Raw genomic sequence first — 72089 nt, 5'->3', positions numbered from 1 at the left:
GAGAGAGAGAGAGAGAGAGAGAGAGAGAGAGAGAGAGAGAGAGAGAGAGAGAGAGAGAGAGAGAGAGAGAGGAGAGAGAGAGACAGACACAGAGACACAGAGAGGCAGAGACAGAGACAGAGAGAGACACAGAGAGGCAGAGACAGAGACAGAGACAAAGAGAGACACAGAGACATAGAGAGGCAGAGACAGAGACAGAGAGAGACACAGAGACACAGAGAGGCAGAGACAGAGAGAGAGAGAGAGAGAGAGAGAGAGAGAGAGAGAGAGAGAGAGAGAGAGAGAGAGAAAGAGGAGAGAGAGGAGAGAGAGAGAGAGAGAGAGGAGAGAGAGAGAGGGGAGAGAGAGAGAGAGAGAGAGAGAGAGAGAGAGAGAGAGAGAGAGACAGAGAGAGAGAGAGACAGAGAGAGACACAGAGAGAGACACAGAGAGGCAGAGACAGAGACAGAGACAAAGAGAGACACAGAGACACAGAGAGAAAGAGACAGAGAGAGACAGAGAGAGAGAAGAGAGAGAAGAGAGAGGGAGAGAGAGAGAGAAAGACAGAGAAAGAGACAGAGAGAGAGACAGAGAGAGAGAGAGAAGACAGAGAAGAGAGAGGGAGAGCGAGAGCAGAGGATTGGGGAAAAGGGAAATGAGTAGCTAGAATGTTCACCTGGAAACGAAGAGGCTAAAGCAGAGCAGACAGAAAAAAGTGATGGTTGAAGCCTGAAAGGGGAAACACGGTGGGGCCTTGGAATAGCATACCCACAAAGGTTTGGTCATCTTCTCTTCTGACAGGAGGTAAAGGTCTGGACAGAATGACCACCAGGGGAAACTGAGCGTGGTCTCAGAATTTGGCTTCTTTTTCCACATCCACAACTACATATCATTTTTTAAGTCATCACAAAGTTCCTGGAGTCCGTTTTGTCCCTCACTAGGATGAGAAAATTTAATACTGTTGGGAGGTACAGGGTTTGGGGAAAACACTTTCAGGTCTACAGAACCGGCATCCAATGCCCGAATGCCTTGTCAATCTCACATCAATATGGCGGGGATGAGTGACTAGGCAAAGTACCAGATGCCCAATCAATTCAAATAAAAGAAACCCTTTCATTGGTTTAAGGGCCGGAAGACTTAGAGATGGGCTAATTTCACTTCTTCAGTTCACAGGCCTAGAATCTAAGAGAAGGTGAATGGCTCGCTCAAGGTCACACAGCAGTCAGGAAGCTAGTCTAGTGGAAATGCGCGCTCCATCCTTGTTTTCATGGGTTTTCCCCTAGGAATGTCAGTTTTCCTCATTTATAAAAGGCGGGTTAGATTCCATCTTCTCTGAAATCCTTTCTCTCCCCCTAAATCTATGATCCTACCACTCAAGTCCTTTCAGATAGAACGTTTTTCCTCTTCAATATGCCGCACGTACAGTGTTAGCCTGCTGCCCAGCTAACTATCCCGGTTGAGGACAGTGGATAGAATAGGGAAAATACCAGAAGTTTCCGTCTAAGTTATTCATCAGTTCGGCCTTATTGAGGGCAGGAAACATGGCCACCGCACCCTGATCCCCTCAACCACCGTGAGAGACTTCTTGTGAAGAGATAAACCGGACAATCCGAAGTGAGAAATGTGTGTGACGGTGACCCGAGCCCCTCCTCTATTCTCTGTATCAGTGAGAAGCCCATTAAGCACAGGGCCGGTGTGAGAGGGGGCAGGCCTGTCTCAGTCATAGCCCCCGGGACCCCAAGGGGCCTCCAAGGATATCTCTGGATAGGGGCAGGGGCTAGTTATTCGCCTCTATCGGTGGGGTTTTTTTCTGTGGGTAGAAGGGAAGGTTCCCTTCCCGGCACCGGGAAGCTTTCTCCGGGCTTTGAAGGATCCCTCCCCATCTGGCTAAAACTCGGACCCGCGGTGAGCGTTCTCCACACACACGCGAGCGTACACACACACACACACACACACACACACACACACACACACACACACACACACACAGTGTATTTGTACACATAGCAGAGGACACACACCCTCCTCCGTTGAGAGAAGCACGGGGGGGGGGGGGGGGGGTGCTCAGTTCCGTGGGTTTTCCCTTTCCTTCGGTAGGTGAGAGTGAGGGGGTCAGGGGACAAGAGTACGGGGGTGGGGAGAAGTTGTGGCCACAGGAGTGTCACTGAGGGGAGAACGTGAGGCTCTGGGGCCGGGAAAGTGATCAGGATTGGGGGGCTGTCCAGGCTCCGTGGGATCCCAGAGTATGCGATGCAGTGCTCAACCACCAGGGGCAGGAAAGCAGGCGCCCACCAGAGGTCAGTCCGTTCCCTCAAGTGCGTGGGTGTGAAGAGAAGCTGGGGGGGGCCTGGAAGACTAAGGCCGGAAGGAGTAGGGGGCGGAAGGCTCCGCGAGGCGGGGCGGCGCGGGGAGAAAGCGCCCTCTGCTCAGCCCTGGACGAGCCCCGAGTCCGCTGTGGGATCCTGTCCGGAAGGAGCCGGAATCCAGGCCGTCTCTTGGCGTCTGCCGGGTGGGCTGGCGGCGGCCCAGGGAGTGTGTGGAAATGACACCGCCAGGGCGGCGGAGATTCCCCCCCCTTCCTCCCCCAGCCTGACATTGGCTGGAAAGTGGAGCAGCTCGTCAGGGACAATCAATGGCGATCGATCGCGGCCGCGGCGGCTCAGACAGGCGGGGGGGAGGGGGGAGGAGCGGGAGGAAGGAGGAAGGGGCCGGGGCGGGGAAAAAGCCCATCTCACAACTGCACAACAACCCACCGCGGCCGTGCCAACGCAGTGACATACATATACCCTGACTCCCGAGCTCGGCGACACCCGGTCGCACAACTTAGTGACACCTGGGCACACAACTTCCCAGCAGCGACACAGCCCCCCCGCACGCTTACGACCACACTCCCACCTTGTGGCTCTTCCCACCCTCGCCTCAGGCCCCTCCCAACCGCGGGACCCCGGCATCCGGCCCCACCCCCAACAACCCTGTGCGACCCGTGACCCTGACACTGTGCGCCGCACTGACACGGCCACGCGGGAGGTGCCTCGTCCCGCATCCTGACAATACACTGCAACACAACTTAGTTTTTCCCACGCTCCCAACAACCCCCGCGGCGAAAGGAGCACTCTCTGCTTAAGGCCCCAGGCACACGCTGCAGCCGCGGCTCGGGGCAGTCACCCACAGAACCGCGGCGCCCAGCAGTAACGCACAGTGTGTCCGCGCGGTGACAGTCAGGGAGGCTCCAGCTGCGCCGCCGGTGTCTGGGACTGGGGGAGAGGGCCTCAGACAGTGCTGAATCATTAACCAGGGCCGGCCAGCCGGCCACGCAGGGAGGCCGAGGGAGATATGGGGGCGGAGGGGGGGGGTGGCTCTCCCTTCCCCCTCCTCCCGCCTCTGCTTTCCCTCTAGTCAGCACTGTGCCTTATGATTTCCTGCTGGCTCCTGCACTTACACGCAGTGCTGATCACAAACCACGAGCGGGGCCACAAAAGTCACAGGGACACAGGTTCACAGCAGCCCCAGTTGTCTATACGGACCATCTCTCCGGGGTACGCAGAGCAACCCAAGCTACAAAATGCAACGTGACAACCGTGATACCCATGAGTAAAATCAAAATTCCAACCAACCTCGGTGTCGGGCCTGCTCTGCCTACGCCGCCCCCACCTGGACCCCGCGCGCCGCAACCTGTCCGGGAGGAGAGGGGGCATCGGAAGGCACAAGGAGGGCAACTGCTTTCCTGCCTCCACTACCCCTCACTTCTTATTTAGCTTGGAGGGGGGGTGAGGGAGGGGAAACAATACCCTCTAATTAGATCCTTAAACCTCTCTGGATCTCAGTTTCTTTATCTGTAAAACGGGTGACTTCCCAACTTCAGACCTATGGTCCTAATTTATCCAAGGTCATGGATCAAATCATTATCTTCCCTGTGCCTCATTTGCATTTACAAATGACCACAACCGTTATATATTCCCCGAGTCTTGTTTCATTTATAAAATGGTCATAACACATATATTCCTTCTCAGACCACTTTTCCATGGGGGTTGTATTGGTTACGTTGGATAAGATTACAGATAGGAAAGTGCTTAAGCGTATATCCCCATGGGACAGATGACTATTTTAGTATTAATTATGACTATTCATGAAGAGCTGTACAGACTGCCCTGAGTATCGGAGAAGTGGGTTCTAGATCCTGAGCTGTGGTGTGAGCCATCCTCATATCCTCCGTGGCTTTCTCAGTAAAATACATTGGATCACACACTCTAAAATCCTTCCCATCCGTGCCACCTGAGGGGAGGAATAGGAAAGTGGGGAGGGGGAGGTAGCGGGAGAACCTGGGCAGAGATCCTCCCAGTGTGCTGCAGCCCAAGCCTCCGGAAATGCCCCGGAGGAAACAGAGACTGAGCGAGGCTTGAAGAGCCAACAGCCGCCCCTTCACTTCCCTTCCCTCCCGCATAGGCTGGGAAACAGCTGTGTGTGGGGTGGGGGGGGGTTGTCGAAAGAGAGGTCTGGGCTCTTTCCGCTGCCCTCTCCCCTCCTCCTCCTCCTCCTCCTCTCCTCCTCCTCTAGGGAGGGGTGGGGGTGGGGAGTTGAGGCAAAAGCTGGGCCTGGAGCAGCTTAGTAGATCCCTTCTCACGATTTATGGCTCCGCAGGGCCTGGCCTGCCCTCCCCTTTTATCTGGCCAGGCTCAGACCCTACTCTGGGAGGACTGACACACAGCCTCTACAGAGGGGCAGGGACCTACGTGAGGGTGAGGACAACGCAGTAGGGTGGACACACAAAAACATTCACAGTAAGGGACAACCTGACCAATCAATTGATTTTTTTTTAGTCCCCTTTACTAGGACTGGCCTTTGGCTGGGAGAAATTGGGAGATGAGGAAGACATGCCAAAGGCTAGGATATGACATAAGCATTTGCAGGCCTGGTTCTCACTAGTGGCCTTGAAGATACCTTGAACCAACCCCAGAAAGGCTGCTTTAGTCTCTGGCGGGGATCTGGGAATATATTGGAGGGAAGTCCACGTTCCCACATCACCTCCCACCCTCCACTTCCAATCAAAGCCTGGGAGGAGGAGGGGGAAGGATTGACCAGAAGAGCTGTGTTTCTGGTTCTCCAGCCTCCTGTTTTCTCTCTGCCAGGATTCAGCAACACTAGTCAGAAAAGGAGACAGATTCTTATTGGTGGGATCCCAATTGCTGGGTCACAGCTGAGTCAAAAGGCCTGCCTTTGAATCCCCCCTCTGACATTTGCTGTGTGACTGTGAGCAAGTTACTCCTGTATCTAAGAAATGGGAAGAATGATATCTGTACTAACATAAGACAGATTCTTATTGGTAGCTCTCCCTAATTTGTCCTCTTGAATATTGTTTGATAAATGAATTCCCTAATTGCCTGGCATTCTCCTGGGCAATGGAGATGTTAAGGCAACTAGGAAATAGTACCTGCTCTCAAGAAGTTTCCATTTTTCTGGGAGATACAAGTATATATCTAGATATACCCAGTGTATGCCATATTGCAAGATAATGCTTCAAATTCATAGGGTTCCACTTCAGCAGTGAGCATGGGTTTGCCCTGAATCAGTTACGATCCAGCCTCTCTCTCTCTCTTTTTTTTAAATGACCAAGTGGGGGAATCAATGGGTCCACAGATAAGTAATTTGAGGAGGAAGAGAACACCCGCAATTTGGATGGAGGTAGAGAAAGAAGTCTCTCATAGGAAGTGTCACTTGAGCCTTAAAGGCAAAGGATTTTGAAAAGAACTGAGGGAAAAAATGTCCAAACTTGGCAGATGAGTTCAGGGACTAGGATCTTAGGGAACCACAGAAAATATATGTAAGAGCACTGGCTTTGGAGGTTATGTAGTCTAACCCTCTTTTTTCACTGATGAGGAAACAGAGCCAAAGGAGTGATTTGTCCAAGGTTACATAGTAAGAAGTAGAACTGAGATTCAAATTCAGGTTCTCTGATGCTAAATCTGATGCTCTAATCATTTAATTTGACAGAAACATTGAGTATATAAAGAGGAACAATGAAAATTAAAAGTAAGAAAGGTTGGCCAGAGTAGAGGATTCTAAATGCCAGGAGGAGAGATTTTATCCTAGAGGCAATAGGGAGCCATTGAAGACTTGAGTGGGAGAGTGACATGAGCAGATATATGCCTTGGCTAATCTATTTTGGAAGCTATATGGAGAATGCATTAGAGTGGGGAAGAGACTAGAAACAGAAAGACTAATTAGGAGGCTGTTACAGTAGTCCAGGCAAAAGCTGATGAGGAACTAAACTCATCCTAACATTCCATCTTACATACTTCCCACCATCACACACTTCTGGCACTCCTGGTAGCTCTGTCCCAACATCCTGCCAGCATTTCCAAGTTTCTCTGCTGGCCTGGCTCCTGACCCCCGGGGAAGGGAAAGTCTCCTCCTCTTCCCTCTCACCCTTTTGCATACACATTCTAGGCTATGCTCCATCTGATAACCATGGTGGGGGTAGGAGGATGCTGCTTGGAAAGGAGAGTAGATGACCTTTGCTGTTAGAAGACTAGAGGAGGAATAGCTCTTCATCCCCCCTTCCCCCAAGACTCTGGGCTCTGAGATGGAGCAAAACTCCCACAGCCCTTTCTTTGGCCTGGAGGAAGGGGATAAAATGTCTCTTCCTGCAGGCATCTAATAGGAGCAGGAACTTAGGAGAAAGACCCAGGAGAGCATGAGCCTTGGCAAACTTTTTCCCTCTTCCTTTTGTTCCAGACACAGACTAAAAGTGCCAGAACTGAGGACCAGAAATGACTGAAAGGAGAATAATACATTTTTGCATGTTATTTTGCATCTCATTTGCATGGAGTTCTGCTTACATCCCCAAAGGCTCAGAAACCTCCATGCCATTCCATGCTTTTCCTGTCCCCACATTCCCCATCATCTTTTTTCATCTTACCCACCCACCCCCACTGACTCGAACAAAGCCTTTGAGATCAGTAGGCCCTACAAGCTAAGTGGGCTGAGGTTCTGGGATGCTAGATTCTTCCCTGGTTTTAGGCCTGTCTATAAGAGATGGATACAGTCAGAGGACTGTAATATTAAAATCCATTTTAGGGATACACAAGAATCTCCCCAACCACTGGCTGTGCTGCCATGTTTTCTGTAAGGGGACCCAATGTCTAGGAGAAAGGGGAAAATCATCATGGAGATGAATGGAAGTTGTGCCCTCATAAAAATGCCTCTGAATGGTCTCTTTCCCCCACTCTAGCTAGAGTAGGAATTGTCCTGGTAGATCTTGTGAGAAAAAAAGTGTTCTGGTTTCTTCACTGACTTGGATCCACGTGATTTCTGGCAAATCATTTCTCTCTAGGCTTGTCTTCTCATCGTATAATTAATGAGGGGATCTCTAAAGCCCAGTCCATCTCGGAAATTTTGTGATTCTGAAATCATTTTTAAGCATTATTAAGCATCTACTATCCATAAATTATTGTGTTAGACACTGGGGATACAGAGGCATAAAAATGAAATGTTCCTGACCCTCAAGAAACTTTCATTTTATTGAGGTGATACATGTATACATATAAGTAAATATAAAGTAATTTGAGAAGGGAGAAAACACTAATAGCTAGTGGAGATCACATATGGCTTCTAAGAAACAGGGCTTGTGAGCTGAGGAACAAAGGTTCTGATAGGAAGTGATATACTCCAGGAAAATGGAGAGATGAAAGAAAATGTCATTCAATGGAATCTGGAACATGGAGTATATGAAGAAAAGCAATTGAAATCAGCCTGGCAAGAGGTCAGTTTAAGCTAGCTTGTGCAAGGCTTTAAATGAAAAGCTAAGAAGTTTGTATTTTTTAAGGTAATAGGGAGCTCTGAAGGTTAAGCAAAAAGATGAGCTGGTCAGATCTAAATTTTAGGAAGTTTATTTTGATAATTATGTGAAAAATCACAGGGTTAATAAAAAAGATTCAGATCTTGAAGGAGACTTGGAGGATGAACCAGACAAGGAGATTACTGGAAGTACAGACAAAATAGAAGGCTTTAACTATAGTTCAGGTGAGAGGTGATAAGGCCTGAATGACTATGTGGATAAAGGGGAAGGGATAAATCCAAGAGTTATAATGGAATAAATAGGACATTATCTGCTTAGAATGTCTGTCTGCCTGCCTGAACCCCCTCAAATGCTCTCAACCAGAATGTCTCAATCTTCCTGGCTTCAGCCAAAGGCCAAGGTCTTTTCCGCCCTAGTTCTTCAAGGATCAGACAACAGCTCTTCCTGCTCTTGCTCTGAGATGCACCTCCACACATTCAAAGGCCTCATTCCATTTAGGCCTATTCCTGCCCAGCCCCCCCCCCCTTCCTCAATCATACACTATTCTACCACCTTCATCTGTCTGTTCTTCCCCTCATTCTAGGACTTACTGAAATCTAAGGTGGAATCAAATCTAGACTGGGCAGCCTGGATTCCTTTATCCTATTGAGCTCTGGCAACAAGGGTCAATTAATCAACATTCATTTATTAAGCACCTACTATATGCTGTTATATGTGCTAGATCTTGGGCATATAAAAAACAAAAGCGAAATAATTTTATAGAGTTTATAGTCTTGGGGCAGCTAGATGGTGCAATGGATAGAGTGTCAATCCTGAAGTCAGGAGGATCTGAGTTCACATCTGACACTTAACACTTCCTAGCTGTGTGACCCTGAGTAAGTCACTTAACCCCAATTGCCTCAGCAAAACAAATAACAAAAAAAAGCTTATAGTCTTTGCTGGGAAATCAATATTTACATATATGTATATGTAGATATACATACACATACATACTAGATACTGAGTTATTTGGGGTAGAAAGATACCAGCAGCTGATTGGATCATTAAAAGGCTCTTTGGCTGATTTGAATAATTTTAGGTAGGGTCTTTGGTAGCTGTGGTTTAGCTGTATTATCTTATACCCTTCTTATCATCCATAGGATTAAAGGATATAGGGAATATTGGAGAGGGGTGGTTTGGGTAATTACTGTTTCCATGAGTGGGGGAGATCACTATGGAAGAGAATGGCAGGCTCCTCAAATCTAGAGACATTTACACATAAGCCATGGTGAGCCCTGGAATTTCCAAAAATTCCCCGTGGGAGGAGGCAGCTGTTTTTCTAGCCCCTGCTGGCCTACAGCTGCTGAGCCTGAGGACTGGCTAGAGTAGAGGTGTCCCAGGAGCACCCCTTCATTGAACTCAGTTGGTAGATCCCAGATCCTGTATGGCTATTTAGACCCAGACTTTCCTTCTCTCTGGACCACAAATTGAAACTGTACCATATCCATTACTCAGGAAATTCAGTGTGGATGAGAGGGGAGGATGCATTATAATCTGGACTCAGGAAGGATCCCAGTGCCTAGGCAGAAGTGACCTTATCTCAACCAAAAGGAAGCACTCATTCACCTAGAAATATGAAAGGAGGAACCAGTGGACTGTGTACCCAGGACGAGGAAGATTGGATTCTGGTTGCTTAGAGGGATCCTAGTCAGTGGGTTCAAAGTCAGGCAGGCATGGGAGAAGAGGATTCTAAGATGCTAGAACTAATCAATTAGATCCTAAGGATCTGGAGAACCTGAAGTCTGTTCTCCCCACTCCTCGATCCAGGGTAAGCTCCCAAGCTCCTTTTTTGTTAGAGAAATATATTTTTCTTGAAATCCAAAGCACTCTAGCTATGATACCTAGCTGCATCATGGGTGGGGGATACGAGGAAGAGTAAGAAAGCTGAATAGTACTTCCCATCCCCCCTCAGGCCAGAAAAACAGAAAACAAATGGGAGCTCCAGAGCCCCATAAGGAAGTGGGGGCTAAAGCCAAGTTCTTAAAATAAGCAGGGGAGGGGGGAGGATGATATCAGGAAAGAAAACAGAAAGGGGATAATGGTAGGCAAGTTCAAAAAAATTTGGAGGGGGAAAGTTTTCGTTTATTATTGCATAGAGCCAAATAACCAAAATGTCTCCTTCCCAAATTAACCCATGGACTTCTATTTGAGGTTGGGGCTGGTACACAGCACTGACAGATCTTGTCTCCCTTACCCACACGCCCCATCCTGTGCTTCGCCCCCAGAATGATTATTAGGTAGATCAGGGTTATAAGGAACTTGCTTTTTATCGGAACTGCCCTTATATTCATTAAGGCTCAGCTTCATTTCTTGATGAGTATACTGGCAGATGTATAAGAGCTCTGAATTTTCCCAGTTAAGTGGTCACCGACATATACTCTCTCTCCTGGAATCCACTCCGATCTAGCACCTCAACCCCCTACCCCAAGGACTAGTGTTAACGGAGCCCAAAGTCCCCAGCGCTTGCTCCTCGCCTCTGACCACCGGGCCTGGCCTGGCCAATGTCGTGGGTAACCACTGCCCTCTGCTGGCTACACAAGCACTGGCACTCACTCAGACTGAAGGGTAACTGCCACCACTTTATCCACTCATTTCAATTCAGCTTCAGCACTACTGCATTCAGCTTTGCAAATTTGCACCTAAAACTTAGCACTTTATTTCAACAATCAATATGAAGAGTCAATCTCTAGCTCCCCACCCCATGAAAACCAGGTTCTTAGTTTCCATTTACAGATAAGTGAAGCAGAGAAAGGTTTTGTGGAGAACCGGATGCCGTGTAGAGTAACTCTCCTCCAAGGTGGGGCTTGGAAAGTAGGCAATGACAACATTTTAGAAACCTGTTTTGATCCTGGGCCAGCCCAGGGCCTTGTTTCCTACACAAGGAAAAAGAGAAAGGTTCCAGAAGACTCAGGTAGGGAAGGCAGGTGAGTTGATAACTTGATTACAGAGCTGTCGTTTTTTCATTTACAAGAATGGCCTCCACATATAGCACAATGGACTGGAGACTCATTCATTCCTCATTCTGAGGGTGACCTTTTAATACCAGTTAATATTAATAATTAACTGGTTAATACCAGTATGGAACTCCATTAGCCCTCAATCTAAAGAGAGTTTCTGTGTACATATACTCACTCAGCCTAGGCTCTTGTCTTACAATGCTGTCAGGGACCCAGGGAAGGATGGGTGCCAGAACTGGTCTGCTACTCTTCCTCACCCCAGGAAAATAAACATCTTTTTCTTCTCACCCTATCATTCTGATTAGCCTGCCCTATCCACATAATCTCACATCATAGAAACAAGCAGATATAGCATTATAGAGATTGCTTTTAACGACAGTACGGCAGACATAGAGACCACTTTTTAGGGGGCTCTTCCATTTTGGTCTGAGCCCTATTCAAGTGGAGGTGATTTTTTTTTTTTTTTTGCCTTCTAGGGTAGCCACCTGAGGGCAGTATACACCTCTCCAACTCCTACTCACAGACTGACTTGCCATTTTTGAATAAAGGGGTATAAGCAGAATTTGAAGACAGTTGTAAGACTGATCATTCTCTTTTAACCTAGATATCCTTCCTCAATCAAGGACCACTCTTAAAATGCCTTTTCTTAATTATAGCCACAGTTCAAACCAGGGATATTGCCCTAACAAAAACAGAACACCTCTGCTATTTCCTTCTGTCCCCCAATTATTCCTGGACACTGGAAGTTATGGCAAGAAGACTACAAATCGAATAAATGTTTTCTTAAGTTTTCTTGGGCTGTGAATTTCAAGAATGCTTATATTTATCCACAAATACAGAATGTGAACTTGCCACGCCTTCCCTCTATATTACAAATTCATGGCTCTTCTATATTATCCCACAGCAAGCAAACAGAACTGGACCTAATTTAGTCCAGGTAAACCAAAGTGGCAAGTTTCAAGTCCAAGTACGAACCTTAGTGAGCACACTGGTGCTTGAAGCCTTGACTTTTTCAATTACTTTCTCTGGAGGCTCAGGGCCCGAAATAATACATGCAAAGTGTTTTAAAAATTCCACCTGGAATTTCTAAATTGGTACTTTTTACAAGTTAAAAAGTTAAGAGCTTTATGACTTTCATAATGTTGTTGTAACCATTAGTAGTCCCCAGAGTTGGTCTCTAGATTAAAATCCCTTTAATCTGAGGCGGACCTAGATGACTTGTTCATGCATATGATGGGCAGGTTTAGGAAAGACTTATAATACCTTTCCGTTAGAAGTTAAAACCCTAGTTCTTCCATTTAATGGACACTGAAAACCCATGCTTGGCTTATTAAGATCATATCTGGAGGACAAGAAGGTTTCAGAGGTGCCGAGTCCTTTAGGTTTTGACCTGTTGAAGAATAGATTACACTTAAACTAAGCAAAAACCTTGATAAAAAAATCATCCAGATATGAAAAATGTCAACACTATCTAGTGTAAAGAGTCAGTACCTTGGTTCAAATTCTAGGTAAGCCTTTTAACTCATCTTTTTCATCTCTAACTAAAATACTCTAATCTGGCCTTAACATCTGAATTATTAGAGAGAAGATATATACAAATAAGCATTTTGAAGTGCTACAAAATCGCAAAGCATTAAGATGAAAAAATCATTGCTATAATTTAAGAATGTTTCTTGTTGGCTTCTACTAAACCAAGGCTACTGTGAAACTCTTATTATAGATTTTTTACTTAAGTATGGATAAGACAACTAGTTTGAGTTCAGAACTAACATTTCACCAAGTATAGTTTATGCAACTACATTCATTCCCTTGGTTAAAATTAATGCCAAAAGTATCAAAGGGCTTACACTAAATCCAATGACTATTTTAATATTTAAACCTTTAAATAAAGGGAGATCTAACTTTGCAACCCTACAAACCTCATTCATACATCAAGAATCATACCCATTTATGTTGGTGTCCATTAGAGGAGAATTTTATTACCCAAAATAAGTCACCTACACTCGTCAAAAGAAGCCAGTTTCCTTACTTGGAGATCAGCCCAAATGATGTCAGGTCACTACTACAAACTTGAATCATTCAATTATAAAACTTTTTAGATCTTCCTTTTCTCTAGCAGGGATTAGCCTAATGCCATCTTCATCTAGAAGAAAAAAAAAAAAAAAAAAAAAAAAAAGCAATAGTGCTTTCTGACATTAAGTCAAAAGGGCAAATCACAGATAAAAACAGGATAAAATAGATGCCTATAATTTGAAAGAATTTTCTGAATAACAGAAAGCAAGCAATGGAATAAATTTCCCAAATCTCAAATACTTCTTTTATATGGAAGATGCTGCAGGTTAGTATTTAACAAGGGTATCATCTTAACTCAAGAAAGTTTTCAATTCACTAAATAGCTATAGGTAAATACTCTGTGTGGCAATTAATACTTAAGGTACTTAAATCTTTATTTAACAGACTGCAACTCCCTGGTATTAAAACGCTAACAGTTAAAGTTATTTTTATAACTAACTTTGGGCAGCAAAAATATATTTGCATGCTGTGTTTGAACAAGAAAATACATTTCCCCTTGAAATATCAAGCAGGAAGTGGGAGAGCTGGAGTAAAACGACTGAAGGCTTTTTTTCTAGTGTCCTTAGATCAGAAATTCCAATTCATTTCAATTCCTTTCCTTCATTAAAATCTTCTAAAGTACTTTCCTTTGTCTTTGGGGAAACCAATAAAAGGTAAAAAATGTTGTAGACTCATACAAAGTGTAATTTTATGAAATCACATTAGCAAATACATTCTGTACATTAAACTGTATTAGCTACAATTTAACACTTGTATTTACCCAAACCACTATAAGCTGTTAAAAAGAAAGAGTATATAATCACACTTAGGCTTTTCTGCAGGTCTCTTTCAAATATTTACAGTGTTATTTCTAGTTTGCTTGCATAGAAATAGCTTAATCATCTATAGGCAATTTTTGCTTTTAAGTTCTATGTAACATCACCTCTCTTAATTGCTTTGTAGAGTCATCTTTTAGCTTTTAAGCTATCAAACATATATTCCACAAATAGGAAAAAAAAAAAAAGGCAAAAATGTATTCCACCTTAAAGTTTGAGATTATCCAAAGTTTATCACATCCTTTCATTACAGTTTTAAGTCTTGCTAGTATCAGACATTATCTAGTACTTAAAAATGCTTATGAGACTCTAGCTAGTGAAGGGATCCAAAAACTACATGAAACTTTTTTGGTAGAGAAGACACTTAGTTAAGGATAAAAGTGCTCAAACAAATTGCATTTCAGAAAAAGTAGCAACTATACACCTATGGCAGCAAGGGAAGGCCTCATCTTTATATGTCCATAATAATATGGTCAGTAATTCAAGTTAGCTATAGGGCTCAAGCATAACTAGCTTGAAGTTTAACATAATCTTTAAAAAAAATATATCTTTCTTCTTTCATGGGAAGTAGCTATGAAGAAAAAAATTCCTCTAAGACAAACCAGAATGTGTAAAGTATTAAATTATAAAAATATCAGAATGAAAGAAAAACAAGCCTTGGAGAGAAATATCACATTTAGGTTCAAAGTGGTGTGATCGGTGAGACACTAAGAGATAAGACAAGTTGAACAAATTTAAACCAAAAGCAGTGGACATTTATTCCTCAGATTTTTGTGCAAGAGTGTAGAGATGCATCGGAAAATGGATGGGACAGAACCTCAGGTTCTAAAGGTGTTGCTTTGTGGTGGCCTGGTTTACAATTAGATCGGGGAAGAAAAACTTGCAACTCATCTAGTTCACATGAATGTTTCTGGCAAAGACACTGGTTTACAAGTAAAGTTTCCAACTACATCTTTTACTAGAGTCAAGTAAAGACTTCAAAAAAGCCACATACAAGTACAATTTTAAACTGGATGAACATCTTGTAAATGTTAGTGCAAAGTAATAATGTAGATTTCATCATTATGAAATTGTGCTGACGTTTTTCAGGTTTGTTAAATTTTACTCTTAACATTTGATTCAGTTACAGAGATTAATTTACTAACAATATAAATGCATTTGTGTCATAATCCCACACATGGGAATGTCATAGAGTTTTCATGACATGTTGTTTAGATTTTCATTAATAAAGTAAACTTTTTATTTGGTTTAACAGTCATGTTCCTTGCACACTAAACATCTAAATTTTATTGAGATGCTTTTAAACTTATGTTCCTATCTTGTTTGGTCAAATTACTTTAACACTTAGCCTGCCTTTCACAATGTAAACTGTGATTGTTTCATGATTTGGAAATGTAACTGGTTTCAATGCAGAAGTTGGGGTGGGGGTGGGAGAAGAGGGAGGGTGTGGAATCCACCACTAATCTCAGCTAGACAAACTGTTCTTGAAATTAAAAAAGCCTGTTCACACAAAATTATATGTAATGACTGTAGTAATCAGTTTATTACACAGATTAATCATTCTTGAACGTACAAGCTCCAGAGGAGCAATTGGGTCTTTAAATATACACAAGTATTTCTGTCAAATGAATTTTTACCCTTACATCCAGATAGACCTAAGCAGTTAAAAAACATAAGAAAAATTAAGAGCTATTAGCTATGTATTAACTGAGAAACCACATACAAACCAAAAAGTATTGGGGGGAAGGGGGTGATGGAGAAGAGCTGGAAAAAAAAAAAAAAAAAACACCCATCACTCTATGTACTAATAGCTCCAATCCATTTAAATGTTGACCAGTTAAACTTAGACCTTAAAATACAGGATGTGGGTACAATTTAATCTTGTTGGTCGAAACATTTACCTAAGATGTAGGTCCTTCAGAATAAAATGAATACAGAAATAGCTTGACGTTCTTCACCTTGCTTTTCATAACTGTTATGAGTTTAAAAGGATTCCGCTTTTTAAAAAATTCTCCCACAGGTCAGTGTAACTGTCCTCCCCACCCCAAACCATACAACACCCACCCCTGCCCTTGCATTGTTTATCCAATTAAGTCAATAAGGAAAGCTTTTAGTCTCACAACTAGGTTATGACTGAAGAACTGGCTTTTCACACACACACACTTCTTTGCTAGGAGTCAATGTTGGTACAGGAAATACAGTATTTCTATTTTTGTTGTTCCAAGTATGTACAACACGCAGCACTGCTGTATCAGGTAAACATGTGCACAGGGGAAGATGAGGCGTGGGCTCATAGAAAGCAGTCAAATGGAAATCAAAAGGACTTTCTCTTTCAGAGTTCCCCTATCTTTATTTGTAGAGGTTATCCAATAATTTCTTTAATTACATCGCATACTTCTGAGTCCATTCCCGAGCTATTCTGTTGTACCTGTACAAAGAGAGAAAGTTGACTTAATAATACTCATCAGACTTTGGTTACCTTGTAGATTTTAGGTACTATATAGAAAGATTAAAAATTTTGTGTACAAGTAAATACCTTTCCAGCTTAGTTAGCTAAATTGTGTTAATAAAAAAACAAAACAAAAAAACCCAAGTGGAAGGAAACTGGGTTGTAAAAAGGAAACATCCTCAAATCCTCTTCCCCTCCCCATAGCACAAAGTACTCATACCCTGATCTGTAAATTATTTAAAGTGTGTGTGTGTGTATATATGTGTGTGTGTTTAAGAGAGAGAGAGAGAGAGAGAGAGAGAGAGAAGAGAGAGAGGGAGAGGGAAGGGGAAAGGGAGAGGGAGGGAAAGAGAGGGAGGGAGAGGGAGGGAGAGGGAGAGGGAGGGAGAGAGGGAGGGAGAGAGGGAGGGAGAGAGGGAGGGAGAGGGAGGGAGAGGGAGGGAGAGGGAGGGAGAGATGGAGAGAGAGGGAGGGAGAGAGGGAATGTCTCTGAACAAGTACTAAGCTTCTTCTATATCTTGTTGGCCTTCTACTTCTAAGAAACATCTCAAATTCTTTACCTTTGGCTTACCTGAGAATGTACAATTTTCACAGGAACCCTATACATAAAGGCATTTAATTACTGCAATAAATACTTGCTTCTGAAAAAACCTAAATGATGATACAGATAACTTACTATTCTAGAAAAATTTCCATTAAATTCCAATACCCAAACAACAGAAAAAATATTCTGTAAGTTATTCTGTTAGAAAGTTAGCTCTGTTAGAGCTAAAAGTTCTTCTGCTAGTTGATCCACAATCATATAGAAAGGAAAAAGAGGCAAGACTTTGTTCAATTTTACTCCAAATACAACCAAAAAGTTTAAAGACCCATATCCAACTATTTCAAGTCTAGCCACTACTAAGCAATTTTACTATGAGACATTAAAGATGACCACTGAAGGATGACCTTTCAAAGTGAAGGTTTTACAAAGAAAAAAATTTTTTATCTTTGTATTGCACTTTTTATTTTTCCCCACTAGATGTTGCCAAATGGTGTTGATTTCTTTATCCTCTTTGCTTTAGAACTTAAATAAATTTGAGTAGTTCATTTATAATCTACAAGTTCTTGATTAAAAAAAAATATATATATATATATATATATATATATATATATATATAAATAAAAAATGTCCCCACTTAGGTATGAAGTTGTAAATAAATATAAAGTCTTTTATAATGATGCCACAAGACAATAATTATCTTTAACAATTTATCTCCTTTATCTGACTTCCATACTTACTTTTCTCTATCTGTTTTGTAGATCCGTGCAATCTCAGGCACTAAAGGATCATCTGGATTGGGATCACACAACAGAGAACAGATGGACAAGAGTACTAGAAGAGAACAAACAGCAATTTTAGCAGGGTAAGGAGAAAATCAAATGAGACATTCCCTGACTCCAGCCAGGACAGTACTTATCCGTTATTCTTAGGGACTAAGGATTTGATAAAATTTTCAGCATTCTAATTTTAAAAGTAGTTAGTTAGCATTAAATAATTAAAGCAAGTCTGGACAAACAAAACACATATTATTGTAAAATAAAGCATATTTTTTGAAAAGAATTTAAAACGATACCCAAAAAGATCACTAAACTATACATACAAGCTGACCCAAAAACCATTACTTGGCACATACTCCAAGGGAAAAGAATTATATGTACAAAAATTTCATACCACTACTTTTGGTGGAGCAAAGAATTGAAAGAAATGAATGCACATCAGCTGATGTGCTAATGCCTAAAGAAAATATATTAATATAATAGGATATTACTTGAACAGTAACAAAGGAAAAAAAAAAGAATAAAAGAAAAAACAATCAGTAAACTGATTAATATATTTTAAAAATATGAAAATATATGCATTATTCCATGCCTACTGACTTATCATCTCTGCAAAGGAGTTTCATCTCTCTTCTGTGAAATAATGCTGCTTCTTTTGTTATTTTGTAACATTCACTTCTAATTGTTTTGTGCTAATTATTCATCTCCAAGTCCCCATTCCCATAGTTAAGTTATTGTATGTCCTTTTTTCCATGGCCCTGCATATTTTAATTCATGTAAGTCTTCCCATAATTCTGTATATGTGTATTTGTGTGTGTATTAGTCATTTTTTTTTACAGCACAGTAATATTCTACTACATTTATGTCCCATAATTTGTTTAGCCCTTTCCTAACTAATGGACATCCCCTTTGTTTCCAGTTTTTTGCTAACACAAAAAAGTACTACTATAAATAGATTGGCATATGTGTCATAGTCTGTTCTTTTCATCAGTGCCCTCCTTGGGGTATGTGCCTAGTTAATTGAAATCTCTTAAGTAAAACAATACAGACACGAGTTGCTTTTTATACATAATCTAAGTGGTTTTCCTAAATAGTTGTATTAATTCACAGCTTCACCAACAATTCAGTAATATATTTTCCACAATCCTCAAACACTGACTATTCTCATCTTTTATCGTCTTTGCCAAGTTAATGGGTATGAGGTGGAAACTCAATGTGGGTTTGATTTGCATTTCTTTTACTAGTGATTTGAAATATTCGTTCATTTAGTTATGAAATAATTTCTCAAAAGAACTGCTATAAATATCTCCAAGTGGCTGATGGTTGGTCTTATCTACATTTGTTTGTATATATATAGTATGCTATCACATATTAGTGTATAAATTGAATACTAAAATTTCATATCAAAAATTAAAAATATGATGATAGGCAAAGGGGAGAAAAATATATTCCCATCTTCTGATGACATGATAATTTACTTAGAAAATCTTGGGGAACGAGTTTAGAAATTTAAGTATGAACAACAGAGATGGAAAATTAAAGTTGATTTCTGATTAGAAATTATACCTTAACTTGAAACTCTAGGCTTAAGATTTTATTCAGGTCAGATTCCACAATACACATAGTATAAGCTGTAATTTATATTAATTACTGTTTTAAAACACAGTGTACAAATAATGCAATAAACTAATTCTGCTTTTAACTCAGATAATTCTGTTCCCCCCCCTATTTTTAATGGATATTTTACAAACACATCCCTCTTCCCCTTAAAAAAAATTGATTAAAAAAGTAATAGGGAATAATGCCCTTTAACCATGCTTTTTTAGATTTTAGAGCTAGGGGGAACATTTGGGAACATGTAGTCCAATACAGTCATTTTAAAACCTAATTCTGGTTTTAACTTCCTTTACACCTTAAGTCAAGATACCTATACTCACTATAAAACACAGAAGCAGATAATCCAATTCTCTTCCCAACTTTATAGTCTTTCCCCTTTTAAAGTTTAAAGAATCTTTCCAGTGAACTCAATATTAAAATATGTGTCCTGCTAATATGACATAACATAAAATGTTTTTAATCCTTACAAAGTACTGTTCTTACATCATCTCATGCCACTACCAGTTCTGTTATTTCTCATCCATCAAACTTTTTTAAAATTCGATTTTATTTTACTTCAGCTCCAAATCAAATTCTTTCTCTTTCCTCCCTGTCTCCCACAAGCAAGAAAAAACAAAACCTATTACAAATAAATAATCATCATGCATCAAACTTTGATGTTCTCTTGTAAACTGAAAAATTTAATTCCTCAGCTTTTCGTTTCCCAACAATTAATACTGTTAATTAATAGTGTTAGCAACTTCTTTAAATAAACTTAACCTCTTCCAGCACAGTTCTTATTCTATATATCTAGAAACATTAACTATAACATCAATCTTTTGGGAAGCAGATACTCTACTGTATGCTTTGAACAACAGGCTACTTTTGTGAATTTGATCAAATCCTTTCAGACTGAAAACTGTTAAGTTTATGTAGCTTATTCATTCCAAAAACATTCATTGAGCACCTACTATGTATTACTCCAAAAAGCAGTGGGCAGGAAATACAAAGATGTCTTAAGATGTCATAGTATGTTAAACATAATATGTATGGTTATCATGTTGCTTTTAAAAAGCTTGTCTTAAATGCTTTTAAAGTCATATGATGGTAATATAATAAATGTTGTTTACCAACTTAAGGAAAATATGCTTAGAAATTTGATGATTAATTTTAAACAAGCTAACATTAAATATATGAAAAGTGAAGAATTTTCTATTAAAGCATTTCTTTATAAAGGAAATGAACAAGTTCTACTTTTGTGTTAATATTCTCAGTGAGAATTTAGAATTTCATACTATGACACAAGCAGAACACTAGAAATTAACCTTCATTTCTAATTTATTCAATTCAAATGATTTTTGTTATTAGCACAATTGTCTGAAATCTCTTTACTGCTTCTGTGTACAGAATGACACAGAATCCTTGCTAAGATCAGAATTTTAAAGATGTTTATTTAGGGTATTATTAGATATTATGCCTAGTCACCTCAATATAAACATTTCCATAGTACTGTTCTCCAACTTGAGTATACAATTTACTTTCCACAATTTTTTAACTTAACTTTGGTTAAGATGAGCATTATTTCTAGAAATCTGGAAGTCATGGAACATAAAGTGAAATAGATAGTTTTTTATGGGAAGTGAATTGGAAATAACTGAAAATTCATACAATTTTAACATCTTTTACATATCTAAAGTAATATTGTCATCAATACATAAAAACAAGACTCAGAAAAATGGAGAACTCTAAAGAAAAATGTTCCTAATATGTTCATTTTTTTCTTTTCTAGTTCCTTTGGCCTTTATACTCATAAAATGAATGACACATTAATTCTAATACATTTTAATAATGACAAAAACCCAGACTTCCTGGTTTTCCTCAAATAATTAACTCAGAGTGAGAAAAAAAAAAAAAAAACTAAAGAGCAACAATGAACTATATAATCTATGTAAAATGTTAGCTGAGACAAACCAATCCTTTTCATGAGTTAAACTAGTATTCTCACTACTTTAACTAATTTCAAATACCTGCTATGAACTATCATGATAATGATTATAAAACTCATTTTTCTTTTTAGAATCATATAATTAAATCAGTATCTGTTAGAGCTTAGAGCTTCCAACTATTCTTTTAACTACTTGGAAAACATTTTTTAATTTTTGTTACTTTCCTTCTTGAGCTTTGGTTAACTGACTGACCTTTTTTATGTGTCTTCTCTGCATCCCACCCCTCCATCCATTCTCTTTCAAAGTAATGGGTCATTAGTAGATTGTTTCTTAAGTTCTTTATTTAAGGGCTTGGACACAAAGATTTTTAATATTCACCCTTTTCATTAGCGTCTGGACATTTAGGTTTTTTCAATTCTAACACCATATACCAAATGGCTTTAAAAAAAATATCCAACACACATATCCCCTGAAAATCATTCAGATTTACAATGGGCATTATATAATATAATAACAACATGTTGATTTTGAAAATACAGAGTCTGCACTAAGGGACTCACAACTAAACTAATAATGACTTTACAAAGGTGTTTATAAATTCCGTTTAATATTTAACATGTGTTGGCCTACCTGCCATCTAGGGGAGGGGGTGGGAGAAAGGAGGGGAAAAGTTAGAACAGAAGGTTTTGCAAGGGTCAATGCTGAAAAATTATCCATGCATATATCTTGTAAATAAAAAGCTATAATAAAAAATAAATAAATAAATTTTGTTTTAGCCAAATGAGGCATGCCTTAAAAGAAACTGAAATCTCAAGAAGGTTGATACGATCTTCTAAATGAAATATCACTGATTCAAAACAGTTTAATATTTTTTCACATTCTAGCTGTGCCTACCTTAAAAAACAGATTTCTAGACATGGAAGGAAACAAAAGATCAATAATTTTTTAAAGGATAAAAATAAAGTTGTGAATACATTTATGAATTCATAGAAATACCTCCTCTCTTTGTAACCAATCAGATCAGGTTAGTCATGGTTCAAACCTTAGTTAAAGCATTCAAAGGCATAGTCATATATGATCCAAAGAGCCCTTGCATCACAAGAAGGCATGGAAAGAGGGGAGGACTTCCCTGAAGGTATAGGTTTAATTTATAGTTAAAGGGCAAAAAACTTTTAAAGTTATCTTTTTTGGGGGTGGGGTGAGAAGGGTGATTGCTAATGATATGTTTTGTACAAGTGTAGTTTGTGATGTTCATTAAAAGCCTAGAGCAGGGGTTCTCAAACTACAGCCCTTGGGCCAGATGAAGCGGGCTGAGGACGTTTATGTGCCGCTGGGTTATGGCAAAGAGGTGGAGACAGAGTGTAAGTTTTTGTTTTTATTATAGTCCAGCCCTCCCACAGTCTGAGGAACAATGAACTGGCCCCCTATTTAAAAAGTTTGAGGACCCTTGGCCAAGAGGCTTGAAATTTGTTTGCAGAGGATTATAGATACACAGCAAGAACTAGTAAAATATGGTCTGTAGGATGAATAGTTTTAATAATTCTTAAGTTTGTAGACTATGCATAGGTAGGCTAGATTTGACCCACAGCCTATAGTTTGCCAGCCTCTGATATGTTATTGTTCAATTATGTTCATCACTTCATTTGGAGTTTCCTTGACAAAGACATTTTGAAGTAGTTTTCCATTTCCTTCTCCATCTCATTTTACAGATGAGAAAATAGAGAAAAACAAGGTCAAGTGACTTGCCCAGGGTCACACAATTTAATAAGTATCTGAGGCCAGATTTGAACTCAAATCCCCTGACCCCCAGGCCTATCACTCTATTCACTGTGCCACCTAGCTGCCCCCACCCCCTAAAACAGACAGTGTATCACATGGCAAGGGATGCCATAATTAATCTTTTCCCTTTCATCCCCACATAATCGCAAACAGCTGACCCTGAAAGAAGACCCTTTTATTCTCTTCTGCTATTATTTTCCTGGTACTTTTTTATATTTCTCAAATACATTTCTAAAATGATTCAAGTCTAAGTATCAAGTAGAAACTTTAGCATTGTTTATCTGCATTAGCAGAACATTTCTGATTATATTCTATTTGAATTGTTATTCAATGTTAATTTAAACACTGGTAATCCTTCACAGTATGTAAGCATTTTTTATAACTATTTCTTATAATAACCTTTATTACATTCTCTTATAAGAATTTACCTAACTGGGCAGTTATAAATATTTTACAAAGAATTGATGCCTTCATTTTTTGGGGAGGAAGAAAGGAGATTGGAACTGTAATGGCTTACTCACAGATCCAGTACAGATCAGCATGGAAGCTTTGCCCCTTTCAATCTCTGACCTAGGCCAATTCATCCCTCCTTTAGGGGCCTGGTGACTTTGGGACTCACCATATTGGTGAAAGACAGTGCAGAAACCCAATTGACTTTACCTCTATTTCAGCTCATAACCCTGAAGCTCAAGTGATCTACCAGACTCAGTAGCAGGGGTTATACTTGTATACTATTACATTCAGCCATTCCTCCATTCTTTTATATTTTATTTTTTCCTGTTATATGTAAAACAATTTAACATATATTTTTAAAGTTTAAAGTTCCAGATTTTCTTCCTTATTTCCCTCCTTCCTCTCAGAAGGCACATGAAGTTTTGCAAAACATTTCCATAAAAGTAATGCTGTGAAAAAAACCACAGACCCACCTCCCCCACCCTTCTTCATCCCCCTGCCTTGGGGGAAACCCCCCCCCCAAAAAAAAAAACCCAAGAAAAATGAATTAAAAAAAAAAAAAGTATGCTTCAGTCTGTTTTCAGGCACAATCAGTTCTTTCTCTGACTAGGGATAACATTTTTTATCTTAAGTACTTCAGTAGTCTTGGATCACTGTATTACTAAGAATGGCAAAATCACGCACAGCTGGCCATCCTACAACATTGCTATTACTTTGTACATAGTACATTTCACTTTGCATAATTTCATGGAAGACTTTTCAGGCTTTTCAGAGAGCATCCTACTCAACATTTCCCATAGAACAACAGTATTTTATCATAGTCACACACCACAATTTTTTCAGTCATTCCCCAATTGAAGGGCAGTCCCTTAAATTTTAACTTTTTGCCCTGAGAAAAGAGCTGCTATATTTTTGTATAGATAGGTCCTTTTCCTTTTTTTTTTTTTTTAAACTCTTATCCCTCCACTTTTGAATGGCATTTCCAATTATTAAACTTTGATCAAGAGGCATGTATGTGCTCAAATTTGAAAATACCTTAAACTACCCTTGCCTATCAGGCATTCTTTGGTTTCTGTAATGATGAATATTTTAAAGCAAAGGCTTTTTAATCTGACATTCATGAACTTGGATGGGGGGAAAAATATTAAGTAACTTAAGTTTAGTATTTCCTTCTACAAATCATGATAGTATTAATAGTACTTATGACACTGTCACAAATAGGAATACTTTCGTATCACATTAGTTGTAAATCTTTAATTTGTGCTAATCACCATTTCTAAATTACTATAGTTTTAAGACCTGATGCTAGATCACACATGATCAATCTTCTTTGTCTACAGACTATTCCAATGTGATTTGTTTCAGTTGTAATATTTTATTTATTATTTTATGTTATTCTTTAACAGCACTATTTATTGCCAATTGCCAAAAGGGTCTTATATGACAAAAAAGTTTTAAGAACTGCTGCTTTAAAGGGATACTTGACATTACAAGTGTGATTACTGTTTACTCTCTAACATAGTATGCAGTTTTATTTTTCCTGGTTATACGTGTATATTAATTTTAAAAAAGTATACATATGAGTCATGTTTGGGAGAGAAAAATCAGAGGGAAAACTATAAGAGGAAAAAAAAAAAAAAAAAACAGAAAAAGAAAAAAAAAGTGAACATAGCAATGTTGATTTATATCGTAAATCCATCCAATTTTGTATGAACAGAAAAATCATTGATTTTCTGTAGACACGTCACTGTTAAAGATATTTGTAAATTTGTAATAACCATTTAATTACCTTTTGAAATAGTTAGTGCTGGTGACCACTGTGACCGTAGAATATCAAGACAAATGCTGCCATTACTGTTAATATTTGGATGGTAAATTCTTGTTGTAAATGCAACCTAAAAGAAAAAGTTTCATATAAATTTGTTTACCCAAATTATTTTTATAATGCATAAAGGAAAATGATAAACATAGTTACCTACCTTAGGTGGTTTGAAGGGATAATCTGTTGGGAAATGAATTGTCAAGAAAAATACTCCACCCTGATAGGGACTATCATTCTGTTGATTAAGAGAAAAAAGTGGTTATGATGAATGGCTTAACACATTTATTCTACAACAAAATTAATCTGAATACTTACTGGCCCCATTATTGTAGCTTGCCAATGGAACACTGGAAAAAAAAAACAATAAATCATTAGTTATTATCCCAAATATCAACTCCTATAATCTCTAAATTTAGTTCATATTTGACAATAACATCACTGAGAAGCTCAATGTACATTATAAATATCTTATATTAAAACTAGGGCAGAGTGAATTTATTTTATGAATGGGAATTAGAAGTATGAGTCAAGTGAGAGTCTAGAAAATCTAGTTTAGCTGTCATACTAAAATGATGTAAAATTCCTAATTAAAAATAATTATGATTGAAATATCTGTCAAAGATAATTACATAGAATAAAATCTTAAAATAATACCATTATCCTATAGCAGGAGTCTTAAGAGTAATATAGTAAAACCTCATTATGATTCTCGTGGTACTGGACAGAAGTAACTGACAGGCCAATATAAGTAAATTTTCAATATGGCAATTAAAATGATTTAAGAACAATGGATAGAGTGCTAGGCTTGGAATAAGGAATCCCTGTGTTCAAATCCAAACTCAGACACTTAACTATCTATGACTGTAAGTAACATCATCCCTTTGCGCCTTTATCCATTGGAGAAGGAAATGGCAAACCATTTCAGTATCTTTGGAAAGTATGGTCCATAGGGCCACAAAGAATCAGACACAACTGAACAACAAGATGTATAAGAATCTTAATCTCACTATTTAGAGTAGGGCTTCTTAACCTAGAGTATGTGAACAACAATTTTTCTCATTACTTTGAGGAAAGTATTTCATTATAACTGCTTTCCTTTGTAACCTTATATTTTAGTTTATATATATATATATATGTATATATATATACACACACACATATATATATAAACATTATTCTGAGAAGTGGATTATAGGTTTGAAACTATCAAAGATGTCCATGACATTAAAAAAAAAAAAAAAGTTAAGAACTCTTATTCTAGAATTATCTATAGCTCAAAAAAGATGTACTGCAAAAGCTCTACTGAAAGTTAGGCTTGTCTATAAGCTTTGACGGGCAATAGAGATTAGAAAGCATTTTTAAAGTAATGTCCCCTCCCCCAAGGAAACATAAGACAGAATATTTTCCAGAAATAACACTGTCCTTGAAAAGGTGCCCCCATTCTGATACTTAATGGTATGAAAGTGAGACAGAGAAAACAAAGACACATACACAGAGAGAGATGTGTCTGTACCAGTGTTATCAAGCAAATATAATACTGAAATATAAATTACAAAGGTCTACCTACAAGCCATTTCAAATTCAGCCTACCCTCTGCAGATATGCAGAGATAATAATCCAAACACACTGGCTTCTGTAATAAGACAAATATGTGAATCAGCCTAAGAAACCAAAAGAGACCTGACTTGTCTCCTTGACAAATTATAACTGGGTCAACTGGGGAATGAACTTACAATGATAATAGGTAATAACTGTTGTTATTTTCCTATGAGGTTAATAACATTCCTACGGAATCATGGGCTAAAAGAAATATCTTCAAACATTTTTGGTGAACAGATTACTACTATGCCTTTTTCTAAACTCTACTGGAAATCTTTTGGCCTGGAGAAACCAGAATATATTTCTAATGTGTTTTGCCTTTTCTCACAATAACTGTTAATGAAAGGAATCAAATGTTTTAGTAATAAGGCTCATTAGACAAAAGTGTTGGACCAGGAATTAGGAAATATATTTATTTTTGCAGTATAAACAATTAAACTATAATGAGACTGATATGTCCCATTAAGTTTATATTACTTAAAACAATTATAAGTGCATACCTAAGCTACTCTGTGCTTACCTGGGGTTTAACTAAAGAACTATAAGTTTCTTAATGATAAAAGCCAAGTGCTAATTTGTCACATATCTCCTATGAGTACCTCATGTGATCCTTTGCACACATGCAAAGTCAAATAAGCCCATCAATAGTCAATTAACTATAACATCAAACTGATTTCTTTTTTAAACTTTTTTCACACGCAAGCTTTTTTTTTTTTAAGTGCCGAGTTCATAATAGAGCAAATAATGCACTTAAAATAAAATAACTTTTGTCCAAAGAATAATGGTCAAATACCTAAGAATCAGATGAAAGATTAATACTAGTTTGGTATTAGATTTAATACAAAACAATTTAGAGCTACTGTTGGTTATCTAGCAAGAATGCAGAGACAATTCAGAACTACTACCACCTAAAAGCACAAATAATGCAAAAAGTGCATTAAGATGAACTTCTAATTTGATAGGATGATAACCAAAACAAATCTGAAAGAGGTGTTTTTTAAAAGAAAGACTACTTTTTTTTAAAATCAGGAACTCTTTTATTAAAATCAATTTAAATTAAATTGCTACTTTCGTATAATAATTTTAGCAAGAGGAACCAGAAAGACAATGGGTAGGGGCTTAAAAGCAGACTTTTTAAAAAAGGAAAACTTCCAAATCCTTGCTTCCAATGATCTCAGTATCTATGCAGCATTTTATGTTTCTAAATGCTTTCATAGCCAACATTTTAGCCGATTCTTACCACAACCTATGCTAAAAAGGGTAAAGGACAGAGTTACAGATTAAGTAACTCAACTGAGATAATAACAGTAAGCAGCACAGTTCTCTTGCCTTGGCCCAACATTTATCTAATTATAGCCTTATGTTAGAAAGTGTTTAAGTACTACGAATAGTACCAAATACTAAATATTACAAATGTTCTGGGGAAGAGAGCACTTTAAATTAAGTGATTAAATTCTAGAGGCCTACACAAGATTTGAGCATCAAAATAATAAATAAAAACCACCTCCGAAGTGGAAAAAAAAATTTAAATAATTCAAAATTTAGAATATTTTGCATAATGAGGTTCAAAACCCTTTTTCTTATATTGAAAAGAGACTCCTCCAAAGATTGTATTGAGTTCTAAACAAACCACTGATTTAAAATTTAAAAACAAAAGAGCAAAATTAAACAAAACAAAACAAAAAAAAAAACACTTGGTTAATAGCCATAGATTTTTAAAATATGTTTTTTCCAGTTCTTCTAGCCATTCAATTTTCTGATGCATTATTTTGTCATGTTGGTTCAACAACAGAACTTAAATAAGACAAATTTGAATTAATGACCTTTAAGTAGACCAAAGACTTGCTATACTTCAAACTAGAAATCTCTCACATTATATGAGTTTATAAACAGCTCAGAAAATTCTGCTAAAATATTTACCATCAAAGGTAGTAGCTATAAACTTAAGTCTGTGTTGTTAGTTGATAAAAATTCCAACCTTACTAAAATCTGCTACTAAAAATGGTCTAAGAAATTGTTTTAAAAAGAATATATCCCAGGTGGCTAACTCTTCTTACACTTTTGGTACTAGGAGAAAAAACTTAGCATCCAAACCAAATTGACAAAAGTAGTTTGGCTTAAAAATTAAAATCAATTAAAAAATTAAGTTTAATATTTATTAATGTTTGAGAGTCAACCTCAGAAAATATTTGAATGCAGAAGTCTTTAGAGATCTGTTCAAACAAGTATTTTTTTAAAAAGGCAAATTAAGTAATAGTTTAAGTCATCGACATGTCTTCAGATTGTTTTTTCTTAACATTATGTGTATGTTTCTTACTGCCTGTTACATTGTTACAGAAAAATTAAAAAGTTTTATATGATAACCTAAAAAAGTCAATATATAGCTGCAAATACCATCTCTCATTCGCTAAAAAAAGCAGTTTAGTATAGTGCACAAGCTTATCAGAAGTGCTCAATTTAAGTCCAGGTTTTGCCAATTAATAGTTATATAATCTTGAATACTTATCCCACACTTAGCCTCCATTTCTTCATCTGTAAAATGGAATGAGTACTTATACTACATCTTATAAGATTTGTGGAGCTCAATTGAAATAACACATCTGTGCCGAGACAATTCTTAACAAGCTTATTTTAGTGTTAACAGATTCCCTCTGGTTCTAAATAAATTAAGAACAATGAATCAATCTTTAGACCTTTCTACTTTACTCATACAAACCTTCTGATATAACTCTCTCTAGTTCTCTCTCTCTCAGTTCTTTATAATGGACCTTTTTAAAAGTAAACATTCTAAAACAAAGTCTACAAGGAACATCTAGTTGAACAAATGGAAGGATATCCTCCCAAAATATGAGACTTAACTTCTCTTTGCCTAAATGCTTAAACACTTATTGAGCACCGATGCTATCAAATATGATAAAGTAGAAGGTATTTTATTTAATCAAGGAAGAGTTTTCTAGGTATTTTATTTAATCAAGGAAGAGTTTTCTAGGTAATAATGTTTTTTCACCTTGGTAATAAGAATGTGATTGTACCAATAATCTTGGTTAACTACAAAAGTACAGAAAAATTTCTTCAGATGTGAAAAAACCTTGTTTGATAACTCAAAAGAGAAGAGTTTCTGACCTCCAAAAACTGTAATGGTGAAGTTTTCAATCTCTTTCTCAGCTTTGAGAATTCTGGTCGAAAATTCAGCAGAAAGGAAAAATTACAATTACATGGACAATTTGAAGGAGATAGTTTGTCTCTAAGAAGGAATATCTCATTTAAAAAAAAAAATCCTAAATACATAATGGAATTGGGCCAAAAAGTAGGGAAAAAAATACTAAATTGTTTTTCACCATTTATCATATGTATACAATTAATATATCCATAAGGATGTAAGCCATAAAGGAATCCTTTTAGAGATTTTTCTTTTTAGTTCTTAATGTTTTAACCCTTGTCTATTCTAAGAAAACTTAAGTTCATACACATAAACACAGCCCTAACCAAAAATAAATAAATAAAATAAAAATCCACAACAAAATCATAACCCAGGAGAAAGCACAAATGCTTCAAAAAGTTAAATCTACTCAAAAAGATCCTTTTTCTGTAAGTCATAGGCACAAACTCATTCTCAAAGATTTCATATTGATAAGTATTTTATCTAAAATATTCTTCCTGAAAAGCTGTCTAGGCAACTAGATGGAAAAGGAAATGCTCTACCAAATACGAGTTAACAATACAATTATAACTAACTACTAACAGTAGTACTAAGTTCTTTTAGTACTATAAGTTCTTGAGTTCTTTTAGGCAGTACTCTGAGCACCTAGAACTTTCAAACAATTGACACGACTAAATACTAAGGATTCTTAAGCACATTTCAATATAAAAACACACAAAACCACTTATCAAATCTCTTCTTGTGCTTTTTAAGGAAGATAACTTGCTGTTTAGAGCTGAAGTCAAGATCTTCTGCTTGAAATATCCTTGCCAAAAAAAAAAAGTAGGGTAAGAACCAAGCTGTTTATACTAGGTGGACAAATGTTTAATGAAAGTTCATAGTAGTTATGGGGAAAAATATATTACTTTTTTTCAGCTTCTAACTATACCTTCCTTGTTACTAAAAGAAAGCTTCTCAAGAAAAATACATATTCACTGCTTTATTACCTTATAGCATATGCTTTCAAAAAGAAGATTCCTATCAAATTTTATATGTTCTACATAGCTCTTAGATCTACACAATTTCTGAGTGATTTCATGAAATACTTACTGTCATCTCCAACAGGACCTGCTGAACACTGAGCTGGGGGGTCACGTGCCAGGTCATTCAACTCCTTTAAAAAAAAAAAAAGGGGGGGGGGAGAGATTTAGTTGACAGAAAGATACCAAAATCTTATTTTGAGAGAGTTGTATTTTTAACAGGTCTACACAGTTTCTTTTTCCTACTTTTCCAAATAGCTCTTCTTCCCAGAGATCGGCAGTTTTAAAATCCTGATGGCAATGTAATATTAACTTCAGATGAGTCTTCAGAATTTCATTATATTCAAGTTGCATTCTTGTCCAGGAGCTACTCTCCCTTTCCCCCATTCAAATAGCCAATAATGAAACACTTTGTTTTTTAGTAGGTAAATTCTGTTATTAAAATAAGGGTACAAAGACTTCTGAAGATCCTGTTCCTCAACAATAATATTGCAACAGCAGATTTCCTTGCAAAGGCACAAAGGTCTCATTTATTTGGGCTTATTCCTAATGGTCTTCCAATTTCCTAACAAGGTTCTAGGATACAAACCTTTCTTAATATTAGCCACTGACTAGCTTAAATCATCAATCTCAAGAAGTCACTAAGAATAATACATATACAATAATGTATTATAATGAAAATCATGACTTTTGAGTCTTTTAAAGATTGATTCTTTTTTTCCTCCTGTGTGAGGCAACTGGGGTTAAGTGATTTGTCAGGGTCACATAGCTAGTAAGTTAATACTTCTGTGTCTGAGGCCAAATTTGAACTCAGGTCCTCCTGACTCCAAGGCTTGTGCTCTATCCACTTCTTTTTAAGGTCTAAACTTTTCTTTTTCTAATAACTGAAACAAAAATGTTTTGCTTAGTTATTTATGCTGTGTGTGCATGTGTGCGCGTGTATCTCCTAGTATCAGTAGTGTTTTAAAAGAATGTATAAAATGAGGAAAACAGGACAGTCCAGGAACTCAAGTAGTTCTAAAATGTAAAGTTTACAGATGTTATAATATGCACTATGCCTCAACCCTAAGACACTTCTAGTTTTAGGTGTTACTTTTTCTATACATCTCAAGGAATCAAATGGGAAAAATGGAGGGGTTTGGAAGAAGGAATTTTCTGTTTAAATCCTTAATTCTTTCTCTAATAGGCATTAAAACAAACAAAACAACAACAACAACAACAACAAAAAGCCTATCTATACTAGCACCAAAGCACTGCTTGATTTGAATCAAAGTATATATTTATTTTATTCACTAAAAGCAATGCTAGCTAAACATAGGCTTTCAAAATTTTTTTTTTAATTCTGAAGCAAAATACTAAATAAAATGAGCTATGATAGACATTTAAGAAAACTTTTTATTGGTGTTGCAAAACTTTCAAGTAAATGGATTTAACCTGAATTCTTTTATGTTTTACTCTATTAAAAAACAAAGAGTTAACATTTTTACATTAAAAGTAACATCAAGCAATAAAATCTAGAAGCATTATTATTTTTATTTGAGATTCAGATTTGTTTGAGCCACCCACATTTGACAGCTACTATAGCATCCATTTAATAAGAGCCAACTATAAAATGAGCCTGCTTTTAAGGAGAAAAAAAAAGTGTTAAATCAGACACATGCTCCATTAACACAAATTCAATGTCCAAATCATAGGAAATGTTATTCAAAATAATCAAAAGCAGTATGGTTCAGGGGAAAGTGCTAGTTCTTGGGAGTCAAAAGACACAGGGTTTATGTTTGAGTTGGGTGAACTGTAAAACTTTGGACAAGTCAAAGAACTTTAAAATCTGTAAAATGTGAGGATTGGTAAGTTCCTCAGAAAAGTGATGTCAAATTCAAATAGAAATGGGGGTCACTATAGTATCCATATATTAAGAATTCTTTTATACAAAATTCTGATGAGTTTCAAAATGTATTATTTATGTTTATTATTGTATTTACTTTATTTCCCAATTGCATTTTAATCTGGTTTTGCACCTGGGAGTTTTGAACTACGCCATACATATCTAAATCTATGACCCTTTCAAAAATATGCATTGAGAATATAGTAAAAGAAACAAGCACAAAGTCCAAGTACTCAGCTTATAATGTAGAAGTGAGAAAAATCAAGTATATAAGCAACAGATTTTACACATACACTCACACACAGCATGATAATGACAACTTTCAACAAGAAGCATTTTATAAGGTGCTAGAAAGATTCAAAAGAGGAAAGAGAAAAGCTTATTTAAATTGAGTCTGGAAGGATGAGTGGTATCTTCACTGTAAGAGGAAAGGAGAACTTTCCTGGCAAAGGCATAAAGGTCTCTTAATTTGTGCTTATTCCTGCCTGGTCTTCCATTTTCCTAAGAAGGTTCTAGGATACAACCTTTTCCTAGTGTTAGCCACTGACTAGCTTAATGAACAATCTCAAGAAGTTTCTAAGAATACATATGCAATAAGCAAAGAATCTTTAAATATCTATCCCTACTTTGTCTGCTATGTCTACCCAAAATTATTCAAGTCTTCTCATTTTCTTTTAGCTAGCAGCAAGCAGTTGAAAATAATTTTTCAATAGTGGTGGTGAAATAGCAATCTTCTTATAGGATTACAAATAACTGGACTTTGGGCAGAGAGTAAGGACAGCTACAGATAAAACCTCTATAGGTTTATAGAACAGCCCTACTATATGTCACTAAATTCTATTTCTTTCCTTCAACTATTACTTCTCTTAGAGTTCTATTTCTATTAAATAGAAATAGAAAGAGGGTAAAACTACAGACATAACAGGGCATAGAAAAGCTAAATATACCAAAAAAACAAAAGACCCATTAAGAATACTCTCAATAATCTAATACAGAATGTATAAGTACTATGCTCAATACCATGGAATTTAATAATTTTTAAGTTAGAAGGCTATTCCTAATCCCAAGGAGAATGTAATCATTTAGATGAAATCTTTGTTATTTGTTACTGCTATTGTTCAGTCAAATCCAACTCTTTGTGACTTAAGACCATAGCACACCAGGAAAATTTTAATACTGCCCATGGGGTTTTCTTAGCAAAGATACTGGAGAGGTTTTCTATATCCTTCTCCAGTGGATCACCTTTTGTCAGAACTCTCCACTATGACCTGTCCATCTTGGGTAACCCTTTACGGTATAGCTCATAGTTTCATTGAGCTACGCAAGCCCCTCCGCCACGACAAGGCAGTGATCCAGGAGGGGAATATACACACTAATAGACATAAATTACATTATAGTTGTAACTAGTCTTATCTGAACACTGTACTTCCCCCAGATCTTAACACAATAGATGTTAAATGTATATACATAAAAAGTTTAAAAAATTTAAAGTATGAAGCAGTAAAAGACAGGAAAAAATATTGCCCTAAGGGTTTTACAATTATAACAGCCATGTCCAGGTGCAAACATAAAGTATTATAATGTTAAGGATCCGATCACTGTGATTTGGAATTAATCAGGAAGTCTTCCTGAATAAAGTAGAAAAAGCATTTCCTCTACAATTAGAAGATGTAGGTTCAAACCTAACCTTTGATGCTTACAGTAGAATGATCTTGGAGCAAGTCACTTAACATCCCTGGACCTCAATTTCCTTATCAGCAAAATGAAAAGGTTGAACAAGATGGTCTCTGGGGTTTATGAGGTAAAGAGAAATACAGAGAACAAAACCACAAGAGAGAATGTGCTTTCAAACCAAAGGGGAAACAAGTCTATCTGTGGGGAAAAAAGTCTGAAGGGAAAGAGTAGTACTTTAGTTGGAAAGATAATTTGCAATAAGAATACTAGGCTAAGGATTATGGACATTATCCTTATATTAGGACTAGACAGAAATTGGGGGTTATTAGTGGTAATTGAAACAGTGAGAATAGAAGAATTCTCTACATGGAGAGAGATTTAGAGGGATTAAGATGATCCTCTATGCAAACTGTACTAGATAGTAAAACCTAACAGGTATGCTAACTTTTATATATTCTATAAATATGTCAACTACACACAGATGAAAAAGTAGTCTTGGTTTAAATATGGATCACAGTATTAAAATGGGAGAGATAAACAGATAAACAAATTATACAAAAGATTATTGTATAAAAATCTTGTAACATTTGCTTTAATAAAGAACTCTTTTAATATATTTTTATTATCACTACTTTCTTCATTTTGTCACTTACACTTGCTCTTTTATCAAGAGTATAATTACACTGAATTTGTACACTGAAACTGAAATAGTGTACTTATACAATGAATTTGAGTTTTGTGAAAAATAGATTTGGGGAACTAACTCCCCCAACCCAATATGGTAATAGAAAAAGAGAAAAAGTAGTAAGAATAAAATTATTTTTAAAGCTAAATTAGTACTGTTAATGATCTAAGTTTGTGGTTTTTAACCTTTGATTTTTCCTGCTTCAGTTAAAAGACCTGTATTCAGATTTGTATTATAGTTATAGGTCAAAACATGTAAGATAAAGCCACATTCAAAAAAACAACTTCCCCACTGAAAAGCATAAGTATTTAATGAAATGCATTAACAACCAAATTAGCAAATTTTTTTAAAATTAAAAAATGTTTTATTGATGCTCTTTTAAAATGTCCATCATTATCCACTAGTCCATCTCCCCCCATTGAATCCCAATAGATGTTTTCTCTTTTAACAAATATGCAATCAAGAAAAACAAATCAACACATTGGCTCTGTCTTAAGATGCATACAATTTTGAACCTCTCATCACTAAATTAAGGAAGTTACTATCTGAATGAGGTTAAAACAAAATCCTTTGATATGATTGGAAATTCTTTTTTTTTTTAAATGTGATATTCACAGTATATTTTACTTTAAAGAGATCCCAAAGATAAATACTTCTGGAAAAAAACTTCTACTCTTTCAAATTTATGAAGTTACTATCCAGTTTTTTCCTATGAGGTATTTTTATTTGGAGATATAGGTCAGAAGATAAAGCAGAGTTGCAAAGATTTAACATCTTTGGATATCAAGGGCCACAGCTTCTAGCTTTCATATGCTTACTTCTACATATAAAGTTGATTTGTACCTAAATTGACAGCAATGCAGCTTCTCGTTTACATTAAAAATTTTTTTCCACACTGATTTTAAAACATTGTTGAAAAACATTGTTATTGATCTGGAAACAAGGCTTTTTAACCTTTTTATGTGTCATATTTCCCTCTGGCAATCTGGCAAAATCTATGGATCCCTTCTTAGAATGATATTTCAGATGCTTAAAACACATAGATTACAAAGAAACAAATTATAGTGAAATACAGCTACCAAAATACTAAAACTATTCATAGACACCAAGTAAAGAACCCTGTCTAGGAACCTAAAGATAATAGGCTCTCATTTGACTCCTTAAATGGTTTTACTAAAACCACTTTAATTTTTTTGTGGATATTTCAGAAAGATTTAGGGACATATATATTTATATATTTTTTAAAAACTATGCTACAGAGATAAAGATCTTAAGAGATACTCAACAAGTCATTCACAAAGTAGTTTATAAACATGATTTACTTGATTTCCACAGCAAACCTATGGTACAAGCAAACCATTTTAAAGAAGCCTAGGGAAATGAAATAAATTTTCAAGTTAATACAATTATCACCAAGTAAAAAAATCAGGACTTGAACCCAGAATTTTCCCTCTATGTCCAATGCTTTTTCCACTACTCTGTATTTTTGCAAATGTAATATTTAACTTGATTATGATAGGAGAAAATGAGATGAAGATGTTAGAAGTTATACTTCTACAATACCAGGAAAGAGGGTTAGGGCTAGCTAGACAAAAATATGTAGAATCTCAAGGGACCACAGAGGTCACTAAGTCTAACCTGAAACAAAAGCAAATTATTGTCTTCAATACTCCCAACAATTGGCCTTTTCAATCTCCACTTAATCCTTTCTGTAGAGGATGAATACACTACTTCCTCTAAGACAAAAAAGCTTGCCAACCTCAACATCTGAGGTAACACTAAAGTCAGCATCAAGGCTATAGAAATATAGGACAGAACAAGGATGTTTATGACTTGATCTGAAAAAACATTAGGACAAGAATCTCCAAAATACAAATTTAAAGTATATGAAAGGTTAGCATGACCCCAGCACAATGGATCTGCGATCTCACCACTATTAATGTTCTCTCCAGTGATGCAAATCAAAACCCTCTCTGTCCATTTTGTGAGAATCTTGTTCCTGTCCTACAAAAAGTTTGCCATATAGGTTCCACTTACTTCACCACCTCAAGGAAAGTGATGGTGCAGATACACACACACTGTCCACTGCTACTTCCCTTCCAGAAATTGCAAAATTATTTTAATAAGCCAAAACTTTACTTCAAAAATGAAGAACTATCTTTTTAAATTTCAATGTTCTACCAATGATGTTATGTGCCTCTCAGGATAAAAGAATACTAGTCTTTGAAGAATTCTGAATAGAATGCAATTTATAGCAAATAAAGAAATGTGAATAACTGGACTAAGAAATGCCAGAGAAATTTACAATGGATTAAAATACTAACTCCGCACAAATATCCACACATGCTTATTCTAAGAAAAATTCACATTCCTAGTACATTCTGCCTTCAAGCTAAGTGGCCTTAAAATTAAACTTCTCTTGGGAAAAAACTTCTTTAAGTAGACTATGTTATTATATAGTTTTCTCCACCAAAATCTTGGTTTACTCCAAGCACTATGTCTGGTAATATAAACTATACTACCTAAAAAATTACTTCTGGCTTCCACCCCTAGAACAAATAAATAAAAACAAATTCAAAACTAAACAAAGATTGTCATCCAGAATCTGGTCAAACCTGGAATAATATATGAACACATACAAAAAGTAAAGGAAATTAAGACAAAAAAAAATTCATAGTTTTCTAAAAAAAACAGCACAACTACTTTTCAAAGTAAGGGAAGCAAAGGAGGAAAGAGGATACAAAAGAGGCTATATGTACGTATGGCTTCCTGCTCTCAAAGATACACCCACACCAAAGTTAGGTGAGAGGCTCCTACTTCAGGTCAGTATCATTCTTAATACCAGTAAGTCCTTGGGTTGTATGAATAGGGTTTTTAAGGTGGAAATAATTTATTTTCTACAATAAATTCTTACAAGTTTCTTCCCTTTCTTAAGGATATATGTGGCTCTTCTACCATCTCAGATTCTTTTGGAATCACTGCTTTTTTTTTCCAGTCATGAGTCCTAGGCATAGTCTTCTGAATTAAGTTTTTTTTTCTTACACTATATTTGAATTTTGAGAATTGTTAACTCAGATCCACTGACTCAACCTCCTATATACTATATTGAGATTCTGGGCAAATATTTTACTTCTTAGGACCTCAATTTTCTTACTTTAAAATTAGGACTAGATACCCTCTGAGGTACCTTTGTGCTTCTGGCTCTAAACCTATATACCATGCAGTCAAGTCTCAGGGCCAAATTTTACTTTCAATTTCTAATGGCAAAAGTCCTCACAGAGGGTTTGTCATGCCAGTGGGAAGGTTGGAGTTGGGAAGAGAAAGTTGACAGCTGTGTTGAACAGCTGCTTTATACCAAACTGGATTTAGTATTCTCATACTGTCTTTAGATTTCATCATGTGTAAAAAAAGCATTCAAGTAGTAATTTCTACTAAAATTAAAATGATCACAGAAAAATACAAAACCAGGTAATCTGAAGAGGAAAATAGCATTGAGGCTTAGGGAAAGGGAGAAACAGTATAAAAAAAAAAAAAAATCAGGGTTATTAATTATAGTATATATATATTTTTTTCTTGTTCCAGCAAAGTAGGTAAACTGTAAAACTTAATGAATAGAAAGCTTGTATTATTAATTTGAATAAGAAACCATAGCTGGTATTCCAGTTGGCCTCCTTGCTAGCCTCTGTAAAAGATATTTTATCTCTAGGCTTCATCCACTCTCTTACACAGATGTTTCCAAGTTCTCACCCAATGCTCTCTGAATTTCAGCTCCTTTTAAAGCTCAGTTATAGATGCCACTTCCTTCAAAAAAGCTTTTCTTTATTCTCTCAGTCCTCCGTGTCCCATCTTCTAAATTACTTTGTTATGTAGTCTTTATTCATCTATGAACATGTATTCTCACCTACCTACCCACCTCTTCTTGAGGGCAGGTACTGTTCTCAATTTTGAATTTGTATCCCCAATATCTGACACACTGTAGGTTTAATGATTTTTTTGAGAAATCTTAATGATTGTACAATCTCATTAATAATTTATTGAATTAAAAAACTCCACAAAACTTATAATTAAATATCATAGATGATCAGAATTGGTTTCAAGTATCTAAACTTTTTATAGTATATATCATGCTATTATATCCAAATGGAACTCCAGGTAAATCAGAAAATGAAAAAAAATGCTTGTTAGAGGAAACAATATCAATAATGTTGAAAAGACTACTGTTTTGTTTTTTTTTTTTTAGAAACCTCTGATATTTTTGAGCACGTAAAGAAAAAAACAAAAGGAGCTAAATGGCTTTCTAAATGCCAGCAAAGAGAGAAACATTTTTCCTATGAACCACAGTATTATTTGAAGAAATTCACAAGAACTAAAGTCTTTAGAGAAGGATTCTTAACTTTTTGTGTCTTGAATTCCTTTCTTTTGGAGTATGGTGAAGCCCATATACATTCTGTATCCTTTCTCCAAATAATGTTTTTAAATACATAAAACAATGAAATACAAATTAGATTACAATATATTTTGAAATTTTGTGGACGCCAACTTAAGGGATCTTGTTCGAGAATTATAGCAATCCATTAAAAACCAATAAAAGTGTCTTATTAACATAACTTTTAACAATGGTATTGTCCCATAACAGTTTGGGAACTAACAAATTTTTAAATCCCCCAAAACAGCCATATACTTAAATAAGCTAGGCAAACCTGCTATCATGATTATTTTAAGGTTCAAAAGAGTCAAATATACAGAAACTGAGATTTTTATTTTATAATAAATCACATTTTGGAAGTCTAAAAAAACTAAATTAAAAAAAACCTTTAAATTAAGTCATAAAATAGTGAGGTCTCTTTTACAGTGGGTGGAGGGAAGAAAAAAAACAGAAAAATCTTTTAGAAATATTAGTGAACAGGCTATAAATTCAATAAACTTATACTATTAATGTTCCCTCATTATAAAAATAGATAAAAATTTATAAACTAATGTTTACTGAGTACTTATTTATGTACAAGGCACCAGAAACATATATAAAAAATTATTCTGCCTTAAAGGAGCTTACATAGTATCTGGGAAAGGAAAGATAAGACAGGTACACAGAAAAATAAAATAAAAAGGAGGTAATGTTAGGAAGGAAGGCAACACTTTACAGAAGGCTTTATAGAGAAAATTCACTCGAGTTGATCATCAAAAGAGGACTCCAAAAGGCAAATGACTATTCTGGCCCTTACTTTATCTCAATGGATATTTCTACATTTTTAAAGCTAATCATTTATCAACATTTTCTAGAAAGAGTGGATCAATTTATGGAGTCACTAGTAATGTATACATAATTACATCTCTACACTTTTCACTGGATTCTAAATCTCCCCCACAGTCTAGCTTTCAATTTCATTCAACTGAAAATGTTTTCTCCAAAGTTACAATGATACTTCAATTACCAAACCTAAAGACCTTTTCTTAATTAACCTTTCTGATTTCTCTGCAACCCCTGACAAGATCATTTACCCTTTTTCCTTGGATACTTTCTCCTCTCTAGGTTTCTGTGCTCTGCTCTCCTTCTCCTACCTTTCTGACCCTTTCAAAGTCTCCTTTGCTAGATCTTCCTTCAGGTTATGGCCATTAAATTGTCGGTATCTATCAAAATAATGTTCTGGACCATCTTTTCCCTCTATACATTCTTACTTCTCCTTTGTTCTCTTGGCTTCAATCATCTCTTTGCAAAGGATTCTTATATCTATTTATCCCTGATGAGTTTACAGAGCATCATCTACTTTAATATCAATGACTGCCTCATATATTGACAACTAGATGTCCTGAACTCAACACAACAAAACTCATTATTTTCCCCTTCCTTCTCCCTAACCATAGTCTCTCCTAAACTTCCTTATTACTGTAAAGGAATCATTTTCCTAATCCCCAGGATTCTCAACCTTAGTTCTAAGTCATTTTTGATTCTTTACTCATATTTTGTTTCATCTGTTGGCAGGTCTTGACATTTCTACCTTCATAACCTCTTTTTCCACTGTCAGCAGGCTTTCATTATATCACGCCTAGACTATTTCAATAATTTCTAGTTCTCTCTCTTTCAAACTCCAGTGATTTCCTATTTGAGCTCCCTAGGATAAAATATAAAATTCTTTGCTTAGTTTTTAAATCCCTTCACAACCTGGTCCTTTCCTACTTTCTAATTGGCTTATACTTTAATCTCTTCCTAAACTTTACATACCAGGTGAACTTGTTGCTCCTCACATGATGATATTCCATCTCCCAATTTTGTGCTACTTACTGTCCTTTAAGTTATCTCAAATGTCCCTACCTTTCCTCAGGACACTGCTCAAATCCCCTCTTTTACAAGAAGCCTTTCCTCAACCTCCTTTAAGTGCTCAGAGATCACCTTTTATCACTTCACTAGAATGTAACATGCACACTATGGATAGAGAAAACGACTGTTTTTCCCTTTCTTTATATCCCCCAGTACTTATATGCACAGTACCAATGACAAAATAAGCACCTAATGCTTGATGACTGCCTGCCTGGTTCTTAAGTTACCAACTAAAGATTTTAACAACTGTTATTTAAGAGTACCCTAAAAGCTCTTTCCAATATGCATTTCCCCCCATGAGATTTAAGGTCCATTTCCTCACATATAAACTATATTTAACTTCTGTGATGACTTACCTAGAGGTATGGGCCTTGGGTAATAATTTCTTCATAAATTTAAAATAAATTTGTCATTTATGATTATTGCCTTTCCCCATTTTGTTATTTTCCTTTTGCACCTTGGATGCACACTATGTAAAAGCATTTAATTATGCTCTTTTTCATTTCTCAATATTTTGTGTTAGAATCTCCTCCCCAAATTTATCCTATATATACCACAGCGTCTACCCTAAAGTCAAATTCTACCACCACCTCTCCCCCTCAAAAACCACATAAACAAGCTCAACATAGACATTTCTTGAAAGTTTTTGTTCTATTTCAGTGCATTTTGCCTTACTTCCTATGAAATGAGAATCAATATTAACCATGTTCACCCTAAGATAATATACTAATCTATTACAAATTTAATAACACTGAGCCCCCTAGACATGAGGAACTCCTGATTAACACTGTTAATTGGAATATCCAAGTGAATCATAGAGGGAAAAAATATCAATATTTGAATTTAAATATCTTAGAAAATAAATAGGGTGTAGAACTAGGAAAAGAAAACTCTCTAAATTAATACAGATCAGACATTAGCTTAGTTGTTCAGAGCACTAAGAGGTTAAATGACTTGCTCAAGGTCACAAAGTCAATGTGTCAGAAATAGGATTTTTAAGGCCAGCTCTCTACCACATGAGACCATACTTACTTTCAAGTACCTTAGAAAACACCTATTATATCAAATTGCCTTAAAAGTTTTTTTTTTAATTAACAAAAAGCAAAACCTTTTGTTTGCCTAGTTTGAATGAATTTATTTCCAAACATCTATGTATTTAATAAAAACTCAAATTTGAATAGTCTCCTTTTTACTATTGGTGTTTTGCTCAATCTTTTATTCCAATTTTTACTCCCATTTATGTATGACACAGGGAGGGAAAGAACTGGCTACCAGAGAAAGATAGTATAGATATTCCCTTACTTTGGTATAATAAAGAGTTCTTTCAGTCATCAAGGCACATGCCTCTAGGTATATCTCTATACTCAACTCAAGGCTTGCAAGGGAAGGAGATACAGCAAGGCTTCCAGAAAGTGGCCAGTTAGGCTGATACCTTTATTTCAGGGGGACCAAAGGAAATAGCAGTGAAGGAAACTTTGTAATACCAGAGGTTGCTCTCTGGCACTTGAGTAGCCAGGGTCTCCAGCTGAGCCCTGATGTTGATGACATCTGCCTAGTATGTATGTCACTCCTCAAGATGTCTGCAAGAGTCTGGGAAAGATGCTGTTAGGATGTACATCTGTGGTCCATAGACACCAAAAAGGAACTTTGGTTATTTTGGCAAGAAATGCCTCCAACACATACCACACTGATCACCACCAAGGCCCCAACCTGGAGAAGAGAGGGAAAAGAGAGGAAAGAGTAAAAGTTCCATTCTGGGATGCTTTGTGGATACTAAAAAGTGGTGGGTATAGGCCATCAAGGGGAGCAGGGGTGGAATAAGAGAATGGCACCCCACCTTATTTGTTCCTATCCAATATATCCCACCAAATCAGTTAAGCATCTCTTTCTGGATTACTTTCAATTACAGGATAAGCATCTGAATTTATTAACCTAAAGATGAAATCTTAGAAACCTAATGAACTGGTTTTTTGATTCTCTTAATTATATCAATATCCGCAAATTTTAAAATATATCCCTTATAATGTCAAAAGAATGTAGGTACTTTGTTGCGGTTAAAGAAAAAGGGAAACAATTTGACCAACTTTTGTACCAATTGTATTGGTATTCTTTATATAGTATACACTTATAAACCAGCTAAAAATGAAACTGTTACAATTTTAGTGGACTGGGAAACTAGTTATTTACAAAGAGTCTGGACGTAAGAAAGTGGAATTTACAACTAAGATCCAAATTATATCATGTATATAACTTTAAAATATATTTTAAAAATTACTCAAGACCATTTCTGATCCCCCACTCTCTTCCCCTCCCCAATTAACCCCAGCATGTGATTTATTGAAGCCTCTGTATAACAGACTAGTTAATGTTTAAAAAACCAAAACAAAATAAAAAAATCAAATAAAAAACAAAATCACCACAAAGCATTAGGCTTATATTAACAGAGATGAATGAATAGATGCTTTGGGAAAAACTATTTTAAGAGGTTCAATTACTTTTTTCCTCAATCCTCATCACCCTTAACATGTTAATTATTATTATACTGTTTAAGGCCTTTCCCTTTCTTTGCTTAAACCCTGATTTTCTTCACACATTTGTCCTTTCTTATTTCTTTTACTGGTTTATCTTCATACCCCATTCCACCACAAGTGTAAAGCCCTCCCTCAAATTTCTCTATCTGGCCCCCTTTTCTTTTCTCTTCATCTTCTTCCTTGGCAATCTCATTAACTTCCATAGCTTGGATTACCAAGTTTAATACAGTCTTGTGAAGCATACATGGCAGTGCAATAACAATAGATAGGAGAAATGAAAAATTTTAATTATGAACAAAATTCTGTCATGGATTTCTAGTTCAGCTGTACCAATTAATTTGGATTATGGGATAAAATACCATACAAGACTCAACATGCAGTTAAATTTGGGCATCTCTGCACAGGTGTTGACATGCTTTAGCAATTGGCTTAAGTTTAAATATTATATGTATAGAGAAATTACACATGTTTAACATATATTAATTTACTTATCATCTAAGGGAGGGGGAAAAGGAGGGAGAAAAAAATTTGGAACCCAAGGTTTTGCAAGAGCAAATATTGAAAACTAGGTATATATTTTGAAAACAAAAAGCTTTTTAAAAATTTAAATATTATAGAATAAAAGTATCTTTTAAAAAAGCATATATTTCACCCCACATTTATACTTTATATTTCCTCATCTACAAAACAGGAGGGGGAAGATGGGAAGAACTCAGTAGAGTTGAGGTCTTTTCCACCTCAAAATTCATGATCCATTTCCCCCCCCATTAGTCATTTCTATATACCACATACTCGGTCCCAACCTAGTAAAGTCTTCTTTTGTAACAACAAAAATTAAACAAAACCAAAATACTACTGATGATTGTATGTAGTGTTTCTCTACCTAAAGGCTATAACAACTATCTAAGGAAAGAAGAATGATGTATTTTCTCTCTTTGCTCAAGGTCACAAAGTCAATGTGCCAGAAATAGGATTTTTAAGGCCAGCTCTCTATCCACATGAGACCATACTGACTTTCAAGTACCTTATTCTGTGGCCATTCATTTTCAAAACTGAAGGGTTTCTTCATCAACTAGCTCACATCTTATTATCTATACCTACTAACCCCCAAAGTGGGAGTAACCTAAGGGGTGATTTTCAGAAAGCACTTCTGGGATATGCACAGTGGAGCTAGTAAGCAAATGAACTTTTAATAGGGAATAAAGATACTGTAAATTCATTTAGCAAATACCATCACCATCACCTGTATTTCCTTTTGAAAAAGATAACTTTTTTGGGGGATACCTTTCATAAAAGGCAGCTCCCCAGCCTACCCTTGTAACAAAAGTTTAGAAAGAGGGGAAAAAAGCAGTTGAACAAAATCACAAAAAACAAATTCACATCTAACTATATACAACATTCCACATTCCCCAACTCTATTAACAAAGGGAAGGAGGGATGTTTTCTACTTCTTCTTTGGAGCTAAATTTGAAGATTAAAATTAGAAAGCTCATTTTCTCCCCCATTTACATTGCTGTAGTCATTGTACATGTTGTTTCCTGCTTACTTTATCCTTCACCAATTCATGGAAGTTATTTAATACTTCTCTGAATTAGTCTTATTTGTCTCCTTTCTTGGACTGTGCAGTAGTAATCACATTCATACAGCATTAATGTGTTTCATTATCCCACTCTGTCCTCAAATCAATGGATACCTATATGGCTTCCATTTCTTTGCTATTGCAAAAAGTAGCATTTTGTTTCAGGTGAGTTTCTTATACAGGCTACCGATCAAGTTAAGAGGAATTATGATCAACATTAGAATCGTAGAGTTAACTTTTTCTCTCCAAGTTTTGGGCACAGGGTTAAATAAGAAAATCATGGTCTTACCATGGAAGACAGCTGCTAGACTTCCATTAGTCACCATTAAGGCTTCTGCCTCATTTTCATATAACTATTACAGCTTTAAAGGTTTTTTTTTTTTTTTTTTTTTTAAGGTAGGAAAATTCAAATCTAACATTCTAATTTCATAACAAAAGAACTATATTCTGACAAAATTTTAAGACTTTTTAAAAGATCTTAATACTGCTTCCTTTCAGCCCTAGGTTGAGACCAGTTGGGTTTACAAAAAAGCAGATTTACAAAAACAAAAATACCTCAAAAATACCAAAAGGAAAAATCCCCCATTATATTTTGGAGAAAATACCAAATGTTTTTGTTCTGGGTCTATCTAAGCAACTTGTTTTTATTATTTTAGCCTGTCTGGTTAAATTAAAAAGTTTCTCTGGAAAAACTAGATATTTGAGACCATTAAAAGATGAAAATGGAATCACCAAAAAGAAAACAAAACACATATCAATAAGATGATCTTGACTCTTTTCAAGAATGAGGTTATTCAGGGCAATTCCAATAGTTTTGTGATGGAGAGAGCCATCTGAATTCAGAAAGAGGACTGACTATGGGGATTGAATGTGGATCACAATATGGTATTTTTACCTTTGTTGCTGTTTGCTTGCCTTTTGATCTTGATTTTTCTTGTACAGCTATTATTATGTTAAAAAAAAAAAAGAAATTTCTATATCTTAAGGGATCCATATCACCTTACAAATTTAACTTATTTTGTAGACCATTAAATGTCCAATCTTTGATAGAAAATTACTTATACAATTTTTAACACAATAATTCTAACTTAGATTATGTTTTCTTTTAAACCTTAAAAGCCAAAGTCTTTTCTGACCATGAGTAAGATGTGAGGGAAAGCAGCAAGTTCTATTTTTAAAAATCAAAAGACTAATCTATACCAACACACCAATTAAATTCATATAATTCAAATAATTCTTTATATATTATGCTGTTATTTGAGCCCCACTTCTCCCTATCCCATCCTCAATTAGTCTCAAAGTGAATTTTAATAAAATTTAGATAACACTTGTGGACCCACATTTTTATTTGTCTGCAATTATCTAGTGGAAGAGGACTTCAAGTTCCAGATTAACCTAAATTTGGTCATCTTTCTAACTTTAGAAATCTGAGAATTAAAACTAGGGTTTTTTTTTTGAGGGGGGAAGGGCATTTATTTATTTATTTTTTTTTAAATAGGTATTTATTTTCAAAATACATGCAAAGGTAATTCTCAACATACATGCAAAAAAACCTTGTGTTTTAAATTTTTCTTCCTCTTTTTCTCTGCCCTTTCATCCAGACAGCAAGTAATTCAATATATGTTAAACATGCACAATTCTTCTATACATATTTTCACATTTATCATGCTGCACAAGAAAAATCAGATCAAAAAGGAAAAAAAATGAGAAAAACAAAAAGAGAACAAAAAAGGTGAAAATTCTACATTTCTGATGGGGTCTCAACAATCTTTCTTCTAGATGCAGAGAGTTCTCTACATCACAAGTCTACTGGAATTGGCCTGAATCATCTCATTGTTAAAGAGTCCCGCCCATCACATAATCTTGCGGCTGTGTACAATGTTCTCTTGATTTTACTCACTTCACTTATGTTCGTGTAAGTCTCTCTGGGCTTTTCTGAAATCATCTTGATGGTCAACTCTTACAGAACAAGAATATTCCTTAACATTTATATACCATAACTTATTCAGCCATTCCTCAACAGATAGGCATCCACTCAGTTTCCAGTTCTTTGCCACCACAAAAAGGGCGGCTACAAACATTTTTGTACATGTGGGTTCTTTTCCCTTTTCAAGTGTCCTAGTTTTCCCACATCCCCTCCAAAATTTATCATTATTTTTACCGTTATCTTAGCCAATCTGAGAGGTGTATGGTGGTACCTGAGAGTTGTCTTAATTTGCATTTTTCCGATAGTGATTTAAAGCAGTTTTTCATGACTAGAAATATTAATTTCTTCATCTGAAAATTGTCTGTTCATATCTTTTGACTATTTATCAAAGAGTGCCATTTACTCCTCAGAGCAAATTCTACTCATACCAGCAACCAGAAGTTGACTTAGTAGTTGAATGAAGGATACTGTTTAATGGACTTGGTCTTTTAACATATCAAAATTCCTTAAGAATCAAAGACAATTTGCCTAGGAAAGAAGGTCTCCTTTCCAACAAAGTTATTTAAGATTCTGTGATGTTTGCAGCAAACTTATAACTGCCCTCAAATAAACCTATTTTTGCCTATTTTTTTAATATACAAGGTACATTTCCATAAAAGCTTAACAATGCTGATTTCTCCTTCATAACTTATGCTGCTGTCACTTATAAGTTGCTGCATTTAAGTCTTTTGATCCTACCCTGAACTTAAATTACTAATATTAAATAAAATGTGATATACTTTTTTGGGGGGTTTGTTTCTACAGAAAGGACTACATAGGCATGAAACTTCATTACAGGACAATCTAATGTGATCAAAAGCTGGAAAAATAAGTGATTAGACAAACCTTTTCAAAGACTGCTGCTGTGAATTTCAGATATTTAATTTAAAGCAAGTTTTTCATCTTAATAAAAACATTAGGAATTTAATGTACTCCTTCCCTTCTGAATAAGTACTATTTTTTTCAACCTATTCAGTCTTAATTTCTTGAATTTTTTAAGACATGTTACTTGTCACCCTCTTTAAAAAAAAAGCCTTTCCTGCTACTGATCACTTTGGGTTTTGTTTGTTTGGTTTTTTTTTTTGTTATCCTGTATACACACATACACACACACACTTCTCCCCCCCACTTTTTTTATAAGTTGTATACCTCCTTTCATATTGTTTCATATTCCATACCCTGAATAGAATAGGCATTTTACTAATAAATTCTTGTTGAATGGGAAATTGTCAAGCTATATCCATCCTACTTATTCAAAATTTTAAAGATTCTTCATGAAAACTGCCTTGAATAGAAAATTCATTAAGGTGGAATTTAATTAGCATTTCTATTTAACGCAGAAATAAAACTAACATGATTATATATATTATGTATATTTACATCATGAATAGGCCTACCCTGATTAAGTCAGCAATAGCATAATAAAATTTAGGTGAATTTTATATGGTCTTAGCTCAAGATAGATAGAAAAATTACATATAGTAATTCAGACCCAAGAAAATTTTGTTCAAGGTGAAAACAAAGTACAACTTTCTAACAAGTCACAGACTCCAAAATGTAATGTGAATTAAATCACTTCACCTGTACAATGAATTATATAACCTCTAAAGTAATTCTTGGTTCCAAGATGCTATGATGACTAACTTAACAACCTTGAGAATGGAGCCCTGGGAAAGTAATCATCCTCAACAGAACATCTTCCTGTCCAATGTCTATCAAGCAGTCTTTTTAGGTAGTTATTTATAACCTAAAAATATCATTGAAATTTTCTATAGCTCTAACTTGCACTTTCAATTACAGTTAAATATAACAATCACATCATAACCTCTAGCCCTAAAAAAGCTCATAATGATTAAACAAAGCTCATACTTCTTAACAGTGTTCTATATACTGGGAGAGCTTATTCATAGGAGAAACTTTTTGCTACATATATGTTACTAGTCACTAGAGGAAAACAATTTTCACCCCAAGAAACAATATACTATTATTGTAACTATGTGTTAGAAACATGTTAAGAAGAAAATATATTTGTTACACAGGATTGTTACATTTAGCATAGTAGTTCCCTACTATATTAAATAGCTTTTTTTAAAAATGTAATTCAAAATAAGTCATGACATTCAGTAATAACCAATGATAACCAGTTATGTAAATACACTTGCCACTATTCTTCAATTACCATACCTACTAAAAAACTATAAGAACTGACTTTTTTGGACTAGTACAAACTAAAGGCTGATATCCAAAAGTTATCATTGAGCAATGTTCATATCAAATGGCCTTTTACAAGTTGGTCTGGGAACCACCTATTTTTGCCTTAAACTCAACTTGTTCAATTAAGACCACATTCTAGGAAGGATCAATTCCAGAAAATTCCTTCCTACTCTCCTAGTACAGAAACAGACATTCTTTGACAACAGCAGAGTTCATTGGGGTACATTATCATGGGAACTACTCATACACCACACTAAAAATTCAATTTATACACCTATCCAAAAATGTTAGAAGCATTTAAAAAAAAACTGTCTATTATCAATATATGTTGGTTTTCTGCTAGTTTTCTAGTCATTTCTACCCCTCAAACCCAGTCAATAGCATTTACAAAGCAGTACAACACAATGAAGCACTTCAAATAAAATAAAATCCAGGTGGATATGGATTTAAATAATAGCCAAGTTCCTGAAGGAAGAAAAAAAAAAAAAAGTCATATTGAAAATGTATTAGGAAACATATTTAAAAATATTTTTTCCCACTGAATTCTTACATAAAGGCCTTATCTGTTCTTCTATAATGTGAAAAATTATGACAAGATTCCAGGACAATGATATTCTTTCAAGCACTAACAGCTCTGAATAGAACCATTAGCTAATTTTTTAACGTAGTTTTCTTAAATATATCATTTTAAAAGGTCATCTTTCACAACAATATTCTCCTGATGATGTTAAAATGCCTGCAAAACACACCTGGAGTAGCAAGATTTCCCAAGAATCAAAACTGCAGGAGAATGGTGGGAGAATAAACATTTATATTTTACAAATATTTTCTCATTTGAGCCACACAATAACCCTATTATTATCTTTATGTTATACCTGAGGACACTGAAGCAAAGTGATTTGCCCTGTGTCACACAGCTAGTAATGCCTGAGGCTAAATTTGAACTCAAGTCCTCCGGACTCCAGAACCCTTTTCATCTACACTGCCTTTAGCTGCCTAATGGTGGGGGTATATCTATATCGCCAATAATGCCTCACATATATTAAATAGGTACAGATGTAAAAAGTATAAATGCAAGGACAACTAGGAAAGGAGGTAGTCTGCTCCAAACAATACAATGTTATCTATAAAATATTAAGAATCCAAGAGGAATCAGTATATGGACTATGAAGCATAAAGGCAGAAATTTAGAGTACACAAAATGAAGAAGTCATGGGTCCAATTGAAGTATCTCAGTAAATCACAACTTTCCCACAACAAGACTGGGATCATTATAGCCTCCAATTCATGAAAACTTTGAAAATATACACTTATAACGTGAAAAAGGAATATAATAAAAGCATAGAAACTTTTACATTATATCAGATCAGTGTTTCTAGCTTGACTTTAGAAAACCATAACAAGGGCATTAAAGCTAGAGCCTATGCCAATCAAATTTTAATCTTGTCTAATGACCAAACTTTATAGCTCAAGTTTTAAAAAACTAAAAATTATGCCAAATAGTGAGTTCTTATCCCCAGAAGTTTGGGTCTTTGGATTTCCAAACACTAGGTTACTATGGTCATTTGCTACTGTATTTCACTAAAAGACTAAAATTATGGTTCAAATGTTTAACACCACCACCCCACTAAATCTACTGGTTATATTTTTTATTTCCAATTCATAAAAGAACAGATTATCCATAATGCCACTAAATCTGAAGCCCAAACATTACATCTATTCTTCTTACTATATTATTTTTTCTGAGGCATTCTCTCTTAAAAGTCACCTACAGTTTTAACAGGCTAATAATGTTCACATGATTTTAGGCTGAATTTTAGTAACTTGTCTAGTTCAAATTAATTTCTCTTCTACTCAACCCCCTTTATAGATGAGGAAATGGAAATCCAGAGACAGACTGACTCAAGGTATAGATAAGTGAAAGTAGTAGGATTTGAACTTAAGTTTTCTGTGTTTCAAGGCAGTGTTCATTAGAAATGGTTCTTAGAATGATCCAACCATTCTGGAAACCAATTTGGAACTATGGCCAAAGGGCTTTAAACTGTGCTTACTCTTTAATCCAACAGTCTCATTACTGGGTCTATATCCCATGGAGATCATAAAAGAAGGAAAAATACCCACATGTGCAAAAATGCTTGTAGCAGTCCTTCTTGTAGTGGCAAGGAACTGGAAACTGAGTGGATGATGGCCATCAGTTGGGGAAATGGCTGAATAAGTTAAAATATATGAATGGATTAGCATTGTTCTATAAGCAATGGTTTCAGAAAAGCCTGAAAACTCACATGATTTGATGCTGAGTGAAGTGAACAGAACCAAGGGAACACTGTACACAGCAATAACAAGATTATGTGATGATCAACTGTGATGGATTTGGCTATTTTCAACAATTTGGTGATTCAAGGTAATTCCAACAGGCTTCGATGGAAAATGTCATCTCTACCCAGAGAGTATTGTGGAGACTGATTGTGGATCAAGGCATAGTATTTTCACCTTTTTTGTTTTCGATTTTCTTTCTCATGGATTTCCCCCCCCCCACCCTTTAGTTTGATTTTTTTTTTTTTTGCACAACATGACAAATATGGAAATATGATTAAAAGAATAACACATATTTAACCTATATCAGATTACTTGCTGTCTGGGGAAGGGTGAGAAAAATTTGGAACACAAAGTCTTACAAAAATGAATGTTGAAAATTATGTTTACATATATTTGGAAAAAAATAAAACATTGAAAAGAAAAAAAGAAATGGTTCTCAGTAATCATCTTAGTTTGTTAAGTGGAGAAACAAACAGCTTTCTATTCATTACATCAAACTATCTACTTAATGTTTAAAAAAGCATTGTATTCTATGCTAACATTTAAATGCAAGCAAATATAAAAACCTTTTTTTAAAATCAACTTTGGTGATTTAGTTTAGGTTGTCTTGGACTTTGCTAAAGCAGTTCTTTCTAGCTTGATAGGAACAACTTTATACTCTTCACAAAACAAGATATATAATTAGCATTACTGAATTTTCAACAACTATATTTTTAATAAGAGGTTCACTCATCACCACTTTAAGAACAGGAAATCAATTCTTTGTATTGCTATCCCCAACACAGTATCTGATTCATTGTAGGTGCTTCATACATGCTTGCTGATTATCTGACTTACGGTTATCTAGCACACCTTCAAACAGTAGACAAGGCAGCCAAGTCACAAAGTTCAGGTACTAACACTTATGCACTTTATTCTGAGTCTATTCATTGATACTACTCTAAGAAGCGTGATCTGGTTTCTCATGCCTCTGAAACCTGGGAACAGCAAATGAGGAGGCAAGAGTGGTAATGCTATAGGAATAATGGAAGTGACATAAGGATTAAAAAGGATAGAGTATTTTGTACATAGTAGGCACCAAATATGTGAACTAGAGATGAAAATCACCACAAATATAATAATCTGGAACTTTTTAAAGGGTTTCTCAATAACTCCCGAGGGCATCATTACATAAGACAACACAGTGCAATAATAATGCCCCCCTGAATCAAGAAAAGACAGGTTATATGGAGGGCATTCTGTTAGAGGACAAAGAGGGTAAGGGTATCTTTTAGATGAATTTCATCAGAATGGTTCAAATGAAGTGTTGCTATTCTTGAGTATGTTTCATAAAAATTCCTTGACAGTGTCAGATAACTGATGAACTATTGAACCAAAAATCACACAACTTTATTAATGAATAAGGTTTGGCATATTAGAATGTCTACATCATGTTGCCAGATATAATCAGATGTCTACCTAATGTCAGCTTTCAGGTATACTGAAATTGAAGAAACTCAAGACTAATTACTAAGGTGAGGGCTAAAGAAGCCACATAAAGGCTTAATATAACAAGTATGAAGATAAAGGGCCAGGATTCAAGCCACTTATTTGCTCATGTGATCTTAGATAAATTGCTTAATTTCTATGACTTCAGTTTCTTCATCTTGGAAGATGGAGGAGTCGACCAGATGATCTGAGGTCCTTTTTAGTTAAAAAACTAAACGTTAAAAGCTTTAAATCCAAGAATACTACAAGCTGCCTAGCAAGTATTAAGTCAGGTATGTTAAAGAAAGGATCCTTGGTTCAGGGTTAGGTAAGCAAAATTCCCTTTCAATTCAGATTGTGAGGTCTATTTTTTTTTTTTTTTTTAAAGATCTAAAAACCACACTGCAGTGGAAATTTTTTTTTTTTTTAAACAAGCGGATAGCCTGGTAGTTATCAGTTTAGACAACAAAAAGTTAAAGTTAAGGGATCTTTGAATATCCAAAACTAGTTTGTTTCTTCATTTGGACAGAGATTGATTTTGATTAGAAAACCAGGCAGAGCTGAAGACAATTCTAATCAATTTTAGAAGAAAAACTAGATGCAATACCAAATTACTAAAGTCCTCTGATCAAGAATTAGGTTGATGGCCATTGCTATATGAAAGACACACACCTCAAAAGCAGCTTACATCTTAAATACCATGTATATTTCATTGGCCTTGTATTGATAAGATACTAAGTATTTTAAGTGATGCACGAAATCAAAGTTACTGTGGGTGCATTATTATTTCTAAGAAAATAATCCATGCCAAATGGTACAGCAAAGACATAATAGAGTAGCACCAACAGACAGCATACTAGCTTAATACTTCACTTTTAGTTCATGTCAAAAAGAAAAACTTCTTACCCTCAAACAGTCATCAAAGTTTCTCTCTTAATCTATAAAATTATACGAAGTACCTAATGGAAAGTTGTCCCATAAAATCCATCCCAACCATATGCAGGAAAGAGTACAGAAACTAAACAAAAATGTCCACGTTCCATAGAAATGCATAATCATTTTTGACTGTGCAAAATTCCTTTACTGACTTGATGTTTGGAGTTTTCATCCTCCTTTTAAAAATAAAGCTCTTCTAGGGGCAGGAGTTCTACTTCAAACTGAAATGGAGGCTGACTGTACACATGGCGACCTAAAGGGAATAAAACGGCGCTCCCTCAACTCCCCCTGTTTCAGATAAAGCACAGAATTTCCTTCTTAACTTCCTGCAGTAACAGTTTCTCGACAATCTGGGTATGCGGATGTGTCTCGACCTTCCACCGGGTTTTTAGTTCTCCCGACAGGGTGGAGAAACCTTTTCTTTCGTTTCTGCAAGGCCTAGGTCCGGCCTCAGACGACAAGGTCTGGCCCACCTAACAGAGGGACTAGAGGAGGCGGGAGAGGGGAAATGAAGAGGCCACTTTCCGACCCCACACTTCCTCTCCACCTCCTACGGGACAATAGCCCCGAGGCGCAGCTGTGGGGGTGGGGGTGGGGTGGGGTCGGATGACCCAAGAGAGTGGGACCCTGGAGATTTAGAGCAGAGCAGGGAAGGGGGGGGCCTTCCCCGAAACGCTTGCTGATAGCCAGACTCTGGCTTAGCAGAAAGCAGGGAACCCCGGGCCTCTCCGGGCGCCATCACTGGGAGTGGGGGAGGAAAAAAGAAACCTTTGGCTGGGCCCTCCTCCCCCCTCTCCGAAGCCCCCGCCCTGCCAACCAGACAGGCCCGGGAAGAAGTCGGGGTGTGTGGTCCAGGGTGGGTGGGCGGCAGGGTTATCACAGCGAGAAAGGAAAGAGAAGCAGCAGCATCAGGACCCGCGGGCCCAGGCCTGTTGGGCCCGACTAGGCCCCTCCTGCCTCGGGGCCGGGCCCTTACCTTGTGGATTCTCTTCAGAGCCATTGTGTGAGGCGGGCGGCGGCGGACCCCGGGGCGAGGACGGGGATAGGGGAGAGGGACGGGGAGGGGAGGAGGGGTAGGTAGAGGGGTTAGGCCGCGGCGATTCCTTGCCGTAGGGGAGGAAAGAGGGAAGAGGTTGAGAGGGTGTTAGGAAAAGCGGGAGCGGCACCGGCCCGGAGGAGAGGGGCCGGCGGCAGCAGGCAGCAGCGACGGGGCAGGGGAGCCAGGGAAGGGGGCTGGGGAGAAGGGATGGAGGGAAGTGCGGTGTCTGGGCTGGGAGGCCGCAGCGGCAGGGAGGGGGAGGAACGAGGGCTGGGGGGGTAGGGGGAGGGGAGGGGGCGGGGTAGACCCCTCCGGCAGATCCCCGGACTCGGCTCTAGGGCGCTACCGCAGCAAGGACCGCATCACCCGGCGGCGGCCCCTTTATGCGCTGCTGCTGCCTCCTCCTCCTCCACCACCGCCGGCGCCGCCGCCGCCGCCACTGCCACTGCCGCCGCCACCGCCTCCGCCGCCGCCGCTGCTGCGCCGACGCCGCCTCCGCAGATCCCTCCGCCAAGGAGGGAGAGAGTAGTCCGCGCCGCTCCCTCTGGATCGGGGGCCCTTTTCGCCGGCGAGGTCGCTTCCTCAGCCTGCAGTCAGGAAGGGCCGACGGAATGGGACCAACGGTACTCCACCGGAGGGAACGGACGAAGAGAAGGCTGGGGAGGAAGTAGAGTTGGAAGGGACGGCGGAAGGATACTGTCGGAGGGTGTGATGCCGCTGATGCTGCCGCCGACGCCGCCACCGCGGCCGCCGGAGAAGATGACGCGGGTGGAGGGGAGGGGGTGGGGAGTGGAATCTCGCGATGCCCGGGGGAGAGTAGCGAGAGTTGAAAGGGGTCGGCTTCGGGGAGTTGGGGTCGCTTCTGTGTGCGCTGAAGCCATGTGGGGGTTTCGCCGCGCACCTTCATTCTGGCGAGCGCGGTGCTGTCTGGCATAGCTTGGACAGGCAGTCGGAACTGTTCGGACCTTTTTTCTTTACTTTTCGTTTTCGCCCTCTACTTTTCAAATAACTTAAAGGGATACTGACTTCGGTTCTCCCAAGTACCCACCAGCTTTCGTCTGTCATTATCCTCGTTTTACAGATGAGGAGTTTGAAGTCCAAAATAACTGAATATTTTCGGCCTCCCTTGGGAGCAAAACTGGGATTGGATCTCTGGGCTTCCCAGGAATTTGAGAATCTCTGAAAAACTCCCTCGTTTCCACACATCACCTAGGGAAGAGTTCTAGGGATCCTGACTCCTAGGAGGAGCCTGACTTGGGGGTTCACAGATATTTGCCTTATAGGATTTTCTCTTGAGAAGTATACCCCCATCGCACTGCCAGCTCTTGTTCTTTTCCCCTATGCCCCACGGAGGCCGCTGTCCAACTGCAAAACCCGGGCTGGGTGTGCTTTTCCTGAAACTTTTATGTCAGGCCCATAAAAAGACCCAGAGACCTGTCTTTCTGAGCCTTCAGAAGAGCCTGAAGGGGGTTGCTTTTCCTGTACGCACTGACTGGCCCCAAATTCTTGTTTTATGAAATGCATTTCATAAAAATAGGTAGAAAAAACCCATTACAGAATTGCAAGTTTATTACAGTAATTCCAGGGATCTTCGCACAAAAGATGCGCCATAATACCTCCACGTGGCAATTTTGAGTCTCAAGATTCCAATCGCCCCTTTTCAATGGCAAATAAGGCCAGAAAAACATAAGACTAGGTGGACTGTGTTATGTGTGTGTGTTGGATAAACCATTAATAATTTTTGATAAATCAGTCATTAACAACAATGGTTTGGGACAGCTAGATGGATAGTGGATAGAGCACCAGCCCTGGAGGAGCTGAGATCAAAGCCAGACACAGACAATGTTTCCTAGCTGTGTAACCGAAGTAAGTCACTTAATTGTCCCCCCAAAAGTGGAGGGGGAACGAGTGGTTAGCACCTGTGGTTCACAGCACTGATAGATGAAGAGAACCTCAGTATAAGAAATTGGTTTGCTGATAAATGTTTATCTTCCAGCTTAACCTAGTGGGGTTAGAGGAGGATGGAAATGTGCCCTCACACACTTTAAAATTTAGTCTGTATTAACTTCTACTCATCATTTAAGTCTAGACAAAACAGTAAGGCAAGCCTTGACTTGTATTATTTGTGGATTTCTGTACTATAAATGCTCTTCCTGACAATTTAACAATTGGTTAATTGGCTCCCTTCCCCCCAAATCCTCACCCAAGTCCATTTTGGGTACCCATAACACTTCTGCTTATATAAATTTACAACTCATTTGGGATACAATTAAAAAACAATAAATGAACAGGGTATATGCTGGGGGATGTGGCATAGAATGTTAAAATGCGGAAGGAATCGGTGAATTCATTTGAGGTTGGAGTTTTGGAATAAGACTTAATAGAGGCAAAGGGACTTAAACTGGGCTTTGAAAAATGTTTGTTGGGATTTGTGTAAGAGGATGATTGGGAAAAGAACATGACAATAAAGCAAAGGCACAGTAATGTTGAATAGGATCTGCGGGGAGACTTGAGGAAATCATACAGATTAAAATGAATAGGATAGTGTGAGATTGATTTTAGCCCAACGAAAGAAAACACTCGGGATACTCTTTATGTGGGTGTTTAGGGAAGAGAGATTTCCAGTCTAATGATAACAAAGAACTTTCCTCAAATCAACCAGGTGAAGGTAGTCTCTGGATACTTAATGTGGAAAGGCCTGATTTCTCTAAGTCTGTTTCTCTCTCTGTAAAATGAAATTATCACCCACACCCCAGGTTCCATGGGATCAAATGAAAAAAGATTTATAAAACATTTTGCAGATCGTTGAGTATCTAAAAGTGAGCTATTGTTTTGCTAGGGATTTTTTTTTTTCTCCTACTCTTGTGAATCCCAATCATTTAGTGCATCAGATTGTCCCAGTATCTGCCCGGCTTAAAAAAATTTATAGGACTACCTATTATATTATGATCCCCCTATAATTATGGTGGGCATTTATAGTGTAAGATGCTTCAAGAGCCCAGCTGGGTGAGCACCAATGCTTTTCACAAAAGGCATTCCTTTTCACAAAGGTACTTTCACCATCACTGGCAACTGAAAATTAACAGAGACTAGGGAAATCTTTGTAAGTAGGTGGATGGTGTCTCTTGTGAAAAATACAAATCACAAAAGATACAAACTGGAATCAAACAAATAGTATGTAGTAATTTTATATCCCGGTTCTTTCATGATACAGTGCTACAAAAATAAAGTGGATAGGCATTAACTTTCAAGGCATCATTTATAACAAATATATAACTGGAAAGTTCTTAGAATCTTAGAGGTCAGCTACTTTAGCTCACTCATTTTACAAATGAGCAACTGAGTAGTTTTGGCAAGAAGTGATTTACCTAAGGTCAATTAGCCAGTTAGAGACACAACTTTCACTATTTTTTAAAATGTAGTCTCAGAACATAAAAGAATGATAAACAATTTTGAGTTATGCTTGTTTCAAATGACACTGCTTTTTAGAAGATCAATCTTTTATATTTATTTAAAATCCTAGACTTACTTATAGAAGCTCAAATTTTGGCAACAATTTTTTTGTGGAAAATTATAAAAATGATGGCTTAACAAAAGAATCTCCCTATTTTTAAGGTTCTTCTAGTACTTTATCTATCTTGACAATCATATTTGGAGTATGCTCAGAATAACTGAAATTTAATGTCTAACATTTTATCAACATTTCATAGAAAGGCAGCTATGTGGAACAATGGGTAGAGCACCAGGCCTGGATTCAGGAAGATTCATCTTCATGAGTTCAAATCTGGTCTCAGACACTTCCTAGTTGTGTGACCTCAGGCAAATTACTTAACCCTGTTTGCCTCAATTTCCTCATTTGTAAAATGAGTTAGAGAAAGAAACACTGAATCACTCTAATGTCTTTGCCAAGAAAATCCCAAAATGGGGTCACAAAGAGTTGGACATAGGGGCAGCTAGGTGGCACAGTGGATAGAGCACTAGCCTTGAAGTCAGGTGGACCTGAGTTCAAATAAGATCTCAAACACTTAATGTCTTAGCTGTGAGACCCTGGGCAAGTCATATAACTCCAATTGCCTCAGCAAAAAAAAAAAAAAAAAAAAAAAAGTTGGACATCTCTGAATAAGAACATTTTATAAGGGGAAAATAATACAAACCCAAGTAATTGATAATTGTTGTAATTCCTTTGACAATTCTTAGAAGCTTGAGACCTTTAAGAACAGCTCCAAAAAAGCAGTATTCTTTAACATTAATTTAAAAAATTATGAATCTGTAAAATCTAATAGTGCTCTACTGTTTCAGAAGTATTTTCACATTCCTTTTTGATCCTTATAACACCCCGAAGAAAAGGCAGATGTTATTCCCCATTTTAAATAAATCATTCCCTCATTAAGCAAACAAGGCTTAGAAGTTAAATGAGTTGCATAAGATCTAATAACTAGTAAATGGTGGAACTAAGACTAGAATCTAGGTTCCTATTCTTCTACTATATACGACTTTCTCACTGACTCTCCATGATTCATAATTAAAATATTCATTTAAGGCTCACTTAGGTTCTCACTCCCATATGATTTTTTCTGATTACTCCCAGTTGTTAATGCTTTACCCATCCCTCAGAAATTACTTTGTATTTACTGTGTGTATACTTATACATTCACATACACACATTTACCTACATTATATATACATATAAATATATATGAACACATTTATGTGTACATCTGATATTTTTGTCCATGTACATGTTCTGCCTCCCCCCTCAGTAGAACATAAGTTACTTAGGGGCAGGAAGTATTCCATTTGTATTCCCAGTGTCTTATACACATAGGAGGTACTTAATAGATGCTATAGATTCTAGTTGAATTTAACTGACTTGAATCAAATCGTGTTTCAAGCAACTACTTCATGAAACATAACTTTCAGCTCAAAAATCCTTTTGTGGGGAGAATTATGTGTAAATGACTTAGAATTCAACTTCAGATATAGTAATGTACAAATTCAAAGTAAAATAAAATTTTGATGCATACAATAAATCTTACTTTTTGCATCATTTAAAAAACTTTTAAATTCAAATTACAGCAGTTTCTTGTCTTTCACGATTGCATATGGAGTACATAAGATTTTTGACACATTCATTCACCATGAAATCACGTTAGAAAATATGCATACTTTTGACAATTGATTTCTAAATCTAGCCTTCATTATATCCCATAAGTTTTCAAGAGGTTCAGTCAGGTAAATTCTTAAGCCACTAAAACATGTTTATTTCCATCTTTTAGATAAATTTCTTAGCCCTTCATTACATGGCAAAAGATATTAATTTCAGGAGAATTCTATTTCTCAATATATCAATGTATCAGAATTCATAATTTTCTCAGTATGGACAAGGCTTTTAGTCCCATTACACGTTTAAAAAAAATTTAGAGGTGAATTTTAGATTCTGGTGATGATGACTCTTATAGGCACACCTAGACTCCTTCAGACAACAGTTCTGAGATAATTTTTTTAAACTTTTTTTTTTTAATGAGGCAATTGGGGTTAGGTGACTTGCCTAAGGTCTCACAGCTATCTGAGACAGGATTTGAAGTCAAATCCTTCTGACTGTAGGGCCAATGCTCTATCCACTGCACCATCTAGTTGCCCCTTGATATAATCTTGAATGAAAAATTTCATTCCTAAGAATTGTTTTCCTAATCTTCATTACTTGGGTCTTTGTACTATCTTGCCCATAGCAAGCAATTTTTTCTTCATTGAACAAGGGTTAACAACTGTTTCTTGTTAATCTTCCTTTTGCTCTTCCAACTTTTAAAGACACCTCTAGTACATTGTCAAGGAATCGGTAACAATCCTTCTACCTGCCAGGTGCCTGTGAAAGTCTTTATTTATTCTTTAAGGATCAATTAGTCTGTTTCCAAATTAGGCTGGAGTAAAATTTTGTCAGTTTTAGGCATTGCTTTTTGTTTTTGAATACTTTCCTTTTCTCCTGCATCAATTCATTCTATTTCATTTGTGGGTTGGAATGATCCATGGAATGTTTTATATCCATCCACAAGCCACTGTATTGAAGTGTGCTTGTTAAGAACTGTAACTTCTGTAATATTTCTTCTTAGAAACCAGAGAGTTAAAAACACAACAAATCAGAGTGATGAAATATGTATATCTAGCACTCAACCAATAGAAAACTAACCAAAGGTGAGGAATCCACCTTATCTGGTAAGAAGTCATATATTCTGTCAAATCCAATAGATGCTACAAAATGAAACCATATCAAAATTCTCCTTTGTCCCAAGTAAATCATACAATACGGTAAGTCCTTACTCGTGCCCAGAAAAAGTACCATAAGTTCAAGAGCTGAGTTGTCATCATTTCTGGACTCTTAAATACTTGTCTCCCAAAAGGACATAGTTCTTTGCTACTTATGTTGGATTTGAGAAGTTTTCTTTTTCATCTATTCCCCAAGAATGCTTGTTAATGCTGATTCAAAGGATTTAGCATTAAGAATTAGACTAGTATAAACCATTAAAGGTGGTAACAAGTTTCAATCATTGTTAATTAGGCGTGGCATCCTGTTGCCATATCCCTAAGTAAGCTACTTCACCTGTTTCCTTTAAATTGCATTTCCCTACCCTTTGATGCAGCAGTGTCACTACTGGGTCTGTATCCCAAAGAAATAATTAAAAAAAAAAAAAAAAAAAAAAAAAAAAGGAAAGCCCTTATGCAAAGCCCTTTTTGTATAGTGGCAAGGAATTGAAAATTGAGTGGATGTCCATCAGTTGGGGAATGGCTGAATAAATTATGGCTTATGAATGTAATAGAATATCATGGTTCTATAAGAAATGATAAGAAAGCTGATTTCAGAAAAGCCTGGAAAGACTTACATGAACTGATGCTGAATGAAGTGAGTAGAATAAGGAGAACAGTGTAGTAATAGCAAGATTGTATGAAGATAGACTTGGCTCTTAGCAATGTGGTGATCCAAGACAATTCCAATAGAAAATGCCATTTACATCCAGAGAGACAATTATAGAGACTGAATGAGGATCAAAGCATGCTATTTTCACCTTTTTTTGTTTGCTTTTCCTTTCTTGTGTTTATTTCCCATTTGTTCTGATTTTTCTTTCACAACATGACAAATATGGAAATATGTTTAATGATTATATATGTTTAATCTATATCAGGTTGCTTGTTATCCTGGGAAGGGAGAAAAAAATCTAGAACTCAAAATCTTAGAAAAAAATGAATGTTAAAAAATTTTTACAAGAAATAGTCCAACCATTTTGGAACTATGCCCAAAGGTCTATAAAACTGTGCCTACCCTTTGATTCAGTAGTATCCCAAAGAGATCATACAAGAAGAAATGTACCCACATGTACAAAAAATGTTTGTAGCAGCCTTTTGTTGTAGTGGCAAGGAACTGGAAATTTAGTGTATGCCTATCAGGTGGAAAATGAATGAATAAGTTATATTATATGAATGGAATGGAATATTATTCTGTAAGATATGAGGAGCAGGTTGATTTCAGAAAAGTGTGGAAAGACATAAACTGATGTTAAATGAGCAGAACCAAGAGAACATTGTATATAATAATTGCAAGATTAGGTGATGATCAACTGTGATGGACTTGTCTCTTTTCAGCCATGAAGCAATTCCAAGAGACTTGTGATGGAAGGAACCATCTACATTCAGAGAAAGAACTATGGAGACTTGATGTAGATCAAAGCATAATATTTTCAACTTTTTTATTGGTATTGTTTGTCTTTTTTTTTCTTTCTTGTGTTTTTTTTCCTTTTGATCTGATTTTTCTTGTGCGATGTGATGAATATGAAAATATTAGAAAAATTTTTACATGTTTAACCTAAATTGAATTGCTTGCTGTCTAGAGGAGGCAGATGGGGAGGAGAGGGATAAATTTTTATTTATAACGCAAGAAAATGTTGAAAACTATACAGTTATTTGGAAAAATAAAATACTGTTGAAAGAGAAAAAATTCATTGCTGCTTAAGCAAGATTTTTATGGTCAACATGTAGTTGTTGTTCAGTCATTTTTCAGTTGTGTCCAACTTTTCATGACCTCATTTCGGATTTTCTTGAGAGATTCTGGAATGGTTACCATTTCTAGCTCATCTGACATAAGGAAACAGGATTGCTTTTTGTCTTGGGAAGGGTATTTAAGTGATCTGCCAAGGATCACACAGCTAGTAAATATCTGAGACCAGATTTGAACTCAGGAAAATGAGTCTTCTCTACTCCAGGCCTGGTGTTGTATCCACTATGTTACCTAGTAGTCCACACATAGGATATAATAGTATAGTAAATCTACATAACTTTGAGATAGATTCATAGAAATCATAGGTTCAGGATTTATGTGAAAAATGTGACAGCAATTATTAGGATGTCAGATCTGGAAAAAATTTCAACAATGGTACTAAAGTCCTATGTGGGACCCAATTCTGGAAAGAAGTGCTAGGAAAAGAAACATCTGAAAGAAAAAAGCTGCATGTAAAAAGCTGCCCACCAAATCCCCAGGTTTTGATGATTATGATTTAGATTACTTTAAAGAAACAATCAATTGGCCTCTTTCATGGAAGCTACTTATAATTTCAATTTATAATTATATAATTTTATAATGAATCTTCACTGGTGAATCTGATTTTTCTCATTTTGAGAACTTAGTCCCTCAAGTCTGATCAGTATATTCATGTAAGACACTGTTTTTTAAGAATTTTAAACCAGTTATAAGATTGGAAAGAGTTCTTTAAGGAGACAAGAATCTACCAGAGGAGGTAATTCTTAAGGCAACTGAGAACGTACAGGAAATTGTAAAAAAAATAAAATAAAATTGTGCTCAAGCCAGGGAATAGTTGAACATTTAAGAGCCTTTACAATTGGTGCCAGCCTACCTTTCCAAGCTTGATGAATGTTTTTCCCCTTCCTTCAGCAGATTCCAGCCAAACCAGTTTACTTGGTGCTCCCTGTACAAGATATTCTATCTCCTATCTCCATGCTGTTCACAGACAGTCTCCCAGGCCTAGAATGCTCTGCTTTTCCCTCTATCTCTTAGAATCTCTAGCTTTCTTCAGTCCTAACGATCTACCACTCTTACAAGGCCCTTATTGATCCCCGCACCTGTTTCTGTTCTTCCTCCAATTTTACATTTACTTTGCATATATTATTTATTTATTAAGTTTTCTTTCCCAAGTAGAACATATGTTTACTGAGGGCAGTGGTTGGTTGGTTTTTGGCATTCTCAAAATCTAGCACAGTGTTTAGAACATAGCTGGTGATTAATGAATACTTGTTGGATTTAACTAGAAGGCAAAGAGAGAATGGGAGCTGAAGTGATAGAGCAAACAGATTAAATTCCCAGCAGTGGAAGGGCAGTGGCACTCTCCAGGTGATCAATAAACTACCGGACCTGTGGGTTTCAAATGTCACACAGACACATAGACATACACGACCCACTAAGGAGTTATGTGGCTTTAACCTCTTGTGACTGCACTTTTATTTATTTTTTATGTTAAATCCAACATAGGCATACATAGTTATACAATTATCTTGCTGAACAAGAAAAATCAGATCCAAAAGGGGAAAAATAAGAAAGAAAATTAAATTCAAGCAAACAACAAAAAGAGTGAAAATGCTTTGTTGTTATCTACCACTCTTAATAAGATCATTGGAACTGGCCCGAGTTATCTCATTGTTGAAAAGAGCCACATCCATCAGAATTAATCATCATATAATCTTCTTGTTGCCATATTCAATGATCTCCTGGTTCTGTTCATTTCACTTAGCATCAGTTCCTGTAAGTCTCACCGTGCCTCTCTAAAATCATCCTGCTGATTGTTTCTTTTAGTACGATAATATTCCATAACATTCATATACCATAACTTATTTATTTTTTATTATTATAGCTTTTTATTTACAAGATATATGCATGGGTAATTTTACAGCATTGACAATTACCAAGCCTTTCGTTCCAATTTTTCCCCTCCTTCCCCCCACTCCCCTCCCCCAGATGGCAGGTTGACCAATACATGTTACATATGTTAAAGTATGAATTAAATACAGTATATTATACCATAACTTATTCAGCCATTCTCCAACTGATGAGTATCCACTTGGTTTCTTGCTACTACAAAAAGGGCTGCCACAAACATTTTTGCACATGTGAGTCCCTTTCTCTCCTTTAAGATCCCTCTGGGATGTAAGTCCAGTAGAAACACTGCTATATCAAAGGATATGCACAATTTGATAACCCTTTGGGCATAGTTCCAAACTATTCTCCAGAATGGTTGGATCATTTCACAATTCCACCAACAATATATTAGTATGTTACTCTACTTTAAAGAGGTTACTTTTTTATTTTTTTTAATTTGTTTTATTATTTATAATTATAACTGGTTTTTTGACAGTACATATCCATGGGTAATTTTTTTACAACATTATCCCTTGCACTCACTTCTGTTCCTAATTTTCCCCTCCTTCCCTCCACCTCCTCCCCTAGATGGTAGGCAGTCCCATTCATGTTAAATATGTCATAATATATCCTAGATACAATATATGTGTGCAGAACCAGTTTTCTTGTTGCACAGGGAGAATTGGATTCAGAAGGTAAAAATAACCTGGAAAGAAAAACAAAAATGCAAATTGTTTACACTCATTTCCTAGTGTTCCTTCTCTGGGTGTAGCTGAGTCTGTCCATCATTGATCAATTGGAACTGAATTATATCTTCTCTTTGTCGAAGATATCCACTTCCATCAGAATACATCCTCATACAATATTGTTGTTGAAGTGTATAATAATCTCCTGGTTCTGCTCATTTCACTTAGCATCAGTTAATGTAAATATCTCCAAGCCTCTCTTTTTCATCCTGCTGGTCATTTCTTACAGAACAATAATATTCCATTACATTCATATACCAGAATTTATTCAGCCATTCTCCAATTGATGGGCATCCATTCATTTTCCAGTTTCTAGCCACTATAAAAAGGACTGCCATAAACATTTTGGCACATACAGGTCCTTTTCCCTTCTTTAGTATTTCTTTGGGATATAAGCCCAGTAGTAGCACTCCTGGATCAAAGGATATGCACAGTTTGATGACTTTTGGGGCATAATTCCAGATTGCTCTCCAGATTGGTTGGATTCATTCATAACTCCACCAACAATGCATCAGTGTCCCAGTGGAAAGTCATTTTCAGGGTCCACTCTGAGTTTTCTTCTCTAGGTTTTTATGCAAAATTCAGTACGTGACTTCTCATTTAACAGTTCAGTGCAGAAAAAGGAAAGAACTAAAAAGTTGGGGTGGGATTGAGGAAGGGTGCTCACACTATATGGTTTGATCACTTGATGGAAAGGCTTCCTGGGAAGCACAGAGAAGAAATGATTTAGTTGAGGGATAGTCACTCATCTGATCTGTCTCAAAATAGACCCTGAGACCTCCTGTTTCCTAAAAGTTGTATGGTTCTTTTATTATGTAGTATTGATACCTTCCATATGGTAGAGCTCTAAAATATACTTTGTTTTCACATTCATTGCCTCATTTAGTCCTTAGACCTTACCTTCATTTCCCTAGTCTAATAGGTTTAAATATAGCATAGAGTCATAATCATCTTTAAATTTTAGAGGTGAAAGAGACCCTAGAAATCAATTAGTCCAAACCCCTCATTTTACAAATAATAATAATATCTAGCATTTGCAAAGCATTTTGTATGTGCGAAGTCATTTTATCTTCACAACTCTTGAGATAAGTACTACTATCCCCATTTTGCAGAACAGTTGAAGAAACACATTAGTTAAGTGATTTGCCCAGGATCACATAGCTAGTTAAGTGTTCAAAGCTGAGGAAAGGTCAGAGAGGCAAGTCAGAGAGACCTAAAATATTATATAATAATTATATCTAAATATAACATATATATAATATAATTTTTACAATTTATTTTTACAATTTAAAATATTATATTTAGATATAATTAGTTTTGCAGGGGTAAATGTTAAAAACGATCTTTGTGTGTATTTTGACAATAAAAAGCAATTATTAAAAAGAAAAAGCATCAAATAATCCTATTCTTGGCAGGTCTTCTACTTCACTCTCCTTTTTTCTAGGCAAATCCAACAGAGAAGGAAAGGAAAAAGGAGTAAGCATTTATATAGTGTCTACTGTGTCCTGGGCATTGGGCTAAGCACTTTACAAATATTACCTTATCTGATCCTCATAACAACCCTGCAAGCTAGATGATATCATTTTACTTATTTTACAGTTGAGGAAACTGAGGCAAAACTGAGTCAGAGGTTAAATGAATTGCCTCAGGATCACACAGCTAAGTAAGTGTCTAAAGTTTTATTTGAATTCAGATCTTTCTGACTCCAGGCTCAGAGTTCTATCTACTATGGCATCTAGTTCTCTCTAATACAGATTTTTATGATATTCAAAATACCTAGAAATGAGATTTGTTTGGTTGGTTGGGGGTTAAAGAGATAGGGAAGGGAGATCATCAGATATTTATTCTCTTAGGATTCTTTTCAGAAACAAGCCATTTTCCTTGGGCTAGGCAGAGACAGCTAACCCACAGCTTGTCCTGACCCCTTATGCTATTTCTCCATCAACCTCTTTCTGATGTGACCAAATAACTTTCCTCATCCTGTGTGAAGCACTCCAATCTCTTCTTGCTTTCCTTCCCCCTTTTTACTTCTCCTTTAGTTTGACATCCCTCCTCTCCTCTCTCCTCCCTGCCATTTTACTTTTTTCCCTTTTTGTCATTTGGGGGAATCACTACTACTCTCACCTTTCATAACCACATCAATAACACCTCTTCTCCCTAAAAATGTGCCAATTATCCCTCTGTGGCCATAGATGTTGCAGTTAGAAGCACTATTTACAGCAAAAGTCACAGTCCCAAAAGTCAAACCCAAAGTCAAAATCATCACCAATTCCTTGGAAACTTCAGTTTATGAGATATATTCTGAGGAAAAAAAATTTAAAAGGAACTATCCCAGGTTTCTTCTTCTGTTCCTTCTGCCCTCTAAGGTCCCTGACCTCTCTTTCTCTCCCTTCTTGACTCATCTATAAATGCCCTCTTGCAGATTTCTCAGGAAAGCTGAATTGACCAAGTAAAGTTTAGAAATCTGCCCTAAGTTCCTTAAATGAAATAGATCTTCTAATGCTCACATAACCCCACAGGTAAATTCTTCTCTTTAGAGGTGAAGGACCATGAAGACAGTTCTCAGATAATTTAATATGGATAAAACCACTTTGTAAGTAACCTAAAAGTGCCTGGGCTTAGTCAAAAAGTAAGAAGGAAAGGAAATGTTCAAGGATTTACTCTAAAGATTCCTTCAACTCAAGAGACAGACTCTTAGAATATTCATTTGTTTGAACACTTCACAGAACATTTGAACATATGCAGTCAGGAAGACCTAAACTGAAATACTCCTTTAGACATTTAGTATCTATGTGACCCTGGGCAAGTCTTCTAATCTCAGTTTTATTATTTATAAATTAAGGACTATAATAATAGCATCTACCTGACAATGTTGTTATGAGACTCAAATATACATAAAGCACTTTGTAAATTTTAAAGTGCTATGCAAGTTAGCCCCATGTTGTTCATAGTATATAACATTCATTTTATATATATGTATATATATATATATACGCATGTATGTATGTAGATAGATAGATAAAAGAGGCAATAGGGATAAGTGATGTGCCTAAGATCACACAGCTAGTGACGAGTGTCTGAGGCTAGATTTTAACCCAAGTCCTCTTGACTACCATGCCACCTAACTCCCCCCAAACTAGATATTTTTATACTAGAAAAGGGAGCAGTTGGGTGATTGATGCTTTACTTGTTGATGATTCTAGGAGCAATGAGTGTGGTGAGTCTAGAGGGAAAAGACTTTTTAACTGGGTGATCTTAAAAAAATGACACTTATCTGGACTTCAGTTTTCATCGGTAAAATGAAAGGTTCATACTAGATAACCTCTAAAGTCCCTTCCAGAGTTCTGTGGCTTCTTTAGATTTCTGATATTTTGGCATTTTGGGACTTCTATTAGGAAAAGGTAGTTTCTCATGTTTTCACTTCTCCTCAGACCCACCCTGCTATTTGCTATCTTATAGAGCATAAAATCTGGTGATCTTCAATAAAGTGCAATTCCACTGCTTTATCATTCATGGAAGTGATCCTGAATTCTCAAAAGCTATGTTGGCAGCTATCCTTAACTCTAATAGGTTATGTTAAGTTGGTAATCTTGCCAAGTGTAGGCATAATAGCAAGATTATATCCTTTGCTGTCAATTAGGATCATGGCAGAACAAGTTATGAATATGTGCAACAGTATATATATATATATATATACACCCCAAGAAATCACAAAAGATCCATCCCTCTTTCAGAGAAACCTGGCAAGACTTATACCAATTGGTGCAGGGTGAAGTGAGCAGGACCAGAAGAATAATTCATACAGTAATAACAACATTGTAAAAGCAAACAACTTTGAAAGCTTTAAGTAAAACTGCCAACCCTTTCTTCCAAAAAACTAATGCTGAACCATGCTATACACCTATTGACAGAGAGATGATGGACTAAATGTGCTCCATGAGACAAACATTTTTGGACATGAATAACGTGAGCACTGGTTTTGTTTTATTATGCATATTTGTTAAATAACTTCATTTTCCTTTTAAAATGGCATTGTCAGAAGGAGGTAAAATAGATGCTTTGTTAGATTGAAAAAAAATTAAAATTATAATTTTACAAAAGATTACACTTATAATGAGTGAAGTACTGATATGCCATCAAATACTTTAGCTACAATTTTTTAAATTTCATTTTTTACATTTAATTTTTATTTTATTTTTTTCTCAATTACACATAAACAAAAAAATTTTAGCATCTATTTTTAAAAATTTAAGTTTGAAATTCCCTTACTCTTTTCTTTTCCTTTTCCCTCTTTGAAAAGGCAAGCAATTTGATATAGATTCTGCATGTGCAAGTCATATAAAATATTTCCATATTAGCCATGTTGTAAAAGAAAAAACCCTTAAGAATAATAAAGTATTTTTTTAAAGAATACTCCAGTCTGCAGTCAGACTCTGTCAATTCTTTCTCTGGAGGTGGACAGCATTTTTTATCATAAGTCCTTCAGACCTGTCCTGGATCATTGTATTGTTGTACAGAAATTTAAAAACTATTTAAAGATGGAGAGATTGTGATCTGTCTTGGTGAAAAGAGCTCCCATAAGCAAGTTTTAAGGTGTTAAAGTGACATCATGAAAAGCATTAGATACAGGGGCTTCATAGTCAGCTAGTCAGAACCCAATCCCAAGCCTTGCTGCCAAGTGCTTCTCACATCTGACTATAGTACTGGAAGTAAGACAGGCAGTATAATGGGTAGAACATCGGACCTGAAGTCAGAAAAGCCTGAGTTCAAATTTAACATCATATACTTAGTATGATCCTGGACTAGACCTTTAACATCTCTCAGATTCTGTTTCCTTATTTGTTAAGAGGAGATAATAATAGCAACTATCTCATAGGGTTGTTTAAGGATCAAGTGAGATAATGTTTATAAAGTTTTTAGCTTATGTACTGTGCTTAGCACAGTGTTTGACACATAACAGTACTTATTAAATGTTTTTCTTTCCTTGGGGTGTCTAACCTCTAAGCCCAAATACTTGCTTGTCATTTAGTAAAAGTGAAAAGATGTTTCTTGACATCCCAGTGTGACAAAGTAGATAAGGAACTGGATTTAAAGTGTGGAAACTCCTGCCTTAGATCCTAGAAAGTCAGTTAACTTCTCTGACCCTCATTTGGAAAATGGGGCGGAAAAATAAGGCTTATCTCAATGTTGTTTTGAGTATCATGTAAAATAATTTATGTAAATTGATTCATAAACTTTAAAATATTACATGAATATGAAATATTATTGCCCAAACTTAATTAGTTCTTTAATGATCATTTTTAGAATGATCAATATTATTGTTTATCATTTACCAATAAACAATCACATACACATACACATAGTACTTTTTTGGGGGGGGCAGATGGGGTTATATAACTTGTCTAAGGTCACACAGCTATTAAGTATTAAGTGTCTGAGGTCTGATTTGAACTCAGGTCTTCCTGACTCTAGGGCCCATACTCTATCCGATGTGCCATTTAGCTGCCCCTTTCTCATAGTACTTTGCCATAAAAAAATTAAGCAAAAGTATCTGACATATTAAGTGTGAATGACATTATGTGTAATTTTTTCTTTTTCTCTTCCTTTTGGTAGTTTTGCTGTTTGTTCACAGAAATGATGTGTTTTATATTATTTGGAAACAGCATTATCTATTGTATTTGACTGAAGTTTTGTTATCTGTTCATCTTGCCTTGTTTTAACCTTATTTATATTGCTATTTTTATTCTGCTTTTTCCAGTTTGCATCAGTTTATACAAATCTTCCCATTTTGAGGGGATTCTTCACTTTTATTCTTCACAGAACAATAATTTTCCATTATACCTTGCTAGCACGATTTTTTTTAGCTATTTCCCAGGCTTAAGAATGTAATTGTTTCCAACTTTCCACTATTACAAAATTGTGTTATTATGAACGTTTTGGGATTTTTTGAGGTTTTATTTCTGTCATTGACACCCTTGGGGTATATAGAATTGAATAGCATGAGCAGCTTAATATTTTTTC

General features: G+C 36.4%; 1 protein-coding gene across 4 annotated transcripts; it reads right to left on the bottom strand.

Moving 5' to 3' along the window:
- Positions 1-15172: 15172 nt before the first annotated feature.
- On the bottom strand, positions 15173-55937 carry UBE2D2 (ubiquitin conjugating enzyme E2 D2). Of its 4 annotated transcripts, none has more exons than XM_074291520.1 (8): positions 55347-55894; positions 42846-43071; positions 30872-30935; positions 25339-25370; positions 25181-25258; positions 24991-25096; positions 17389-17482; positions 15173-16086 (listed from the first exon to the last, which is right to left on the bottom strand). In XM_074291520.1, coding segments are annotated over exons 3-8 (357 nt in total). In that variant the 5' UTR covers positions 30873-30935; positions 42846-43071; positions 55347-55894; the 3' UTR covers positions 15173-16040. The 4 variants fall into 4 exon arrangements, with proteins under 4 accessions (XP_074147621.1, XP_074147620.1, XP_074147618.1 ...); XM_074291519.1 differs by lacking the exon at positions 42846-43071 and adding an exon at positions 51773-51858 and having other exon boundaries at positions 55347-55880; XM_074291517.1 differs by having other exon boundaries at positions 43045-43071; positions 55347-55509.
- Positions 55938-72089: the final 16152 nt, after the last annotated feature.

Source organism: Sminthopsis crassicaudata, chromosome 2 (genome assembly GCF_048593235.1).
Source record: "Sminthopsis crassicaudata isolate SCR6 chromosome 2, ASM4859323v1, whole genome shotgun sequence".
NCBI classification, from domain to species: Eukaryota; Metazoa; Chordata; class Mammalia; order Dasyuromorphia; family Dasyuridae; genus Sminthopsis; species Sminthopsis crassicaudata.
Note: the sequence above shows the minus strand (reverse complement) of the source record. Positions and strands in the feature narration are given on the sequence as shown.

Excerpts from the sequence above, each read along its gene's own strand:
- UBE2D2 (XM_074291517.1), bottom strand. The coding sequence starts at position 55,370 with ATGGCTCTGAAGAGAATCCACAAG. Across the intron at positions 25,371-30,871 it reads AGGTCCTGTTGGAGATGACA|TGTTCCATTGGCAAGCTACA; the intron begins GTAAGTATTTCA and ends TTTTTTTTCCAG. Across the intron at positions 25,259-25,338 it reads AAGCTACAATAATGGGGCCA|AATGATAGTCCCTATCAGGG; the intron begins GTAAGTATTCAG and ends CTTAATCAACAG.